Source organism: Panthera tigris, chromosome E2 (assembly GCF_018350195.1).
Source record: "Panthera tigris isolate Pti1 chromosome E2, P.tigris_Pti1_mat1.1, whole genome shotgun sequence".
Taxonomy (NCBI): domain Eukaryota; kingdom Metazoa; phylum Chordata; class Mammalia; order Carnivora; family Felidae; genus Panthera; species Panthera tigris.
In genome coordinates, this window is record NC_056674.1 from 974,817 (window position 1) to 1,045,360 (window position 70,544).

Sequence of the window (70,544 nt, forward strand, 5' to 3'; positions counted from 1 at the left end):
TATCTTCAGATGGTGGCCTTAATGAGTTGGTGATAAGACTGGATATAGTACCTGAGTCCCTGGTAATATTTTGCCGTGTCTGCAAATAGCAGAGCGGCAACCAGTGATGGAAGTGAAATCCCTAGACATATGGGTCTTCTAGTTAGTAATTCATAGGGAGATAAGTGAGTGAGCGGACTACATGGCCATAAGGGCTACAGGGAATACCTTTGGCAAGGGAGCTCAAAGGTTCTGAAAGTTTTGCTGACGTTAACAATGCTAGTGGTCCTTTAACTTTTCCAGATTGTGAGTGATAAAGACTGTTGTTTCTGAGTCAGGGTTGATGCCTTACAGAGTTCTTTTATAATGGTTCCTGTAAAGTGTGTGACATGATCATCTGATGTAGATGTAAACATTGGGATAACCCAGGGTTGGAAACAAAATCTATCCGCTTTTCAGCAAAGAAATGCTTTAACCCACCCTGCAAATAGACAGAATAACTAAAACATATTCAAGTCCCACAGAGGGCAGAAGCTGACTAAAATCCACTTGAAGGTGTTCAAAGGCCCTTCAGGTGTGGCTACCACTTATCTAGGACCCCACGGTGATGTTTGCATGTCCCTATTTGTCCCCAGTGGCTTAGGACCATCTAGTAGGGATCAGAGCTTCAAGGAGAGCCAGGTGGGAACCTCACCTACTCCTTCACCTCAACCTCAGCCCCTGCAAGGCCCCTCAGTTATAAATTGCCCAACTTTCTCCCGCAGTGGTCTGCTGCCCCTCTCTCCGAAGGCACTGTTGCCTCTGCTCCTCACCCCTTAGGACAGTCATCACTCTAACAGATTCTCCATCTGATCCCCTTCCCTAGGCCAGGAGTTCTCTACATCCTCAAATAGCCCCTGAGGCAGGTCTGCTCACTGTCCCCATTTTACCTGGCTGGAAACTGAACCTAGGGGGAGGCTGGACAGAAAGTTTCTCTTTATGACCTCCAGTGAAAGGTGGGGATGGAGGAATTCGCAGCCCATGGCACAGCGTCTCAGCAAGGCTGGCCCCCGGCACCCTCCTTGCTTCCTGGCCTAGTTCCAACCCAAGCACACCCCTCCCTCTGGTTCCAACTACTCTAAGGATCCTAATCCACCTCCTCCCTCTGTCCTTAGGGCAAAGACCTGCAGACCCTTTCCTTCTGAGATGCTGATGGACCCCATAAGACTTTTCTAAAGCCTCCATAACACATTACTTCAGACTGAGTGGCTTAAACAATAGAAATGTATTTTTTCACAAATCTGGAGGCTAGATATCTGAGATCAAGGTGTCAGCAGCACTGATTTCTCCTGAGACCTCTCTCCTTAGCTTAGAGGGGGCATTTTCTCCGTGTCTTCACATGGTATTCCCCCTGTGTACTAATTACACCAGTCTTAATGACACCATCACACTGAATTAGTGTCCACGTATTGCCTTTATTTTACTTTTTAAAAGACCTATTTCCAAATACAATGACATTCTGAGGTACTGGAAGTTAGGACTTCAACATGAACTTTGGAGCATACAATTCAGCCCATAACTAACACATCTTTTCATCGGGAGCTAACACTTAGGAGTTCTCCTGAGAATGACCACATTTAACAGCCCCCAAATCACAGCCCTGTAACTCACACATTGCATTCTGAGGTGTTATCACAAGAGAAATGAAACATACTGTATAAAGAATCATAACTGTAAGAATCAAACAAATGTCTATAACAACCGATAAAGCCAAAAACTGGAAACAACTCAAATATCTAAAACAGATGAATGAATAAAGAAATAGTGGTTTGTCCACTGAACATTACATTTCTTGACCCTTAAAAGAAAAAACTAATTACACAGACCCACTGACAAATCTCAAAATAAATATACCAAATGAGGACACCCAGAGGAAAAAATTTAAACATTTTATTCTCAATCACATAAAATACAGAAAATACAAATGAATCTATTGTAAAAGAAAGTAAAAACCAATGTTTGCCTGGAGGAGAGAGAGAGATAATTAAAGGACATGAATGAATATGGAGTGATGCATATGTACAATGTTATGATTGTGATGATGGTTTCATGGGTTTATATGAATATCAAAACTTACCAAATGGTACACTTTAAATATGGACAATTGTTTATTAACCATACCTAAAAGGCATTAACAGTATAATAAAAAAATTTCTTTCTGTTTTCCAAAAATAAAATTTGGCCAACCTATATTGACCCCATCATATCCCTTGTAATGCCTTGGGATCAGCACCTTGCCTCAGTGGCAACATATATAAGTGAGCAATGAAAGCCATTTCTACCTGAGTGATCGGGAATGCAGGCTGGGTACCAAAGCCCACAATGCTGGACTGAGATCTTCCTTCTTTCTATTCTTGTTTTCCCTCCTGTGCAGCAATGGCCTTAAGGTGAACAATGCAGACAAACTACAGGAATCTGTAAAACCATTAGATTATTTTCTGACAAGGCCCTCAGCTACACAAGACTCATAGTTCAGGAGGATCTGAGAATTTTTTTTTTTAAGTTTATCTATTTTGAGAGGGCACAGAAGGGCAGAGAGAGAGAGAGAGGAGAGAGAATCTCAAACAGGCTCTGCACCAGCAACACAGAGCCCAGTGCAGAGCTTGAACCCACGAACCACGAGATCATGACCTAAGCAGAAACCAAGAGTTGGACGCTTAACTGACTCAGCCACCCAGGTGCTCCTACCCGGGGAGGATCTGAGAATTTCTGTTCCTGTTCATCCTTCACAGCCTTACCAACTGGAATGATGGCAGGCACCCTTTTATTTTTTCATCTTTTTGTTTTTGTTTTTGAGAGAAAGAGAGAGAGAATCCCAAGCAGGCTCCCTGCTGTCAGCACACAGCCTGACACGAGGCTCAATCTCATGAACCATGAAATCATGACCTGAGCCGAAATCAAGAGTCAGACGCTTAACTGACTGAGCCACCCAGGCGCCCCTGGAACAATGGCAGGTGCCCTTTTAAAAGAGGCTCATTCCAACCAGATGTTGCAGTCTCTTGCACTCTTCTATTTACCCACTGCTTGTATACAATGATAATTTCCCCATAGTCTTTCAGCCAGTGACACTACCACACAGAATTCTGGACATCAGGGTACATCACTCGTTTGCAGGACCTGGGTACAGAGTTCCTGCACCAGTGCTGAACACGATACAGTATCTCCTGCAAAGCAGAGAACAATTTTATGTGGTTCCAAGAAGTACCAGAGGTTGTCACAACTGCCCCCTCTTCAGGGTGAGCTCCAACACCACAAAACGTCCTGTATCTAGGCTACAATTCAGCCACAAAACCTGACATAATTTCCTTACAGGCCTTGGGCAGCAATGCAAACAAGGACCAAACTAGAGAGAGGACTACCATCATCCCATCCCCCTGAAGTGCACAAACATTCCACTGTTCTGAAACCACCCCATAAGAGTGAGTCTAACCCTCAAGATAAAGGCAACTCAAACAATAAGGCCTTTGTTATAGCACAAACCAGAATGACGGAGGCAGGCTGTTCCTGGGTTGGTGACTTGGAGGCTAAAAATTCCACAAGAGTCCCCAGACCAACAACATCCCTAAAAAAGTGACTTGGAAAGTCAGATGGAGTCCTCTGGACCACAACTGGGTCATCAGACAGAAAGGAATGAGTACTTTGGCTTCTCACATATTTATCACAAATGGGAAAACAGGAAGGTTTACTTCTCTGAACATGTCAAGATGGAGAAATGATACACGTGTGGCACCTGCCATGTGGCAGAGGTGAATGGCTGCTGCTACAGAATCAACAGTAATAAAAACCTGACACGGACCTACGCTGAAACATGCAATGCAGCTCCCACATACCTGCCATTTATTCTGATGTCTGGATGCATGAGGCTCAACAGGCAGATGGCACCCTCAAAAGAGATTGCCTTGAGTGCTGTTACACTGAACAAGGAAACACATTTGCTACACAACTAAGTTGTTTTTGCCATGTGCACTTTGTGGTAATCAATGAGGTAAGGCCTTTGGCTAATGGCTTTCTCATTCAAGACACTCATAAGGCCCAATCCAGTATGAACTCTCTGGTGTCGAGTGAGGCCAGAGCTTTTACTAAAGGATTTCTCACACTGGTTGCACTTATATGGCCTTTCTCCAGTGTGAACCCTTCGATGGTCACTGAAGTTGGAGCTTCGCCTAAAGGACTTCCCACATTCACGGCACTCATATGGCCTTTCTCCAGTGTGAACTCTCTGGTGTTTGAGGAGCGCAGAGCTTTGGCTAAAAGATTTCCCACATTTGCTGCACTCATAAGGCCTTTCTCCAGTGTGAACTCTCAGATGTAGAACAAGGCTGCAATTCTGGCTAAAAGATTTCCTACATTCACTACACTCATAAGGCTTTGCTCCAGTGTGGACTTTCTGGTGTTTTAAGAGACTGGAACTGTAGGTAAAGGATTTCCCACATTCACTGCACTCATAGGGTCTTTCTCCAGTGTGAACAGTATGGTGTTGCAGGAGTGCAGAGCTTTGATTAAAGGACTTCCCACATTCACTGCACTCATAAGGCTTTTCTCCAGTGTGAATTCTCCGATGCTGAATGAGGTTGGATCTTTGACTAAATGATTTGCCACATTCTCCACACTCAAAAGGCCTTTCTCCGGTATGAACTTTCCGATGGTTATTCAGGCTGTAACTTTGGCTAAAAGATTTCCCACATTCACTGCACTCATAGGGCCTTTCTCCAGTGTGAACTCTCCGATGTTGAAAGAGGTTGGAGCTTTGGCTAAAGGATTTCCCACATTCCCCACACGCATAAGGCCTTTCTCCGGTGTGAACTCTCTGGTGTTTAATGAGGCTAGAGTTATGGCTAAAAGATTTCCCACACTCACTGCACATGTAACATCTTTCCCCGGGGAGGACTCTCTGGTGATGAACAAATGTGTGTTGGTTGCTGAGAGCTTCTGTGCAGTCTCCCCAGTGGTGTTGAGTTTTTCCCTTGTGGAAGGCTGCCCCACACTCAGTTCCATTGTTTGACTTCTCCCCAGTGTGTGTGGCCTGTTGCTGGAGGAATCCCGAGCTGACCAGGAAGTCCTTCTCAGTCTCCCCACAGATGAAGGGCTTCCCTGACACATGCCGTCTGCAGCTCTTTGCCACCGAAGCTCCACTCGCGCTGCTTCTGAAGGGCTGATCTCCAGTGTGCTCCTTCTGCTGCTGCTGAAGGTTTCCGCTGAAATAGACTCTTTTCCCATGTGTCCCACCAGTGTACAATTTCTCATCGAACCGGGTTTCCTGGTGCTCAGCCAACTGGAAACTGTCTTTCAAGACTGGAGCACACACCTCACAGGGGCTGGCCTTCTGGGGAGAAAGACCTGCCTTGGGAGTCCTGACATGGGACACTCCTTCTACAGAAACGCTCTGCTCAGAAGGTGCCTCTTCATTCTCTGCTCCACGCTGACAACCTGAAAGCAGGAAATGCTGGTGAAGCGCACAGTGACTTTTGTGGGTGGGCAGCCCCACACGTGTGTGTGTCTAACAAACCCAGACACGAGTCCGTGAGATTGCTTATAGGACAAGAGGTTCAAGTTCAGGCTGAGGATGAGGCCCCTTAGCAGTACCGGGCCACTTATGATCACAAAATGGGGGTGGGGGGCCTCATGACGTGAAATAAACAACACTGAGGACAGGCAGGGTCTACAAATAACTTTCAACAGGACCTAGTCTGCTGGGCAAAAGGGTGTGTTCAGGCCCAGGAAAATTCAACAGTGAAAGAGAAGCTGGTATGCAAGGGCTGTTGAAGAATCTATGTGCACCTCAGGACACGGTACACAGGAACCGATATGGAGAGCACCCCAAATAGAGCAGTGACAAAACCGGTCAAGATGAGGAGTCCAGAGAGGTACAGATGAGCCCAGGGTGGGAAGCAAGAATATAGTGTTGAGTAGCAGTTGACCAGTCACCTCAGTGTGAAGAATGGGGAAGGAAAGGCACATATGAAGTGTGGGTGCCACTGTCATTACCAACGAAAGACCAGTCCCACGGAATAAGTTTCTGGTATGACATGTACACAGCCCTGGGGTCCTGCCCTTTCCCAGGTGTGTCACTGTTCAGAGCCAGGCTCCCTCTGAGCCCATCCTGCTTTAGTTGGGTTCATATCTCTTCTGTGAACCACAGCAGGCTCTCCCACCCCTCCCCCGCCCCTAAGATGGGCAACTATGTGGCACCTGGATGATGCAAGTACTGAGGGGAAGACAGGAGGTGAGCAGCCAGCACTGACCAAGCACAGCTCAGTGCACAGCAGCACAAGGGAAAGAAAAGTTAAGTATCATAAAGAGAACCTCCAAGGAGGATCCTGCAAGAACAGACCGTGGTCTACGTAACAGTGATGAGGTCAGTGATGGCAACCTCTGGCCCAAGCAGGAATGAGGAAATGTTAGCCAGAAGAAAAAAGCAGAACCTGGGATTCTCAGGTGCTTTGTAACTAGAAGAGTCACCTGGCAGGGAGAGGGCAAGCAAAGTGACTGGAACACTCCTGACCCTGGTTCTTTCCCTGAGAGGCTTAGCAGTAGCAGGTGTTGGGGCTGCTCAAGGAGCAGGCAGTGCACATACCTCAGCCCAGCCAACCACACTGCCTACTCAAGAAAGTGGGGAAGGAAGCGGCGGTCATGGTCCTGATGAGAGGGCAGACCTGCCCTTGGGGGAAAAAGGGAAAGGGAGAGGCTAGCTCAGGGCAGAGGTGGGTGTGCAGACCTTACCCAGGGAGGTTACAAGTGCCAAGTTCTCCAGCATCACATCCTGGTACAGGCGTCTCTGAGCCTCCTCAAGGAGACCCCATTCCTCCCCGGAGAAGTACACGGCCACATCCTCAAAGGTCACAGTGCCCTGGCAAGATGGAGACAGATGAAACCATGAACAGCCTCTCCCCCCAAGATGGCAATCCATCCCCTACACATCTACCCCTCACCCATCTTCCTCCCGAGCGTCCAACACAGAAGAGAAGCCAGGCCCCAGCACCGCTGGTGCCACTGTCTCCTCACAGGCCCAGTGATTACAGGCACCGGCGATGAGCAGATGAGGATAAAAAAGTAGCAAACAAGGGTCTGGCACAGAAGCATTCACTCATTTCTGCTAAGCAGTCCCCTGATACGGACAAATCATGTAATTCTCAATACCAGGGCCCTGGGGCACCAGGCATACACGCTCTGCAAGTACACATCACTCTCGAGGCTGCACATCCCTCACATTCCCAGACACGGCCACCACCAGCTTGCTGCCCCACACACCTTAGGCATCTCTTTGGCCTCACTGCTGTGTATTACGGTATCTCCACCACCTCTTCCTCACCCCACTGGTGAGAGTGGGGTTGTGTGCTAGGGTTATGGGGATGGCAAACACAGGGCGCCTACCACCGGAGAGATGACATCTACAGTTTTCTAACCATATACAGTCACAGTCTGGGAGAGGAAGACGCCACATGCGACACAGGGCCACATGGGGGGCTGCACTCTGGGAAAGAGCCAACAGCCAGTGGTTGTGAGATCCAAGCTTTGTTACAGCAGTAGAAAGAGGGGCCCCTGTCTCCTGTGGGAAGAGGTCACTGACTGATTTGTGACTCCACGGGCAGGTAGGGAACTGAAACCAACTAGAGGGCTACACAGGAACTGCTCCTGATCCCTCGATAAAAACGCTGTTTGGTTGGGAGATCTTACTTGTGGGAGCAGAGTGGGGAGGGGAAGCAGCACGCTGACCGTCTGAGGCCCCCATGGTTCCCGGACATGGGTGCAGCACACAGTACTGGATCCTAGATTCAGGCCTTGCACCACAACCGACGACAGCATCTACGGGATGCTCTGCAAATTCAGACAGGACTGAATACTGCTATTGACTTCCCAGGACTCGCACAAAGTCACAGGCCCTCATCCTCCTATGACGGCTTCACTGCTTGGGTCTGTTCCTGGCCTCAGACTTGGGGATCTCAGATACCCGCAGCGCTATTCCACTAGGTGCTGCACTTCCTGTCCCCAAAGCAACCACAACCTTCCTGGGTCCGCCTAACCCTCATCCAAAGCCCAGCTCCATCAGTGGCCCACCTTACTGACTCTCACAAATGACCACATTTGCCCTTGACCTTATCCTCCGGGCTGAATGAAGCACCCCAGGCCCCAACAAAGTCCTCACCAAATCCTGGTGAGTGCACAGAGTGGTGAATGAACACCTGCTCTAGTCTGCGTGACATCTTGCCTCGCTTATCTATCCCTTGTCTCTGCATCCACCTCATGTCCACCATTGCCTTGGAAGCCTTAGCCACCTGCCAGACTATCTGTCCCAGACATGTCCTGCTCTCAGGACCACTTACCTGCCTCATTTGTGTTTGTGAAGCCTTAACCTATCGCCCAGGTACCCAAGCAAGAGACTCACCCATGGCCCCCACCCTCCTCTACCTGGTCCCCAAGCAGCTTTACAGTCATAACCTGAAGATTACCCGTCCTTTTATTTCTTATTTTTTGAGGGGGGGGCATATGCGTGCATGTGCACGAGGGGGGCAGGGGCAGAGAGAGAGAGAAAACCCTAAGCAGGCTCCACACCCAGCACAGAGCCCAACAGGGGGCTCGATCCCACGACCCTGAGACCATGACCTGAGCTGAAATCAAGAGTTGGACGCTCAACCGACTGACCCAACCAGGTCGACCGAAGATCACTCCCCTTAAACGTGACCATGGGGGCGCCTGGGTGGCTCAGTCAGTTAAGCGGCCGACTTCGGCTCAGGTCATGATCTCAGGGTCCGTGAGTTCGAGCCCCGCGTCGGGCTCTGTGCTGACAGCTCAGAGCCTGGAGCCTGTTTCAGATTCTGTGTCTCCCTCTCTCTGACCTTCCCCCGTTCATGCTCTGTCTCTCTCTGTCTCAAAAATAAACATTAAAAAAAAAAAAAAAACAAAAAAAACGTGACCATGGCTCACACACCTGTACCCACCTCATTTTGGATGCCTCCATCCTGAACACTCCCCTGATTTTTAGACCTATGCACACATCTGCCCACATCATGCATCCATTCGGTGGGCTCTGAAACACCCCAGACTCTCAACATACCTAAATCAAATACTTCCTGATACTCCCCTCCCCATAGCGAATATTACTTCTGCTGCATTCTTCGTCTTAGACCATGGACCTTCCACTCCTACAGCTGCTAAGGCCTAAAACACTGGGGTCATCTCCGAGTCCTGTATTTCACTCCTTCTCCCTCATTAGAGAATTCAGTTGCCCCTTTTCAAACATGCATCCAGAGTCCAACCACTTTTCCTAAGCCACAACCCTGGTCCGTTAACCTTCGCCTGGACGTTGGCATATCCTGCAGCCCCATCTTCCCTCCTGCTGCTTCGGTCCCACAGTCTGCTCTCCACTCTGCAGCCAGATGGAGTCTGGGAAGGCCTTATTAAGATTGCTTTCTGGGGCGCCTGGGTGGCTCAGTCGGTTAAGCGTCCGACTTCAGCTCAGGTCACGATCTCGCGGTCCGTGAGTTCGAGCCCCGCGACGGGCTCTGGGCTGATGGCTCAGAGCCTGGAGCCTGCTTCCGATTCTGTGTCTCCCTCTCTGCCCCTCCCCCATTCATGCTCTGTCTCTCTCTGTCTCAAAAATAAATAAACGTTAAAAAAAAATTATAAAAAAAAATAAATAAATAAACATCCACTTTATTAAAAAAAAAAAAAAAAAAGATCGCTTTCTGCCTCTGATTCACACCTCCTCATCACCTCCAGAATATACACCCAACTTCTCCGTTGTTCCAGCCGTGACTCCTGTCCCCCTGCTCTTGTTCCCACATAGAAGGACAGCTGTGGTTTTCTGAACACCCTCAGCCGGTTAGACCCCTAAGCACCTGCATATCTTAGAACCGGTTCCTGGCAGAACTCTCCACACCTGTTTAGGTCAGTTGCCACAGATGGAAATGCTTCTACATAAAGGCCAACAAGGACTTAGGATCCTCTGCTGGGGTTTTCCCCAGGGCCCCCAGACCCAAGCCTGGGGGGAATGACACTTGAGAGCCCCAGGACACCACATCCAGAGAATATGGAGGTGGGGGGTCAGGGCCAGCGAAGGGCTGAAATACCCCCCAATGACCTGCGTAAGGTCCACAGCGCTTCTGCCGCAACGGGAAACTGCGCAGAGAGGCTGGAAATAGAGGAAATAGAAATATAGAAAAATAGAATCCACGGCTGGGTTCGACGGGCTCACACTTCCCGTACACCCTGGCCCTGGAGGCGACTGACTTCATGCTGGCTGTCTAACGTCTGTGCCTCAATGCTGTGTCCCCTCTTGCCAGCTCTGTCGCCTGAACTAAGATCCAACCTCCCGATGCCTCAATGTCCTCATCACTCCCGTCTGGCCCGCTCTTCCTTTGAACCGCCTTTGGGAAACTTTTAGATCCCAAACGGAGATTGTGTCCCTCCTTTGGCCAGAACTCTCCTTGGCGTCTAGAATCCTCACATGAAGGGACAACCCTCCAGACCGCCAGTACCCCCGTGACCCCGCCGCACACCCTCTGTTCCCAGAGAGCAGAAGGCGGACCCCACATCCCCGATTCCACCCCCTTGAGGCCCCCCTGCAGCCCTGCACCATCCCACCCCTCCTCTGCAGCCCGCTCCCGCACCCCGTCATGCCGGCGCTCAGATACGGGGTCCCCACCCGCGAGCGCCTCCCCGGCCTGGACACCGGGACCTGGGCCGCAGGGACGCGAGCAGACGCCCCGCGCTCGGGCCTCGAGGGTCTGGGTGGGGGAGGGCGGGGAGGGCCCTTGGGGCCGCGCGTTTACCTCAGTCGGGTCCCTGCGCGCGGCCGCCGCCATCGGACCCCCTGGGAGAACGGACACCCGGGCCCGCGGTCCTTATCCCGACCCCGGAACGGGGTAGCCCAGGCGGCGTCGCCGACTCGTGGAGCCGTCTGCGAGGCGGGGACACCGCTTCTCCTCGGGCTTTGTCAGTTAGTCGCCTCGGTCCCGAACATTAGCGGGTGAAGACTAATGAAAAGAGGCAAAAATACCGCCAGGGGGATGAAACCAGAAGTCCCGCCCCGACGTTAGGCGCACACCGAGAAACGACTCTCTTTTCTGTCTTCATTGGTCAGAGATGCCGTCCATCGACGCGCGCTCTTCTGGGTAATGTAGTTCACAGGCACCCAGCGCCAGGATTAAAACACTCCTATGGACCTCCCAGAGGAAAGGCCGCTCCCCCTCGAGGGCTCAGGAAATCGGGGGCTTACGTCCCAGGCCAGAGGGGCTCCGCTTCTTCTTAAAGGGTCCATACCCAGATTTCTGGAGAGTGACGTCTGCAACTGATCACCCAAGTGTTTGGAGACGTTATTTCAGATTCCCTGATGCTCAGCATGGTCCCAAAACTAAAAACAATATTTCATATGTTCCCAAAGGCTACAGATCCAAATGCACATAAAATTCCCTAGAGTCAGTTAGATACAAAATACGTCGCTGGAAGCAGAACCTAGTAAACCTTATCGTCCTACAAGTCAAATACTTACACCCGGAACCATTACAGACAGTTTTGTCAATCTGTATGTTTGGTCATGGACAAGGTAAAAATGTTCCGTATAGGGCCATGACAGAGAAGACACAGGATGGATGTGAGGCCACTGTGAAGTAAGAGATTTTTTTTTTTTGTTTTGAGAGAGAGAGAGAGAGAGAGAGAGAGAGAGCTTGAGCGGGAGTGAGCAGGGGAGGTGCAGAGGGAGAGAGGAACCTTAAGCAGGCTCCACACTCAGCAGGGAGTCCCACACAGGATCCACTGAACAACCATGAGGTCATGACCTGAGCCAAAATCAAGAGACTGTTGCTCAACGGAATCAGCCACCCAGGCGCCCTGAAATAAGAGTTTTTTGTTTTGTTTTGTTTTGGTTTGGTTTGGTTTGGTTTTTTGTTTTTAATGCATCCATAGAAAACACCTCCCTAGTCTGATCATTAATTTTTTTGTGTCCAATTCATTGAACAATACTTTTATCCATTTAATATCTTCATATCCTGGCATAAACCCAGTTCCTTTTAGGAATCTAACATCTTCAAAAGAGGACAATGTAATAAATGTTATTTTGGGAGGGGACAGTGGCTGCAGTGCTCAAAGATGGAGCGTGTAGGCAAAGGCTGTTCTCCACCATGAGGTACCTGGGTACTTAAAACCATGATTTCACCTCGTTGTTGGGAAGTGATTATCATTTCTCTTGCAGAGATTGTTCTGTATGGGGATTTGGTATTATCTCAGAATCATAGCTGCAAAATGCAAATTACAAAAAGTTTTTAACCAATGACTATGTAGTAATTAGGGGTGGTGGCAGACAGAACTCTGGTGAAACATCAGTGGATGGGGAAAAAGTTAAGCCCTCGGAGAAGATTTTTTTTTTTTTTTAATTAGAGAGAGCATGCGCGTGAGTGGGGCAGAGGAGAGAGGGGGAGAGAGAGAGCGCGCACAAGAATTCCAAGCGGGCTCCATGCCCAGTGTGGAGCCCAATGTGGAGATCCATCTCACGACTGTGGGATCATGACCTGAGCAAAAATCAAGAGTCAGATGCTTACCCAACTGAGCCACTCAGGCGCCCCAAGACCTTAGGGAAGATTCAGCATTTGTGTCTGAGAACAGGAATAATTAGGTTGAAAACATAACCAGAATGGTCACTCTGATGGTTCTCCAAAATGAACTCTTTCTTCATTCTTGAAAACATTGTACATTATCAGTGCAGGAAAGAAACAATGTGGACAGAGTAGACAGAATTGTAAAAATGAACAGAGAAGCTGAGGCTTACTGTATAGTGTTATCCTTTTAGAATTGTGTCTGCTCATATGTGTGTAATTCTGTTGGCATCCGTGGATTCAAAGTGGTTTCTATAAAAGGTGTTTGTTGTGGTAAAACTAAAAATATATTTTACAGTCAAATGCTCTACCCCTGAGCTACACCCCCCTAAAAACATATTTTGTGTACACATTTGCACTATGCTTTTCTCACTTAACTAAATATCTTGGACAACCTAAAGCCACTTCCTCATTTGACACCCACTGCTTCTTATTTCCACATTTACTAGACCTAAGCCTGATTCTTTTTTTTAATGTTTCTTTATTTTTGACACACACACACACACACACACACACACACACACACACAGAGTGGGTGAGGGGCAGAGAGAGAGGGAGACACAGAACCCGAAGCAGACCCCAGGCTCTCAGCTGTCAGCACAGAGCCCAACTCGGGGCTCAAACTCACAAACTGTGAGGTCATGCCCTAAGCTGAAGTCAGACGCTTAACCACCTGAGCCACCCAGGTGCCCTGTAAACCTGATTCTTTTTAAAGATTGCTGTGCACTTCATTGTCCTCCTGCTCCATGGCTGACTGGCTGGCCCAGCCTACAGATCTCTCCTGTGTGCCCCCAGTGCCCTTCCTCCATGCCCACAGAAAACTGTAGAGACTTCTAGGGTAGTCCCTTGTCCACCCAGCCACTCTCAGGAGTCCCCTGTACTGAGAACTGGTCCCGGGCATTAAGGCCAGGAGGCTGGTGACACTGACACAGACTTAGGTTCCAGATCCCTGTGGTTGGGGTGCTGTGGGGTCTTGGCGCCCTCCTCAGAGTCCAGAAGGCAGAAGCAAGGGCCACATCATGCTGGCTGCCTCCTGTCCGTAAGAGGGTGTAGCTGAACCACGGGAGGGTTCGTCTGCCAGATGCACAGCAAACCAGAGAGGACTAACACCCAGCTTTCAAAGTGAAGAAAGATGAGCTATTTATTGGTGTGGCAGCGCCCAGAAACACAGGAAGCTACTGCTCAAAGTCCTGCACTTCCTAATGGGGCAAGGGATCTCTGGAAAAGGTGGGTGCTATTGATTGAAAGTCCACGAAGTCATGTTAACAGAGGTTACTTACTTCCGGTGCCCTTTCATCTGGTCCCATGGAGGCCTGTTCTATCTCATGAGATTTAAAATCTAGAAAATGGATTCATTTCTTACGTTACAGATTTCATCAGGTACATCAGGTGATTATGTGTTTAGGATAGTGCTGATCAGCTGCTCATACTTGCCTGAACTAACTACTTGTACGTGCATAAGCTAGTGTGGTTGCATCCCCTTGTGTTCCTTTGAATGGTAAGCAGACATTCCTATGTCTTGGGCCTGCATCTATGTGTTCCATGGCCAGTCCAGCTGTGCATGGGGACAATATGAGCTACACCATTCCTTCTTTCGTCAGAAAGATGGTTGCTGACTTCAACCAAGATTGTCCCCCTACATGCAGGGTCATTGTCCAGGTGGCAAAGGTTGGGAGTTAGACTCCAGAGTGAGAAGTGAGGACTCAGCCTCTGGAAGAGGAACATGGGATTCAGTGGATCGTATCACCCTCTCTGCACCTGACCTTTGCTGGGAAAGAGTGATGCTCTCTGCCTCTGGGGTGAGGGGGACCTAAAGAGCCCAGACTGAGGTGATAGATCAGCCTTGTCCAGGGAGATCCCCTCCCCTAAGGTCTAAGCAGCAGGATTTCCTGTTGCCTTCATATCCTTCAGCCTAGATCTCTGTTTTCTCCACCCTCTGCTCTCTGGGCTCCACATCCATGTGTAGCTTTGGGTAGTGCCCTGAAAGGAAGATGGAAGGATGTGCAACCTCATGTTCCATGCTTTCCCTCTGCCAGAGCCCTCTCTTTTTTTTTTTTTTTTTTAATTTTTTTTTTCAACGTTTTTTTTTAATTTATTTTTGGGACAGAGAGAGACAGAGCATGAACGGGGGAGGGGCAGAGAGAGAGGGAGACACAGAACCGGAAACAGGCTCCAGGCTCCGAGCCATCAGCCCAGAGCCTGACGCGGGGCTCGAACTCACGGACCGCGAGATCGTGACCTGGCTGAAGTCGGACGCTTAACCGACTGCGCCACCCAGGCGCCCCCAGAGCCCTCTCTTTTAATTACATTTTAGCTATTACACATAGCAATAAACAAGGGATTGCATATTTTTATTTTTTTTTAATTTGTTTCCACTTTTTTATAGATCTACAAAACCAAGTTTCCAAGAGTTGGATCCTTTTTTTTTAAAACATTTATATATTTTTGAGAGACAGAGATAGAGCACAAGTCTCTGTGCAGAGAGAGGAAGACACAGAACCCGAATCAGCCTTCAGGCTCTGAGCCGTCAGCACAGAGCCCGACGTGGAGCTCGAACTCACAAATTATGAGATCATGACCTGAGCCAAAGTTGGACGCTTAAGTGACTGAGCCACCCAGGCACCCCTAGAGTTGGATCCATTTGTCAATTCCACCGGTGGCTTTTACCCTTAGTTATTGAGCAGAACACAGCTGCTGCTCCATACCACGGGTAACCAGGTGGCCCCTAGGAATCAGTTTCCTGACCTCTGCCCTTACATCTTTGATTTCCCCAAGCCATATGTCTCTGTGAGCCAGAGCTATTCTCACAAATCCCACTTCTCTAGCAACAAGGAATGACCCTAAGCGCCTGCACAAAGTTTTCCATGGCCTTTGAGGAGGGACTTTGGAAGGACCGAGGGGCAATCAGTAGGTAGGCCCAGCTCCTCCAGTGCAGCTGGCCAGCCACAGAGCGTGCAGACAATGAAAGGCAACCAGTTTTTTAAGAGGCAGCTTCAGGTCTACTAAGTGTGGCCTTTAGGAGGTATCAGGGATAAAAGCCTGAAGTAGCTTTAGGTTGTCCAAGATACTTTGTTTTGTTTTGTTTTGTTTTGTTTTGTTTTGTTTTTAGCGATTATTTTTTTAAACTTTTTAAATGTTTTTATTATTTTTGAGACAGAGAGAGACTGAGCATGAGCAGGGGAGGGGCAGAGAGAGGGGGAGACACACAGAATGTGAAGTGGGCTCCAGGCTCTGAGCTGTCAGCACAGAGCCCGACACAGGGCTCCAACTCACAGAGGGTGAGATCATGACCTGAGCTGAAGTCAGACGCTCAACCGACTAAGCCACCCAGGCACCCTAAAAGCAATTATTTTTTCAATGTTTATTTATTTTTGAGAGAGACAGACCATGAGCAAGTGAAGGGCAGAGAGAGAGGGAGACACAGAATCTAAAGCAGGCTCCAGGCTCTGAGCTGTCAGCACAGAGCCAGACACGGGACTCAAATTCACAGACTGTGAGATCATGACCTGAGCCGAAGTCGGACCCTTCACCGACTAAGCAACCCAGGAGCCCCAATCCAAGATACATTGTTAAGGGAGACAACAAAGTACTGATCTATCACAAAACATGACTTTATTTTTACTAAGGAAAGCAGCTTGTACATATTTTAACATACAGACATACACAGAGGAATCCATGTGCACAAGCCATTCTAAAAGGATACTATACTTCAAACATTTTTCGCTCCGGAAGATTTAATTATCTGAGACTTTTGACATACTACTTTATAATTATATATGGTATAGGGCTCCTTCAATAAAACATAGAAAATATTTTATACTTTCTTGTATTAGGAAAACAAATATGTACATATCCGGTTTTTTGTTTTTTTTCTCTTTGTTTTTGCCAACTTCAGTTTCTTTTTTTTAAGTTTTTGTAATGTTTACTTATTTTGAGAAAGACAGAGAGAGACTGTGTGTGACTGGGGGAGGGGCAGAGAGAGGGACACAGAGGATCCAAAGCAGGCTCTTTGCACTGTCAGCGCAGAGCCCGATGTGGGGCTTGAATTCATGAACCATGAGATCATGGCCTGTGCCAAAGTCAGATGCTTTACCGACTGAGCCATCCAGGCACCCCACCAACTTCAGTTTAAAAGGCCTACAGATGTAGACAGAATGTCTGTTAATGAGGAGAAATGTAGGTACATATTCTGGCAGAACACACAGCAGAATGGTGGAAATGTCTTCAATATGTATCAGAATCACTTGGAAGCTTGTTAAAACACACATTCCTAGGGCACCTGGGTGCCTCAGTCGGTAAAGCATCCAACTCTTGGTTTCTGCTCAGGTCATGATATCGTGGTTTCGTGAGTTCAAGCCCAGCTGCTTGGGATTCTCTCTCTCTCCCCCTCTCTATTCTCCCCACTTCTGCTTTTGCTATTTCTCACAAAATAAATAAATAAACTTAAAAAAAAAACCCATCAACACACACACACACACACACACACACACACACACACATTCTTGAGCCTGATCCACAGTGTGCCTGATTCAGTAGATGTGGGTTCAGGATTAGGAATGTGCATTTCAAACGAGATCGTAGGTGACACTGTGGGTGAAGTCCAGGGATCAAACTCTGAAAACCAGAGGTCTAGGAAAAGTGGCATTGACTGGTTCCAGGCCCCAGTCCACCACGATGGAGATTTGCAGGTTCGGAGAGGGAGAGCCAAGATTTCTCACCCACACGCCCTGAGTGTGTCTGTAGTGAGCCAAGTAAAGGAATGGCCAGCTGGGCATGAGTCCCAGGCCCTCCACTGCTGAGATCTACGAAGCCTGCACTGACTGAATTATCCAACAACTGCTTATTCTGCCTAGAACTTATCGCAAACATATCCATACAGTTCATCCCTCACAATTCCAAGTGTTTTCTCCTCTTATTAAGGAAGCCTCCCTCACTGGGCTGAGTAATATTACATTCTACATTCTAATGTAGTACCTATTTCCAAAGTTACTCGTTTTGTTCCTGGTCTTTCTTTCTTGAATACAACATGGCTCCCGTGACTGCAAGGGTCTTTATGTATCTTACGACGTAATATCTCCCATGAAACTAAAATAAGTGCCTAAAACCAAATATTTGTTCACAGATCATGAAGGAGACAAGGGAATAAACACGACATCTCAATTTCCCTGTATATTTGGTACAGTTCTGGTTACTCTAAATGCCCCCCTTTAACTTTTTCCATGCTTGGTACTGCTCAAATTTTTCAAGAGTGGAGATTTGTATTTTGGAGACAAAATTTCAGAGTGGCCATTCTGGTCCCATGCTCAGCTTGATTTGTTCGGTTTTGAGACATCACTGCTAAAATTTCTCTGAGACATTACCTTTTCTGACCTTCAACGGATGTTTCAACAGGGCTATTTCTGCCACCCCTGTTGAGTCACTACACACACATTAATAATAGCTCTTTGTAATTTGAATTTTATAAATGTTCTCCTGAGATCATATCAATTCTTCAATCAAAACAGTCCTCGCATCACAAAAGATATGATAACACTTTTCAGCAGTGAAATCGTGGATTTAAGATACTCCCAGTATCTTCAGGTAGATATTGCATACAAGCTTTGCATACAGGCTCCAGCTTGGAATACTGCAGCCACTGACCAAATCAAAGTAGCATTTTCTCTCATGGATCTCTGTTTGAGATTGATGCTAGACTCCTAAAAGGAAGTGAATGTATTCAGGATATCAAATAAGACCTATGAAGTGGATAAAAGTGTTTCTCAGTGAATGGGACAGAACAGTTGATTCTACAGGCAGGAGAGATGTTTTCTTGGGAATACACAGATCTGTTAAAGAAGAATTATTCAGACACTTGTTGAAACAGTAATACAAACTTTCAGTCAGGACAATTCCCACAGGTGTAGGGACAATGGGAATTTGCAGTAAAGGCAAGAGAGATTGGACTCAACTTCACATTTTTTTAAAAGTTGGTATTTATGCCAAAGAGCACGGTTCAGGTGTGTGTGGGAGGGTGAGTGATAGAAAATCACTAGATTAAGGGGCGCCTTGGTGGCTCAGTCGATTAAGCGCCTGACTTTGGCTCAGGTCATGATCTCGTGGTCCGTGAGTTCGAGCCCCGCATTGGGCTCTGTGCTGACAGCTCAGAGCCTGGAGCCTGTTCAGATTCTGTGTCTCCCTCTCTCTCTGACCCTCCCCCAATCATGCTCTGTCTCTCTCCATCTCAAAAATAAAATAAACATTAAAAAAAAAATCACTAGATTAGGGAAATTCCTCCTAAACTCACCTAAAAGATACTAACTGAAAGCAGGTCACTATAATGAGAGATCACCTGTGTGATGCCGAGGATCGAGGAAATTTAATCAGGTATCAATGGTGATCAGATATTCAGGAGGGGAGATTCTTGCCAAACCAACTGAAAAGGATTCTCGTTCCTGCCAAGGCCTGGATCTAGTAAAAAAAAAAAAAAAAAAAGTGTACAGTGTCCTAATTAAATACTGTGCAAGGAGAGACAGTCACATCTGTGTACTTGGGATTCTGGCGGCTCAACATCCTTCCTCTTATCTTTACTAATGTGGCACAATCTGGAGTATTTTCTCTCTTGACCAAGGGAATTTAATGCTCTGGATTGCACACAATTGAACTGAAATCAGATACTGTTTATTACCTTCCATTAGGCGTGGACACATTTTGTGTCTAAAACACTCAATAGAACGATGTGTTTCTTTGCTTTGTAGCCTTTGGGAGCATCACCAACAATATTCTCAGCCTCAGGGAGCATGCTGCCCTTTTCTGGTCTGAAATAAGTCTCCAAGCACTTGGGTGATCAGCGGCAGAGAGCCATGCACTCGTACATGGTTACATTCTGTCAAACGGGAGGGAAGCCTGCCCGTGTGTGCCTTTTTCCTTCGCCCCTCCAAGCAGACCTTGGCTCCTTACTGCAAGAGGCCCCTGTCCGCCGCAACGGAATTGTGGAGACCACTTGATCCAGAAAGCCCTGAGCCGAGGTGCTGCGTCGTCCTCTAGTGAGAGCTAGAGGAGAGACTTCCGTGTAGACAATACCAAAGGGCGGCACGTGGCGACTGTCTCCTGAGAGGGGCCATGTTGGCGCTCTTAGTTTTGCTCACCTGGTGACAGGTTCCGGAGTTCCGCTTCCACAGTGACATAACCGGACCAAGAACGTGCGAGGGGAGGCGCCAAGCCTGCTGAACCGTTAGGGGTCGGGGTCCCCACATCTCCTGGGCTGCCCCGACCCGAGAGGGACAGGGACCGCCCGCCCGGGTGACCACCGCCCACCCACAGAGTCCGATGGCGGTGGCCGCGCCCAGGGACCCGGCTGAGGTAACCGCGCGGCCCCAAGGGCCCTCCCCGCCTTCCCCCACCCAGACCCTCGAGGCCCGAACGCGGGGCGCCTGCTCGCGTCCCTGCGGCCCAGGTCCGGTGTCCGGGCCGGGAAGGCGCTCGCGGGCGGGGGCCCCGGGTCTCAGCGCCGGCGTGACGGGGTGCGGGAGGGGGCTGCAGGGGAGGGACACGTGGTGAGGGGCGATGCAGAGCACTGAGGCACAGAGGCTTAACTGCCAGCCGAGTCGAGTCGTAGTCTTCAGGGCCGGCAAGAGTTCGGGGAGCCTCGATCCCTGGAACCCGCCGTGGCCTCCCGCGTCCAAGACTGGACACGCCCCCATTTCCCGGGGCTGCAGGGGCGTTTATGGAACCGACACGAACAGGTGTGTGGGGTCCCAGTCCTCATTGGCCCCGACCCCCACCCCCTTGTCCTGCATTGTTGTGTCCCCTGGACTCTTAGGTGCCATTCCACAAGTTTGGGGTCTGGAGACCCTGGAGAAACCCCAGGCCCGTGCCAGGAGTTACATGAAGGTGTTTCCGTTTGTGGCAACCAGTGTGGGCACGGTTGTCCCAGGACCTGGTAGCGAGGTGTGCACACGCTGGAGTTAACACCCAGCCGGAACTATTCAGGAAACGAACGGTCCCCCTTTGTTTCGGTTGGGAACAAGGAGCAGGGGCACAGGAGTCAGGACCGGAACGACTGCCTGAGAAGTTGGGTGTCTCTTGTGGTGGGAATGGGAAGCCTGGATGTGAGCAGGAATGTGACATTACCAAGGGCCTCATGGGATCCACCCCGCTATAGCATGAAGTGTAGACTGCGAGTTCAGGGAGGAGGTTACTGTCATAGTCTCGTGAGGGTTATTGGACCAGGGCCCTGGCTTACAGGTCGTTGGAGTCGGGATGTGTGTTTTAAGAAGTAACAACTCTATTTTCTAATGTTTCACCCTGTCACGGGGTGAAACAAGGATTCAGGGATACTTCCAGGGTTTTGTTCACATGGACATGGGGATGAGGCTGTCAATGGAGATGAGGAAGTTGGTAGTTTGATGTGTGGGCAGGAGATGTTTTGGGAGCACTGAGTGGACTCATTAAGTAGGCAGCCAACACACAGCTCCAGAAATCTGAGGGGGGGGGGGTTCATAAGGGAGACCTCTAAAAATATCGTGGCTGCTGTGTGGGCCCAGGCGAGTGAGCTGGGGGTCACATCTGCAAGGAGCAGTCTTCTGGTTATGCAGGTAAAGCGATTATGGTGCCAGGAAGAAGGGGGGAGAAAGGGAGTTCGGGCTCGATACTTGGGTGATGGTGTGACTTGAGAGATGAGGGATGTAATGGCCATGAAGGGAGAGTGTGTGGGGACAGGATGCGCGGGCAGGTGGCCACGGTTTCTGGCAGAAGAGTAGACACGAGAGGGATGCAGAGGCTGAGGAGTGACAAGAGCAAGAGGACGACAGTCAGGCCGGAGCCTGTGGAGCTTCTCCACTCTGCGAACTCTGCCAGGATGTGTGAGGACTTTGGTGCAGCCGGGGCAAGGGGGAAGTGTTCGTTCATGCTGGAGGCTAAGGTCGCCTGTGACCTGCCGACCTGGTCACCTGTGACGGACACTAGGTCCTGCCGGTCTGAGGCAGGGTGGCCTGCCCAGAAGGATCTTGGGGCTGCCACCACTAGTGGAAACCACGGCAGGTCTAGAGTGGCGTTGGATCCTGTTTGTCTCTACCGAGCACACTCTGGAAGCTGGTGCTCCCTGTGGTGTGAGGCCTAGAGCGAAGACCCCTGTGATGCCCTATCTCTGTGTGTGCTGAAAGGAGGAGGGACTCACTTGGCCTGAGTGGAAGTTCTCCTCCTCCCTCTTGTGCTGCCGGTGAGGTTTCCGGGCCACACAGCCTTCTCCTCGAAGGTGCGTGTGCTGCTTAGCCCTTCGTGTGGGTTTCAGTTCCCTGCCAGCCCGTGGAGTGACTCAGACGGGCCGATAACGTCCTCTGACAGTGCAGGAGACACCCCACCCTCTCTATCCAATGAAGCCTGCATCCTCTGGCTCCTGGTTGTTCACTCTTTTTTCTTTTTTTAATTTTTTTAACGTTTTTTATTTATTTTTGAGACAGGGAGGGACAGAGCATGAACAGGGGAGGGTCAGAGAGAGGGAGACACAGAATCTGAAACAGGCTCCAGACTCTGAGCTGTCAGCACAGAGCCCGACGCGGGGCTCGAACTCAGGGACCGCGAGATCATGACCTCAGCCGAAGTCGGCCGCTCACCTGACTGAGCCACCCAGGCGCCCCATGTTCGCTCTTTCAGAACACAACAACCACGCTCTGGGCCCGTCTGGGTGCAGTGTCGTCCTCTCCCAGGCGGTGAATACCTGTGGGTAATAAAGTGCTGTCCGTCTCCTCTGTACGGGGTCGGGTGCCGTGTATTTAGTCATCCCATTGCCCTAAGATGGGATGCCCTCCCTCACCAGTGGGGTGAAGAGGAAGTGATTACAATACAAGTCACATATGGGGAGGCCGGAGACCTTTCTACAGCGTGGGACAGTGAGGCGGTGTTGACCATAGGCATGTGGTTGTGAGATCCAGTTTCCAGGATTGTGTGTAGTTAGGGAGAGAATGTGCCTGATGGCCTGGGGACCTGGTATTGAGACTTATGTGACTGTGGCCACCACAGAAGAATAGCTTGGTATGAGTGGGTGAATCCTCTGTGCCAGGTCCACAACTTGGATACGTACTTGTCCACGAGCCTCTTGTGTCGGCAGAACCCTGTGATCAGTGGGCCCATGAGTGGGGGAAGAGCGCCTTGGCTCCCAGCACTGGGGCCTGGTTTCTCCTCTGAGTTGGGAGAATGGGGGAGGATGGGCATGGATTAGGGGTGGGTGGGGGAAAGGATTGTGGATCTTGGGAAAGGGGCTTTTTGTGGTTTCATCTGTCCCCAACATGCCAGGGCAGGGTGACCTTTGAAGACGTGGCCGTGTACTTCTCCGGGGAGGAATGGGGTCTCCTGGACGAGGCTCAGAGATGTCTGTACCAGGATGTGATGCTGGAGACCTTGGCACATATAACCTCCTTGGGTAAGACCCTCAAACCCACCCCTGTGCCCTGGGCTAGTCTCTGCCCTCCCCATGTCCCCAGCAGCAGTCTGTCTTTACTTTGGGACCACGAGCACTGCTTCCCTCCTCAGTTCCCTGGGTGGGTGCTGTAGTAGGTAAGGCTGGGGTCTGCGCACTGCCCTCCTTCCTGGAGTGGGACCGGCTTTCCTGCTGACGTGCAGGGAAGAGGGTGGAGTCTTGCGGTGGACCTAACGGACACCAGCTTCACTACCCTCTTCCTGCCTGGGTGACTTCGTCCACGTGCAAGGCATCTGCATGCTCCAGGTCAGCTGCCTTCTCTAGCTGACGCTTCGCCGTGCCTGCCTGTGCCCGCAATTGCTTTCTCCGCCAGAGTTACTGCTTCCACGGACCATGGGCTGTTCTCAGGAGACCCCCTTCCAGAGTTGTCCGGGGACTCTTTAGTTCTCTTTCCCATAGGCTGTCATGCGCTGGGCTGTTCTAGGCTGCTGGTGGCCACTCATCTGTCCGCTCCTTCTCCTTAGTACCTGTATCACGAAGGTGCCATATCCTTGCTCGTGGTGGGAGTGGGGCTGGATGGGGGAGCCTGTGGTGGTTCACAGGAGGTCCGGTGACCCACCCACAGGATGGCTCAGAGGCAGCCAGGCCCTGCAGAGTGGCACCTGGAGGAAGACGACGTCAGTGTTGGGTTCAGATGCCCCCAAAGCCTATTCTCTTTGACTAGTACTTTGAAGCCAGTGGCCGTACTTCATTTCTGTCCTTCCTTGCCCTTTTATGGCGCTTTGCCGAATGTCATCCCTGTTACTTGTCAGTTCTACTCTAACTTCCAGCCCGGGGTGAGCGTCACAGCTCTGGGCTCCATATGGCACCGGTTTTTCTCACCACTCCACCTGCAGCACTCTGCACAGTGGCCGCTGTGTATTCTGTCATGAGGTGTGGCCGTGTTCTTAAGCCGTCCCTCAACACCACCTGCCCTGTCACAGTCCTGTTTCCTTGAGCCTTGACAAACCCTTCTGCACGGCATTGGTGTCATCACGATGAGTTCCTTTGGAAAGTTGTTTGCAGAGGACTGAATTGTAGACCTTTTGGCTCCTCTCTGTCCCGCCACATGCTTGGCCTTCATCTCAGAAGGCCTCTCTCATTCAGTGTTCTTTGTACCCCACTACTGCTGAGCAGCCCCATCCTCAACCTCAGCCGACTCTGTGGTCCCGCAGACAGGCCCGTGCATGGGTTCCCGGGTTTGTTGGCCACACATTCGTAGCTCGTGTACTAGCCTCCCTCCCGTCAAAGTCAGCCCGCGCTTCACCAGCATTTCCTGCTTTCAGGCTGCTGGCACGGAGCAGGGGACGAGGAGGCACCCGAGCAGAGCGTTTCTGTACAAGGAGTGTCACGGGGCAGGACTTCCAAGGCGGCTGTGTCCTCCCAGAAGGCCCCCCCTCGTGAGGTGTGTGTCCCGGACTTGAGGGAACTTTTACATTCGACCGAGCACCACGCGACACCTGGTGGACAGAAAGTGCACAAGATGGGGGCGTGTGACACACAGGTGTATTTCGACACAGACCTGGGGCACCAGCAGCAGCGCACTGGAGAGAAATGCTTCGGGAGCAACAGGGGCGGAGCCTCTTCTCGGAAGGACTACACATTCTGTGTGTCCGGGAAGCCCTTTTCCTGTGGCGAGGTTGTGAGGGACTTGTTGGCGAGCTCGAGATTCCTCCAGGATCGGGCCACACACACCAGGGAGAAGTCAGACAGGAGAGCTGAGTGCGGGGCGGCCTCTCACGGAAGGAGAACTCCGTGCATCTCGGGAGAGGGCGCCAAGGACCTCACTTGCAGACACACCCTTGTTCGTCACCAGAGACACCTCAGCAGAGACAGATGCTTCATGTGCAGCGAATGTGGGAAATCTTTTAGCAAAAGCTACAGCCTCAGTGACCACTGGAGAGTGCACACTGGGGAAAAGCCTTATGAGTGTGGGCAATGTGGGAAGTCCTTTAGGCAAAGCTCCAGCCTCATTCAACACCGGAGGGTTCACACTGGAGCAAGGCCTCACGAGTGTGACGAATGTGGGAAATTATTTAGCAACAAGTCCAACCTCATTAAACATCGGAGAATTCACACCGGAGAACGGCCGTACGAGTGCAGCGAGTGCGGGAAGTCCTTCAGCGAGAGCTCTGCGCTCCTTCAACACCGGAGTGTGCACACTGGAGAGAGGCCTTATGAGTGCAGCGAATGCGGGAAGTTCTTTACCTACCACTCCAGCCTCATAAAACACCAGAGAGTTCACTCAGGATCAAGGCCCTACGAGTGCAGCGAATGCGGAAAATCCTTTACTCAGAATTCCAGCCTCATTGAACACCGAAGAGTCCACAGCGGAGAAAGGCCTTATAAGTGCAGCGAATGTGAGAAATCCTTTAGCCAGAGCTCTGCGCTTCTTCAACATCGGAGAGTTCACACTGGAGAGAGGCCTTATGAGTGCAGCGAATGTGGGAAATTCTTTACTTACTTTAGTTCCAGTCTCCTAAAACACCAGAGAGTACACACTGGATCGAGGCCTTACGAGTGCGCTGAATGTGGAAAATCCTTTACTCAGAACTCCAGCCTCATTAAACACAGGAGAGTTCACACTGGAGAAAGGCCTTATGAGTGCAGCGAATGTGGGAAGTCCTTTAGCCATAGCTCCAGCCTCATTAAGCACCGGAAAGTGCACACCGGGTAAGGGCTTGAGGAGTACGGTGAATTTGGGAAACGTTTACCCGTGTCTTCCATTTCCGTGACCGTTCAAATATTCACACCAGAAAAAAGGCTTTATGAGTTTTGAAGGTGGGAGATATTTACGTCCGTATTCAAGCTCCTAAAACACCACAGTGTCCCTTCAGATGAAGGCCCGGGAATGTGGCCGATGGGAGAAGGGGCTGACCGAAGTCGAGCCTCGGTGCACTCCAGAGAACTCACACTGAAGAAGGGCCTTAGAAATGCCGTGACTGTGAGAAAGCCTTCAGCCAAAGGACTGAGCTCATCGGAGATGACAAATTTCAAATGGGAGACCTACCTGAAATGTGCAGGTATACAGCATTTAGGTGTTCAGTGTGACAGCGCTGGAGGAGAGCCTTTCGGAAGGTGCCATTTGCCGGTGTTGAACCTCATACATCTAAACATCCACAGAAACCCCAGGGATGTGGCAGCTGCAGTGCACTTTGTTAACCTGCCCAGGGCCATGCTCCAGTGTCAGGGCAGGTCCCAGATGACCATGAACAGCCCGAGTACTTGCTCCTTCCCTGTGTCAGGGCAGGTCCCAGATGACCATGAACAGCCCCAGTATTGCTCCTTCCCCACTTTCCTCTCTGAGGAGGTAGGGCATGGATCTCACCCAGTTTTGGCCTAGAGGACTGTTGGTGCATTGAAAAGGTGGACTGCATGTCTCAGGGCTGTTATTGTCCTCGTGACTCTAGAGATGGAAACCCCAGCCTCCCAAGTCACCAACCCAGCAGTCACCCTCCCATTGCTCTTGTTTGTACCATAATAAAGGTCTTACTGTTTAAGTCACTGTTAATCGTGGGGATTCCATTCACTGTGTGCGTGTAGGAAGTTAACTGTGTTTGCTAGCATGAGCATGTGAACACATTCGTGTGCCTTAGAAGGGACAGTGTGACGGCAGAAGATAGCTCTCCAGTCAGAGTTTAGTTTGTATGGCTGCTTGAAGACTTTCAGGGAAGGCTGAAGGCTCTGTGATCCTAATTTATAGTTGGATGCCAGGATATTTTGTAGGGTCAGAGTTTCAATCCGAAGAGTGGCAGTTGTTGGCTGTTAGGACAACCTTCAGGGCTTCTAAGCAACATAAAGTTGTTGTCTTGTTCACGAGGGATATTGATGGTATAGTGAGTGCCCGGTGCTCTTGAAGGAAATCTATTCCCCAGGCCTGGCAGCACAGCCACAGGCCTTGATGTCCTGAATTCTGTAGGTAGCATCACTGGTTTTAAGACTATAAGGGCCATGGGCATGATCACTGTGACGCAAATTGGATTAAGAGAGAGTGCAGGAGACCAACAAACTGCAGTGATCCTCTCTGAAAAGGGCATCCACAGTATTTAGGCACTGTGACCTTGAAGGATGAGCAGGTACAGAAAATCTCAGGACCTCCAGAAGGGTCTGTCTTGTGTAGCTGAGGGCCTGTCAGAAAAAATAATCTCAAGGTTTTGTGGATTCCTGTGTCCCCTCTGGGCTGTTCACCAAAGTCTGTTATAGATGGCAGCAAAATGAGGACAGAGACAGGAGAGAGCTCTTAGTTCAACAGTGAGGCCTTTTTGACCCAGCCAGTGTCTTTGTTGAATGACACGGAAACACCTTCATTGCTCACCTAATTTTCCTGCCGCTGACACCTATGTCTTCTGATGAGGACACACATGGTGGAGTCAGTATGGTGGCCCAACTTGATATCTGAAGTGTAGGCAATCCAGACTTTTTTTTTCTTTTCTTTCCTCTGCTTATTTTATTTTTTTAATTTAATTTTTATTTTTAAAAACTTACATCCAAATTAGTTAGCACATAGTGCAACAATGATTTCAGGAGTAGATTCCTTAGTGCCCCTTACCCATCTAGCCCATCCCCCCTCCCACAACCTCTCCAGCAACCCTCAGTTTGTTCTCCATATTTAGGAGTCTCTTCTGTTTTGCCCCCTCCCTGTTTTCATATTATTTTTGTTTCCTTTCCCTTATGTTCATGTGTTTTGTCTCTAAAAGTTCTCATATGAGTGAACTCATATGATTTTTGTCTTTCTCTGACTAATTTCGCTAAGCATCATACCCTCCGGTTCCATCTATGTAGTTGCAAATGGCAAGACTTCATTCTTTTTGATCGCAGAGTAATAATCCATTGTATATAGACACCACATCTTCTTTATCCATTCATCCATCGATGGACATTGGGGCTCTTTCCATACTTTGGCTATTGTTGATAGTGATGCTATAAACCATGGGTGTATGTGCCCCTTCGAAACAGCACACCTGTATCCCGTGGATAAATGCCTAGTAGGGCAATTGCTGGGTCGTAGGGTAGTTCTATTTTTATTTTTTTGAGGAACCTCCATACTGTTTTCCAGAGTGGCTGCACCCGTTTGCATTCCCACCAGCAGTGCAAAAGAGATCCTCTTTCTCTGCATCCTCCCCAACATCTGTTGTTGCCTGAGTTGTTAATGTTAGCCATTCTGACAGGTGTGAGGTGGTATCTCATGGTGGTTTTGCTTTGTATTTCCCTGATGATGAGTGATGTTGAGCATTTTTTCATGTGTCGGTTGGCCATCTGGATGTCTTCCTTGGAGAAGTGTCTATTCATGTCTTTTGCCCATTTCTTCACTGGATTACTTGTTTTTTGGGTGTTGAGTTTGATAAGTTCTTTGTAGATTTTGGATACTAACCCTTTATCTGATATGTCATTTCCAAATATCTTCTCCCGTTCTGTCAGTTGCCTTTCAGTTTTGCTGACTGTTTCCTTCACTGTGCAGAAGCTTTTTATTTTCATGAGGTCCCAGTAGTTCATGGCAATCCAGGCTTTTAATGTGAAACTTATTTTTAAAGCTTCAGTAAGGTGCAAATGACATGCAGTTTCCATCATTAAATTATGCAGTTTGATGTTTGGACATTCATGTAACCCATGAAGCCATCGATCATGACCATAAACCTTCCCACACCCCCATATTTATTTGTGTTCCCTGATAATGCATCCTCGAGGCAGCCATTGACTTGTCATTATAATAGATGAGTTTGCATTTTCTAGAATTTGTATGATTGAAGTCTTAAAGTCTTTAGTCCATTTCCTTGGGTGCCCTCACGTGGCACTTATTTTGGAATTCATCAGTGGTGCCTGTACGAGCAGTTCATTTTTATATCGCTGAGAAGAGTGTCCTGTCGATACGACGCTATTTACTTATTTATTCCTGTTAGTGGATATTTGTTTCCAGGTTCAGCTGCTGCAAGTAAAAATGCTGCAGAAATTGGATACAGTTCTTCATACTGACAGGGTCCTCTCTGTTGTGTTAATCCTGGAGTCAGCTTGTGGGTGAATGTAGGGCCTCTAAGGGACCCCAGATTGTCATCTAAAATGATTCTTCCTCTTGTATTCCCACTAGCAGTGGATGAGAGTTCCATTTCTCTGGTATCTCTGCTAGGAGTGGGTACGGTTAGTCTTTTTAAATGTGAACCCAGTTGGTACACGTGTAGCATTATCTCACCGTGGTATAGGTGGGTTTCCCTCATGTTGCATGATGTTGAGCAAAGCTCTTGGACTCAAAATACAAAATACGGGTGGAGGCTGGGCATGGAGTCAAGAAGCCTCATTTACACTGTAGCAAATTTGAAGAGACAAAAGGCCGAGCACTTTATCAAGTGAACAATAAAAGCTAACAAATGGTCAGTGGTACATATAGGTTAGAAGCCTTGCAGATTTACCTAATACTTGCCTAAGGCTAAATTTTCCATCCTGATTGGAACCAATCTGCATTAAATAAGGAGCACAACTGACAAACCCCAGCACTTAAAATGATATATCGTACGTTCAAGTATTTTGATTGTGTGTAATAAAGTTTTTGGAGTCATACAAGAGCATTTCCATCTTAGAAACACATTCTGAAGGGATTAGGTGAGTAACGACATCACGTCTGGGATCAAATTTAAACTCCTAAGTGGATGGGGGTAGATGAGTGAAGAATGACCATAAAATGATAGCCTTCTCCGTTTGGGGAATATACTTGGAAATGCCATTATAATGGGTAGAATATGTCATGTTATGAGTAATATCATATGGTGAGGAGGATAAACTCAAAAGGACAGAAGGAAGCTTTTAATACCGTAAGCATGAAAAGGATAAAACATACGTTCTAGATATGAGCAGTTGAGGACAGTTATGCCTGAATTAAATTGTTTAAAAGATATTTAAAACGTAAAACTTTGTCTTTTTAAGTAGCCACTATTAATGTGTGTGTTATTCCATTTTATTTGATGTAGTAGACAAATCCTACAAAGATTGAGATAGCCCTTTGTAGCTTTAAAGTAGAAACAATTAGTATTACCACAGAAAGGGGAATGCAAAAAAGCCTTACAAAACACAAGGCCCACTTCCTTCCTTTGCAGATAATTAAATTAGGGCCCAAGAAGCGGAAGTGACTTGCAGGATGGGAAGTAAAATCCAGGGCTACTAACTCTCACTTCAATGTTTTGTTTCATGTTACTTGTTTTTGTTTTTGTTTTTAATTTAAAAACTTTAGGGGCACCTGGGTGGCTCAGTCAGTTAACTGTCTGACTCTTGATTTCGGCTCCAGTCATGACCTCACTGTCGTGAGACTGAGCCTTGCGTCCGGCTCCGTGCTCGGGGTGGAGCCTGCTTAAGATTCTCTCCCTCTGTCCCTCTCCCCTGCTCACGTGCTCTTTCTCTTAAAATAAGTAAATGCAAACGCATACCTGTATTTTTGCTGGTGCCTGGCTGGCTCAGTTGGAAGAGCACGTGACTAGATTTCAGGTTCCTGTATTTGAGCCTCACACTGAGTGTAGAGATTACTTAAAAACATGACTAACTTCAAAAAAAGCTTTAATTTATTTAGAGCGCTTCTAGGTTTATAGGAAAATTAGGAGCAGGGTAGGCATCTCCCGCGTATCCCCTGCCCCCACACATGCAGTGCCTTTCCTCCTCCATTATCAAGGTCCCCCACCAGAGTGATACATTTGTTATCTTTGATTATCATTATCACCCAGAGTCCATGGTGCATATGAGGGTTCACTCTTGGTGTGTACATTAGAGTCCGAACAACTCATAATATATAACACAGTATCACGTAGAATATTTTCACTGCGCTAAAAATTCTCTGCTTCCATCTATCCATCCCTCTCTTGCTCACGCATTGCCCAGGAACCACTGATCCTTTTTTCTCTCAATAATTTTGCCCTTTTCAGAATGCCTTATAGCTGGAATCCTACAGTATGAATCCTCTTTAATTATTTTTAATGTTTTTTCAAATTTATTTTTGAGAGAGAGAGAGAGAGAGAGAGAGCACATGCGTGAACAGGGGAGGGGCAGAGAGAGAGAGACAGTGAGACACCGAATCTGAAGCAGGCTCCAGGCTCCGAGCTGTCAGCACAGAGCCTCACAGTGGGGCTTGAACCCACGAACTGTGAGATCATGACCTGAGCTGAAATCAGACTCTCAATCAACTCAGCCACCCAGGCGCCCCCCAGTATGAAGCCTCTTCAGATGTCTGTTTTCACTTACGCACTTAATATGCTCTTTAAGATCCCTCCATGTCTTTTCATGGCATGATAGTTCATTGCTTTTCAGAACTAGATAATATCCTTGTCTGCACATATCAATGTGATCCATTCACCCACTATGGAGACATCTTGGTTGCTTCCAAGTTTTAGCAATTTTGAATAAGACGCTAGGAACCATTACTGGCAGATATTTGAGTGGCCCTGTTTTCTTTCTTTTTTTTTTTAAATTTTCTTTAATGTTTATTTATTTTTGAGACAGAGAGAGACAGAGCATGAACGGGGGAGGGGCAGAAAGGGAGGGAGACACAGAATCCGAAGCAACTCCAGGCTCTGAGCTGTCAGCACAGAGCCCCAGGCGGGGCCCGAACTCACAGACTGCGAGATCATGACCTGAGCCGAAGTTGGAAGCTCAACCGACTGAGCCACCCAGGCGCCCCGAGTGGTCCTGTTCTCAACTCCACTGGGTAAATACGAAGGAGCACAGTTGCCAGGTTGTATGGTAAGAGTAACTTTAGTTCTGAAAGAAACCGCCCAAGCGTCTTCCAAAGTGGCTGTGCTGTTGTCACCAGCAAGGAATGAGAGTTCACGCTGTCCCCCATCCTCTCCGGCATGTGCTGTCTTCAGCATTCCCGTTCCTCACTCTAACAGGTGTGTGGTGGCATCCCGGTGAGGATTTTTGCATCTGTCTTCATGAGAGACTGGGTCTATAGTTTTCTTCGTTGTCACGGCTTTGTTTGGTTTGGGTACTGGGGCAATGCTAGCCTCGTAGGAGTTGGGGCTTATTCCCTCTGCTTCTCCCTCTGAAGAGATTGTAGAGAATTGGTACAATTTCTTCTTTAAATACTGAGGAGAGAGCATCAGTGAAGCCATTTTAGGGTGCTACGTTCTGTTTTGGAAAGTATTCCAAAAAGAGACTGATTCAGTTTCAAGACTGATGCAATTTGGATTCAGTTGAAATTCTTGATTCAGTTTCTTCTGTCCTGTATCTCTTTGTTCTATTATCCCTGGAACTGGTAATTGACAGCTTCTGTGGTTGTCCTACAGCTGTGTCATCTGTTTCTCTTCCAAGCTTTTCTGTTTGTTTTTTCCCAGTTTTAGAGGTTATTCTGGGATATCTTCAGGTCAGATTCTTTGCTTAGCTACGTGTAGTCTACTGATAAGCCCACCAGAGCATTCTTCATTTCGGTTACACTTTTGATCTCCAGTATTTGTTTTCTGGGGTGGGGGTGGGAGGGTTGTTTGTTTGGAATTTCCATCTCAGTTTACATAACCCGTCTGTTCTTGCATGCTGTCTAATTTATCCAGTACAGCCTTTAGCATCTTAATCACAATTGTTTTAAATTCCTAACCTCCTGGGGAGCCTGGGTGGCTCAGTCGGTTAAGTGTCCAACTTCGGCTCAGGTCATGATCTCGCGGTTTGTGAGTTTGGGTCCCTCGTCGGGCTCTGTGCTGACAGCTCAGAGCCTGGAGCCTGCTTCGGATTCTGTGTGTCCCTCTCTCTCTGCCCCTCTCCTGCTCATGCTCTGTTTCAACAACAACAACAACAACAACATTATTCCTAGTCTCCCACTTCCACATCCCTGTCTAGTGTGAGCCTGGTTCGAAGGCTTGCTTGGTCTCTGCAGACTTTTTACATTCATCACACCTTGTGATATTGTCTTGAGGTCTATGTGTGAAGTACTCCATGAATGGGACTGGTGTAGACAGGAGCGGCATTAGTGTGGGGAGAAGGGGACTGTTACGTCGTCTGTGACTAGGGGTCTGTTTGGTTTTGTCTTGTTTTATGCCTGGAACAGTGTTATGATTTGTTTGGCACAGAAATTTCCTCTTTAACCTTTGAGTTCCTTATGAGTGGATCTTCACAGTTTCTGAGATTAAGAGGTTTTGTTTGTAGGTTAAAGATTTATTTTATTATTTAAAAAAAAAATTTTAGGGGCGCCTGGGTGGCGCAGTCGGTTAAGCGTCCGACTTCAGCCAGGTCACAATCTCGCGGTCCGTGAGTTCGAGCCCCGCGTCAGGCTCTGGGCTGATGGCTCGGAGCCTGGAGCCTGTTTCCGATTCTGTGTCTCCCTCTCTCTCTGCCCCTCCCCCGTTCATGCTCTGTCTCTCTCTGTCCCAAAAATAAATAAAAAACGTTGAAAAAAAAAATTAAAAAAAAAATTTTAATGTTTATTTATTTTTGAGAAACAGAGAGACACAGCATGAGCATGGAACGAGCAGAGAGAGCGTAGAAGCAGTCTCCAGGCTCTGAGCTGTCAGCCCAGAGCCTGACGTGGGGCTCGAACTCACAAGCCATGAGATACTGACCTGAGCCGAAGTCAGAGGCTTAACAACTGAGCCACCCAAGTGCCCCAAAGATTTATTTTCTTTTATGGAATGAATTTACTGACATAAAATAGAGGTCTCAAGTCTTATAGTGAGTTTGTGCTTCTGCACTGTGCCTTGTCAGTGTCCCCCCACACCTTGGTTGGGACAGGGTGGATCGAGTGGCCTGGAGGTAGGTATGTTTCCCTTCCCTCTGTTCACCTAGGCTCTGGTAAATCCTGAGCAACTTAGGCTCTGCTCAAATAGTGTGCATATTGGTTTGGTATGATTTAGAGCCATTCGTTGATGATGAAAATGAATCTGCCTTTAGAAGTAATGTGTTTTGACAAAAGAATGAGGTTCAAGACGTCATCAACTCATCTGTTCTCACCAATAATAACTCAGTAGCCCAGGTGCTGCGGGTTCCTGCCGGGACTTCGCAATAAAAACATAGGAAGGAGCAAATATGGCTAAGGGCCATTTAGACCAAAACTCCTGAGAGTTGGTGAAGACCATCCCAGAGTGCTGGGTTGGGCAAGGCTAACTGCTCATCTGAATAGCTCTCCAAAGACCTTAGGGCATTAGCTCCTGCCATAGTAAAGGCCACTCTTTTACACCAGTGGGGAAGACCACAGTGGCCCTGGAAGGAGATCCACTAGCCCATCAACACTGGCATCATCGTTCCCTAGCAACATGTTCTAGGAACAGGGGACTTCCCTTTGCGCTGGCGGCTGGACATCAGCTATGGGTTTGCCGTCTCTCCATAGTACTAACTCAGAACAAGTTTTGCCTCCACTACATGTGGACGTTACTCCTTTCATCTCCTTCTGCCTGCTACAATAGTGTGATTAGTTGACTATTGATTTGGATATGTTATTTTCTTCCTTGGCTTATTAAGAGATTACCTCGTATGTCACTAGCTTGTGAAATTCCCACCGTGAACCTCTGTTAAATAAAGACAAATTCAGTTTCAGAGCATTAATTTGCCTCAAATCAAAACAAACAGTTTTTGGGGCGCCTGGGTGGCGCAGTCGGTTAAGCATCCGACTTCAGCCAGGTCACGATCTCGCGGTCTGTGAGTTCGAGCCCCGCGTCAGGCTCTGGGCTGATGGCTCGGAGCCTGGAGCCTGTTTCCGATTCTGTGTCTCCCTCTCTCTCTGCCCCTCCCCCGTTCATGCTCTGTCTCTCTCTGTCCCAAAAATAAATAAAAAACGTTGAAAAAAAAATTTAAAAAAAAAAAACAAACAAAAAAAAACAAACAAACTGTTTTTTCTGCAAGCAGACTTTGCAGAGAACCATGCTTTGGCATATTTGAAAATGGTTTCTTTGGGGGAATCTGGCTGGCTTCGTCAGTAGAGCACGTGGCTCTCGATCTCAGGCTCATGAACTCAAGCCCCACCTGGGACACAGGGCTTACTTAAAAAAGCAAACAAACAAACAAACAAACAAAGAAAACAGGTAACATTCAAAGAAAAAGAAGAATAAAATGGGTTTCTTTTCCTTTCTGCTCTTGGAGCACAGGATCTTCTCCTGTCGCAGAAGATCACAGAACATCACGGGATACTCACTGCGAGAATCAGGTAGAACTCTACAAGTGTGTGGGAGCTCTCCACAGGGCTGGGTTCCCCAGGAAGTTTTCTCTCAGGCTCGTTTCCACTGAGACTCCAGCAATTGGGCAAGTACATTTCAGTCTCCCTACCCCTGCACGGGCTCCCACTGATTCCACATGTGCATTTCTGCTTCAGTATATTGTGATCTCTGTATCTGCTGGTCTCAACCGGGGCACAGCAGTTTTCCCTGTGACCGCAGTTATTTTTGGAATCGGAGAAGAGTCTGTTGGTTTGTTCAGCTTTTTCCTTGTTAGGATGGAGAGGCGACTTCCAGTTTGTTACACGCTAGGCCAAACCCACAAGTACCCTGTTACCCTTTTGATTTCTTCCTTCTGAAAAGATAAAATTACCGACACAATGGTACTGCTATGGGTTTGAATCCTTGTGTTCCCCCAAATTTCATATGCTGAAATCCTACATCACAGAAAGGTGATGGTCTTAGGGGGTGAGGCTTTGGGGAGGTGCTTAAGTCATGAGGGTGGAGCCCTCCTGAATGGGATCAGTGCTCTATGGGAGGCTGCAGAGAGACCCATGGCCCCTTCCACCATGTTGAGGACGCAGAGAACGTCAGCACCCCAAGGAGAGCCCTGGCCCCACCATGCTGGCACCGTGGTCTCCAACATCCAGTCTCCAAGACTGTGAGAATTAATTATGTTGTGTATAAGCTACCCCGTCTGTGAAAATTTCTTACAGCAGTCTGAACAGACCAAGCCACATTTTATCATTTCTTCTGGCGATATGCAACCATACACCAAACAGGAAAACACTGTGTAATGAAGCAAAATGAAGCTTCCCCAGTCTTCCACCATTACTTATCATTTCATAGCCATTTTTGTATGATCTGTCCTCACATATACCGGTACGTTACTTAGACATTACACTTAATGCAGAAGAACTCATGGAGGATATATTTTCAACAGGTTCATAGTCCCAATAGCCATCAGACAACACATTTTTTAAATCTGGCAAATATGTTCTTGGGGCGCCTGGGTGGGTCAGTCAGTTAAGCGTCTGACTTTGGCTCAGGTCATGATCTCACAGTTCATGAGTTCAAGCCCCACATTGAGCTCTGTGCTGACAGGTCAGAGCCAGAGCCTGCTTCGGATTCTGTGTGTGTGTGTGTGTGTCTCTCTCCCTGCCCCTCCCCCGCTCACACTCTGTCTCTCTCTCTGTCTCTCTCAAAAATAAAACATTTTAAAAAATCTGACATATTCCTCATGCTCAATTTCCTCAATTGCGTCACAAATGTTGTTTCTTAAGCCATATTTATTGCAGCTAGGACCCAGAACGTATGCTGATGCCCTACAGTTGCTCTCTCAAAAGTTATGTTAACCCACAGGTCCCAGTTGCCTTCTTATTAATTGTTGAAGTTGCCGAGGGGTTTGTTCATTAGAGTTTGCCATCTCCTGGGTGCAGCCTAGTGAGTCTCTGACGCTGTCCAACCGGTCACACTGGCCCATAATCCTGCACACTAGATAGTGGTGACACGGGTGATGAGGCTTTTCTCCTGCAGGCATGTGTGATGGTGACTGGTGGGGACATACAACAATCTTCCCCGCCTACAGATCCACTCCGCACTCGTATTTGGTATGTGTATTCATCAACACTGCCAAGGAATTAATTCTGTCTCTATCTAGCTGAAGATTTTACCAGATCCCACAGGACTGTGCCTTTCAGATGCCAGTCTCAAATCCAGGTTGTCACCTGTGCTTCACAGTGACTGGCTGTAAATGAGCAGATCCCCTGACCCCTCCTCTTGCTGGATTGTCTTGCCAGGGTGGCTCACAGAACTCAGGGAAATATGTTTAGAGGCAGATGAAGTACATAGGGGGACCCAGAATGTATCCCGATGTCCTATAGTCGCTCTAGGGGGACTCATAGGGGAGGTACAGTAGGGTCCCCAGTGCAGGAGCTTTTGTCCTCATGGAACTGAGGTGTGCCCCCCTCCAGGCATGTTTACAGACCTGGAGGCTCCTCACGTCTCCTTTTCAAGAGTTTTTACAGACCTCTATATCTAAAAGGATATATAGATCTTTTTTATCCTCCAGCACACTCTCCTGGAGATTGGTGGGTGGGGCTGCAAGTTCTAACCCTCTAATTCTCGTTTCTGATGACCATTCCCCATCCTGACTGTATTTAGGGCCCCCACCCCAACACAAGTCTTTAGCATAAATTAAGGGGTGCTAAAAAATGGGCTCCTTATGACAACACACAAGATATTACTATCACTCAGGAGATAACAAGTGTTGTAGGAGCTCTGTGGCAGGAACAGTGCACAATGGAGAAAGACCAAATAAATTTCTTCATATACCACATTACTGAGTAATGTGTTTAATACTTTAAACTGGAATGTGATGTGCACCAGGAGTAATCAGCTACGAAATTTGCAAAGACTTGCAGAAAAAATCTCAATGTCATACGGAGAAGTAGACAGAACCCATTACATACATGTTTTCAACGTAAATAGAACTCGTCTTCACGTAAGGGCACTTGACAGCATCATTTGTTACATATAGTTTGTCCTAACTTTACCTTTGTAGTTGGGGTAAACATGTGTGTTTGTTTCTTGACTTCACCAGAGGAAAAACAAACTTGTTTGTATGACAGGAAGTTCTTTTTGAAATTAAATAATATAAGTCAGGAATGCAGGTATGAGGGAGCCCGGGTGGTAAAAGGCCTGTGTGGTCCTCAAAGGGATGGGTTGTTGGGATGATGTAGTTCTGACAAGTTCTCTAAGCTAGATGCTATGAGAAAAGGGAAGGGGAGAGTGTCTCCACATTTTCAACAGGGAGAATTATGCCTCTTCTATCTAATCTGTATTTGAGACACCTGAAATCACAAGAATATAGATGACATTCTAGCAACTGATGGATCTACCTAAAAAAGATACCGTACCTAAATAATCATTCAGGGAGGCAACATAAGAGTCTAAATTGTACTAGGATATTTGTTCATAATAAGTATAGAAAGGTTATTCGTTAACCAATATTTTATTTCCTTTCTGTCCTGTATATAAACAGTTTTGAAAGGTCCCCTTTGAACTCTGACATTAGGTACTTTATGATAAGCTTAAAACTTCCTCCCTGGCATATCCTTCTCAACCCTGTCCCTCAGTATCCTATTTGTAGACCTCCTTTCTTTACTTTTTCTTCCATCGGCAGAATTCTAAGCTGGCTAAAATTCCTCAGTGTTCCTGGAGTTTATAGATTTTTGTGGAGATACACTTCTGGAAAATAGACATTCAACCTGGCTTTGTTAAAGTCTGTGGCACTGTCAGGGCGCCTGGGTGGCTCAGTCGGTTGAGCCTCTGACTTCGGCTCAGGTCATGATCTCACAGTTCATAAGTCCGAGCCTGACACTGGGCTCGCTGCTGTCAGCACCAAAGGTGTCAGTGTGGAGCCAGCTTCAGATCCTCTGTTTCCCCCGCCCCCCTGCAAAATAAACGAACATTAGGAGAAAGGGGAACCCTATTGAAGTGTTGGTTGGAATGAAAACTAGTGCAACCACTCTGAAAACTCTGGATGTTCCTCAAAATATAAAACCAGAACCACCCTACGACCCAGAAACTGCGCTACTAGGGATTTATCCAAAGGATATAAAAATGCTGATTTGAAGGGGCACATACACTATATCCTTTATAGCAGCAGTATCAACAACAGCCAAAGTATGGAAAGAGCCCAACTGTCCATCAACCGATGACAGTTTTGTCTACTCTGTGACAAAAAAGAAAGAAATCTTGCCATTTGCAACGTGGATGGAAGTGGAGGGTATTATGCGAGGTGAAATAAGTCAATCAGAGAAAGACAAATATCATATGACTTCACTCATGTAGAATTTGAGAAACTTAACAGATGAACATAAGGGAAGGGAAGGAAAAATAAAAACAGAGGGAGGCAAACCATAAAACTCTTAAATACAGAGAAGAAACTGAGGGGTGATGGGGTGGGTGGACTGGATTAAATGGGTAATGAGCATTAAGAAGGGCACTTGCTGGGATGAGCACTGGGTGTTATATGTAAGTGTTGAATCACTGGTTTCTACTCCTGAAGCCAAAACTACACTGTATGTTAACTAACTTGAGAATAAAAAATAAATAGGGGTGTCTGGGAAGTGGCCGACATCAGCTCAGGTCATGATCTCGCAGTTCACGTGTTCAAGCCCTGTGCTAACAGCTCAGAGCCTGGAGCCCACTTCGGATTCTGTGTCTCCCTCTCTCTCTGCCCCTCCCCTGCTTGTGCTGTGTCTCTCTTACTCTCAAAAATAAATAAAACATTTTAAAATAATAATAATAAAAAAACATTAAAAGAAATCTGTGGCATTGTCAATGACTTCTCAAATCCCATGTGGGAAAACTTTGTAAATCATTCATTCTTGTGCTCTACACACATACTACAGAATCAATCTCTCCATCTTTGATTGAACCAAGAGATGCAAAAACATGGTTGGAATAAATGTAAAGACCTGATCTGAAAAGGATATAAAAACATGGAAAATTTAAGGCTTAAGAAGAAATGAAGACTATAATACATTTCAAAAGTCTGCTTACTGATACTATAGGATATAAAAGAAATGATTTGTCTTAACATAGCGTAACAGAAAGGGAAGTATTAATTTTGTCATGCTTTACAAGGGATGAGCTCTTTACCCTGACAAACAGAATCATGCTTATAGTTGTTTTACCAAAAACAAACCAACCAACAAACAAACAAAACCCCAAAATTGTTAAACTGTGATTCTGAACCATGGCCTTGACTTCTAGGTCTAGACAAGCATGATCCCTTCTCACCTACTTTCTCTTTGGAATATTCTTCCCATCACTCTATACTTAGTAAGTCACTGCACAGTATTCATTCCAGACATAAAAATATATTCTCAAGGAATGTTTCCTTGAGCTTTGAGACCTGGTCTTCCACTGGGTGTACTTTATCATATTCACCCAGTCGACCTTCCAGCAGTTATATTAATTTACATTTTGTAATAATTTGTATAGATGTATGCTTACAGGCTCTGTACTAGATAAACTATTTTTTAAAATTATGCCAAAGCTACGATGTATTTGGGATAGATTTTTCAATTTTTTAACGTTTATTTATTTTTGAGAGACAGAGAGTGACAGAGAACGAGCAGGGGAGGGGCAGAGAGAGAGGGAGACACAGAATCTAAAGCATGCTCAAGGCTCTGAGCTGTCAGCACAGAGCCTGACACGGGGCTTGACCCCATGAACTGTGAGATCATGACCTGGGCCAAAGTTGGACGCTTAACCGAGTCACCCAAGTGCCCCTTATCTTTTTTTTTTTTTTTTAATGTTTATTTACTTTTGAGAGGACAGAGTGCGAGTGGGGGAGGGGCAGAGAGAGAGGGAGACACAGAATCCGAAACAGGCTCCAGGCTCCAAGCTGTCAGCACAGAGCCTGGCACAGGGCTCGAACTCATGAACCAGGAGATCATGACCTGAGCTGAAGTCAGAGGCTTAGCCGACTGAGTCACCCAGGTGTCCCTACAACATGCACTTTTTTAATGTAGTGACATTCTGTATTTTGTGACTGGGATTCCAGTAGGAACTGGCATAACTTCAGTGAATGTATTCATTGGTGAAGCTGAGTTAGCAGGAAATCCAAAAGGCTGTATTATAACACTGGCAATAGTTTAACCCATCCAGATGAACGGCCCACTTTCTTTGATGGTCATGAAAATTATGAAAAGACAATGGCTACACTTCAAATTAAGGCCAAAAGGGTTGGACTATAGTTAAAAGAGCTGGTAAGATTAGTGTGTCCCTGATGGTCCCTGGCAGCAATATCTGACCCTTATATTCTAAAGGAATATAGAAACTCACAATAATCTTTTATGTCTCCAAACACAAAGTGTGTTGTCTTCAGAGAAAAATTAATAAACATATTCTGTATTTTTGTTCCATGTGATGAATTAAAAGATCCTCTTCCATTGCTCTATTTCTCAATGTTAGTTCAGATAAGGCTTTTTGCATGATTTCAATCTTTTATTTTTTTTTACCTGTATAGAAGTACAACTGGCAAATAAAATTATATTTAAAGTGATGATCTGATATATGTACACACTGACAAGGGAAGACAGGCTTTTGATTTGCAGATTTCAACTTCCTATTAGAAAAGTTTAAAATTTTTAAAATCAGAGACATGTGAATTTGTAAACTGCTGAAGAAATAACTTTGAAACAATGTTTTGACAGATGGAAGTTAGAGAAGTCTAATTGTGTTAAGCATCAAGAAGTATAGTTTATGTACATGTCTGTACTGTACACATCTGGATTATTCAAGGGCAACTCATGATTTTTAATTATAGAAGTAATATTAAACTATATAAAAATATTAACACCGTGACTAATTTTTCAGCAAACAAAATAAAAGAGGTTAAGTGAATAGACTTAAAAAAACACATGTAATAAAAGCCATAATATCCTAACTGCGTTCAAACTGCCTTCAATAACTAACTCAATTAATAAAATTCAGCATTAACATATATATTCAAAAATATGTTTTGTGTATTCAAGTTATCAGAGTCATGAGAGTCCTTAGATTTGGGAAATTCTTTTTTTTTTTTTTTTTTTTAGATTTGGGAAATTCTTAAGAGGTTATGCACTGACTTGTTAGGATTACAAGTAAAATAACCCACTAGTATGCATGGGGATAAATAGAAGAACGACCATGAAAATGATAAATAATGATGGAGGATTGTGACAGGTTTAATGGGACTTAACAGTCTTATCCATGGACATATTGTAAACAGCCATTTACAATGGGATGTAAGTACGTATGAAAATATCAAAATGTACATTTAAAATATGTGCAGTTTAAGTTAATCATACTTAAACTCTTTTTGCAAAACATGTGTTTAAAACTTGCCACTTACTAGTCATTCTTATTGTTTTATTACCTATGTTCCTGAAAAGATTAGTGGGTACTGTATCAGTACTTTGGGAACAGAATATAATGAGAGGTTACGAGGAATATCTTACCAACTCCATGTTCAGTGACACCACTTTGGCGATTTGCATTTACCATGAGGGGAGTGTCTATGCCAGGGATTGCCAAAGACTAAAACCTAGGCTTGATTTAATGTGTCACTGAGTTAAGAAAGCAGAGATGTATTAATGCAGATTAAACGTATAAATCTAGTGCATGTGGCTTTTCAATTATGAGGACAAAAAGTTGAGGGAGAAAAATCTGGTATTCAAAAACAATTGTTCCATGTAATAAATACATAAGTACATAAAAAGAAAATAGGTTAAGAGGTTACAAGCACACATTTTACCAAAGAAGATAAACAGATGATAAGAAGATAAACTGATGATAAAAAGAATGCATGACAAATGTTCAACATCATGAAATACTTTGGGAAATGGAATTAAAACCAACGTGGCTTATGGCTACACACTTATCTCAAGGGCTAAAATTTAAAAAGATAGACCACATCTAGTGTCAAGGTTCCCAGAGAACTAGAATTCTCATGTACTACTGGCGGGAAGGCAAAAGAGAGTAACCATTATAGAACACGGTTTCACATTTCTTAAAACACGAAGCGTTCACCTACACGGTAACAGTTTTAGTTACTATAACAAGAGTTATAACAAGAGAAATAAAACATATATCCACATAAAGAACTGAATGTAAATATTCATAGCAGCGTTTTTTGTAAACACCCCACGCCCAGAAATAACCTATCTGTCCAGAACAGATAAATGGATAAAGTCATTATTCATAGAACAGAACGCTACTCAGCAATAAAAATAAGCATCATTGTTGAATTTCAATAAGTATGCAGAATGAAGGAAACTAGTACAAAAAATATGCATATACTTAATAATGCCTATTTAAATTATAGAAAATACAAACTAACCTAATGTAAAGGAAAGAGAATTGATGGCTGCCTGGAAGGCTGGATAAGGCAGGGAGAGACACTATATGAGCACAAAGTAAATATATCATGACAAATATGTGCATTTTCATGAGTAATATGGTTTCATTACTTTATACATATGTCAGAGTTTACCAAATTGATAACATTAGATAAGTGTATTTTTTTGAGTGTCAACTATACAGATTATACCTTAACAGAGCTTTAAGAAGTGGTCCAAAATACAAGCCCAGATATCCTTTTTTAGGAAATTAGGTTGGCAACCCTATATGGACTCCACCATCTGTACCCTCATGCCCGGGGAGGGGCAGCCTTCCCTCAGTGGTAGCAAATATTGGCAGCATGAAGACTGCTCCCACCTGAATCTACAAGAATGATGGCTGGGTCATAAAAGACACATCCTTGGACAGTAGGCTCAGCCTTCTCTCTATCCTTGTTTTCCTGACTCTAGAGCAATGACCTGTTGAACAGCCCAGAGAGGCTGTGAGAATCCACAAAACCTTTAGAATATTTAGTTCATCAATGACCTTGGCTACAAGAAATAGTTATGGAGGTCCTGAGAATTTCTGTACACATCAATCATATAAGTCACAGTTCTAGAATGTTTAGAAATGAACTTTTAGGTAAGGCACATTCCATCTAATTTACTGCAGTCTCCTTTATGCCCTATGAATCCATGTTTTTGTTCCAATTACAATTCCACCTGTATTTCTAGTCTTACAGCAAATGACACTGAAATTTTGTACATCGTGGCACATGGCTCCTTTGCAGGACCTGGGGAAGAAGTCCCCTGAATACTGGTGGGAATTATGTGATATATACAGCAAACAAGAGAATATAATTTATGTTGTTCAAAGAAGCACAGGGAGGTTGTTACCACAAAGGTCTCCTCTTTCGGGTGACCCCTGACCTCCCCCCAAATCTCGGCACCAAGTTGCTAAGCACCACAAAGTCCTGCAGTCTTTCTTTCAAAGCACTGGGCACCAATGCAAACTAGACCAATATTGGACAACTGCTATTTTCCACCATCATACCGTCCTTCCTGAAACACAGGAAGTATGGGATCCCCACAAAATTTGCTGGTCTCTACCTGCTGATAGATCACAATTCTGCTTTCAAATCACCTCACACAGTGAATACAACCACCAAAATCAAAGGTGCAGAAACAAAGACCTTGACCAAAAGAACATAAACCAACCCAATGTGTAGCAAGCAGTTCCCATGCTGGTGAATTAGAACCGGGAAGAATTCATCACAAGCATAATGTAAGAACAGCGTTCCTGAAAAGAAATAGGTCCTTCTTAGCAAGGTGAGGATGGGTCCTCTGGACCAAAACTGGGTCAGGTCCGCTCCTTAAAGTCAGAGAGAAAGGAATGAGGCTCTCCCTAAGCGCTCAGGCTATTCACAGTTTCCTCAGGCAAATGGGAAAACAGAAGAGGCTAGCTTCTCTGCGTACTCTGGGTGATGACTGACCTACATCGTGCAGATGGGCCAGGTAGTAGAGGTGAATGCCCTCGGCCACAGAAGCTGGCGGTGACATAAATACGGCAGTAGCGCTGGACAGGTGAAACCATACAATGCATCCTCCTAAAGTCTTGCATGTACCTCAGACTTAGGAGGAATCTCACAAAGTTTATGTTGAGATAAAAGATGTTTAAATTCAGGAAAATGTCTCTCACACACAGTCTCCTTTAGTGTTGTACACTGAATGAAGAAATAAAACATAACCAGCACAATTAAGGGTTTTCTCCAGTATGCACTCTCCGGTGTCTAAGGAGGTTAGATTTGCGGCTAAATGATTTCCCACATTCATTGCATTCATAAGGCCTTTCTCCAGTGTGAACTCTCTGATGTTGAATGAGGTCAGATTTGTGGGTAAAGGGTTTCCTACATTCATTGCACTCATAAGGCCTTTCACCAGTGTGACCTCTCTGGTGTTGAATGAGGCTAGAGCTTTGGCTAAAGGTTTTCCCACATTCGATACACACATAAGGCTTCTCTCCAGTGTGAACTCTCTGGTGCTGAATAAGGCTTGCACTTTGGCTAAAGGATTTCCCACATTCCCCACACTCATATGGCTTTTCTCCAGAATGAACTCTCCGGTGTTGAATAAGACCAGAGCGTTGCCTAAAAGATTTCTCACATTCATTGCACTCGTAAGGTCTTGTGCCAGTATGAATCCTCTGATGTTGAATGAGGTCAGATTTGCGGGTAAAGGATTTTCCACATTCACTGCACTCATAAGGTCTTTCTCCAGTGTGAACTCTCTGATGTTGAATAAGGATAAATTTGCGGCTAAAGTATTTCCCACAAACACTGCACCCATAAGGCCTTTCTCCAGTATGAACACTCCGGTGGCGAATGAGGTTAGAAAACTGTCTAAAGGACTTCCCACATTCACTGCACTCATAAGGTCTTTCTCCACTGTGAATTCTCTGATGTTGAACGAGTTCAGATTTGCAGCTAAAAGATTTCCCACAGTCACTACACTCATAAGGCATTTCTCTAGTGTGAACTCTCCCATGCCGAATGAGGTTAAAGATTTGTCTAAAGGATTTCCCGCATTTGCTGCAATTATATGGCTTTTCTCCAGTGTGAACTCTCTGGTGTCGGAAAAGGCTAGAGCTTTGTCTAAAGGATTTCCCACATTCGCTGCATTTATAAGGCCTTTCTCTAGTGTGAACTCTATGGTGCTCGATGAAGTTGGATTTGTAACTAAACGATTTCCCACATTCACCACACCCATAATGTATTCCTCTAGTGTGTAGTCTCTGGTGGTGAATGAGTTTGGATTTGTGGATAAAGACTTTTCCACATTCACTGCATTCATAAGTCCTTTCTCCAGTGTGAATTCTCCAGTGTTTTCTGAGACTGAAGCTATGGGTAATTAGTTGTCCACATTCTCTGCATCCATAAGGCTTTGTACCACTGTGAATTCTCCAGTCTTTAATGAGGTCAGAAGTCTGGCTAAAGCATTTCCCACATTCACCACACTCATATGGCCTTTGTCCACTGTCAATTTGTTGGTGCCGCACCAATCTGTAGTTGCAGCTGAAGGTTTTCCCACATCTGCCACACTCATACAGCCCTTCTCCAGAGCAGACACTCTGATGCTGATCCAGTGCATGGTTGTGGCGGACAGCCTTTTCACATTCACAACAGCTGTAGTGACTTTTTCCACTGTGAAAGGCCTGCCCACTCTGGTTGCCCCTGTGTGGCTCCTCACTGTTGGGAGTGGTCTGGTGCTGCAGAAGTCCCGAGGTGGCTGGGAAGTCCTCACCAACCTTCCTACAGGTGAAAGGCTGTCCTGACACAAAGATGTTGCAGCTCTTCAAACACGAGGCTCTGTCCCCATCCCTTTTCCAGGGCTTCTCCTCACTGCCATGCCTCTGTTGCTGGTGAAGGTCTGCATGGAAAGAGAAACATCTCACACACGTGCCACCCAAGCATGGCTTCTGCCAAGGACATCTTGCTTGGGGCTCAGCATGGTGCAAGATATCCTTCAAGGCTGGGATACACATCTCACAGGGGTGGATCTTCTGGGTGGATGGACCTGCCTGAGAAGCCCTGAACTGGGACTCTCCTACAGACACAGAAGGGGCCCCTTCATCTTCCGTCCCATGCCGACAACCTGAAAGCACAGAGGTGCTGACGAGATGCTGACTTGGTGAGAGGAGAGAGCTCCATTACCAGGGTGTACCAGACACAAGTTGGGTCCATGAAATTGCTGTGAGAACAAGGGAGCTGGAGGCAGGCTGAGGTAGGGGCGGCTTGACAGTACTGGGCCTCTGAAGAAACCTGAACAGAAGAAACCTCAACAGACAAAGCACAGAAGCATAGGGTGCACCACATGGAGGAGAAATTCCTGCCTCCTCACTCCTCCTTCAGTAGGACCTTGTCTGCTGGAGACGTGGGCATGCTGTGTGGGAAGGCTGGTTGTGTCCTGTCCCCCCCAAAATTCAACTGGAACTAAGCAGCTGGTTCAAGGACTATGTAAGGATATGTGCACACCTCATGACACCATGTGCAGGTCAATGTTGGAGAATATTGTAGAGGGAGCAGTGCAGAGGAACTGGTGGCTCATGGAGGCCACAAAGGTGGAAGGAGCCAGGAGCCAGAAGTCTCAGATGAAATGACAAGTCAGCAAAGTGTTAAGTATGTAGAAGAAAAGGTAGAAACAATATGTGGCTAGTGGTACTTGCACCAGAATACCATTGAACACATGGCAGGTTCCTGGTATGATCTGAACACAGCCCTGAGGTCATGCCCACCCCCGGTTGCCACACACCAGGGCCAGGCCTCTTGTGAGACCATCTTGCCATGTCCACCCTGTGAAACAAGCAGTGTTTTTCCTGCACTCTCCACTGTGTAACTCCTTAGAACCTGAATGATGCAAGTCTTAATGAAAGACGCACGGTGAGTGGCCACCACTGGCCCCAGGCAACTTGTCATGCAGTAATATTCAGGAGAAAAATACTACAAAATACAGCTCAAGGAGGGTCTTAGCCCATGGTTTATGTAACCAAGAATAGCCCATGGTTCATGTTACGGCCATGACCTGGCACAGGCAGTCACACAGAACTCTTAGCTAGAGAAAGGGGGCAAAACTGGAGGCCATGGATCTGGAACCAGTCACCTGCCAGGGACAGGACAAGCAAGGTGGGATCCATTAAGTTGACTGCAAGACTCCAGACTCCCAGACCCTCCTCTGCACTTTCTGAGGCAACAGGTGTGAGAGATGATTAGGGAGTCCATTGGTCTGGTCACTATACACAGCTCAGCACTGGCACCCACCACACACATTAACAAGAAAGTGTGGAAATCAGATCCCATGATCCAGCTGTGGGAAAGACAGAGCTAACTCTGGGGGTTGGGGGGAGGCACGACATCACCTCAGAACACCAGGAGCAATGTAACAGTCTTACCCAGAGATGCTACAAGTGCAAAGGTCTCCAGCATCACGTCGCAGTACAGGAGTCTCTGAGTCTCATCAAGGAGCCCCCATTCCTCCTGGGAGAAGTCAATGGCCACATCCTCAAAGTTCACATCCTGTCATAATGTGGACAGTTCACTCAATGATCAACATCTCTCCTAGGAGTCCAAGTTCGTCATGCCCCCGCCCTCCACATCCATCCTTGGCTCACTCTACTCCATGCCTCAGAGGAAATATCAGGCCTCTCCTCAACGTTCCCACTGATACTATGTCTTCTCATGACAACAGGCAGATGGGCAGAGAGAGGATATCTGAACTGTGGACCTGGCATGGTAGCCAACTTGCCTCTTGTCAAAGTAGTTGGTGTCAAATGAACACAGGTTAGGGAGAGAAGTTGGCTATACAAGGAGGGTGTGAATGCTGTGACTCTGGTCTTATCAGGCAATACCGCTGAAGTCCTCTGGATCATCCCTCCAAGACAGAAAAATTGTGGCATTATCCTTCATCCTTACGACCTCAATTCCAGGCCCTGGGGTCATGCGTCCACACTCCCTCTCCATGTGCACGTCACTCTTGGCACACCTCTCACAACGGCACTCCCACAACTCCTACCCATCACTATAGTCATCTCCTTGGCCTCTACTTGTCACTCAGCATATGTGGCCCAATTTCAAACAGGATCAAATACTATGCAGACTCTGATGGTCCCCACTGACAGACACAGCCTTGAGTCCTACTGCAAAGGCCTCCCTCCCTGTTCCTTGCTCCAACCCCACTACCTAAAAATGAAAGCAGATTTCAGATACCCATGGCTCTCCCCCACTTGTCCTGCATGCGCTTTATGTCCCCTCTCCAGTCACATGTTTCTTCTCTCTGTCTAACCTGCGTTCAAGACTCAGCTGCCCAGTGAGTCTCATAAATGACCACTTGTGCTCCTAAGCAAATACACCAGCCTCACCTGAACACCTAAGCCCCCACCAGACACAACGAAATCCTGGTGAGTCTGCAGACGTGAATAAGCACCAGCCCCCATCTCAATGTCACCTTGTTTGAATTACTCCTATGCCTCCACATCTGTCTCATGTCCACTTTTCCCCTGGAGTCCCTGGCCACATCCCAAACCATGCAGTCTCCCCTGCCCTCTCTATGATCGCTTCTCTCCCCAATCTGTGTTGTGGCACCCACATCCCACAACCAGTGAGCCAGGCAGGAAACCTGGTCCTCAGGCCTACCCTCTTCTTCCTGGGCCACTATTACCACTGTCATCCTGACCAGGAATCCCCACATTTTTTTTTAATGATTTTTAAATTTATTTTTGAGAGAGAGACAGAGACAGAGCGCTGGGGGGGGGGGGGGGGGTGCAGAGAGAGAGGGAGACACAGAATGCGAAGCAGGCTCCAGGCTCTGAGCCATCAGCACAGAGCCTGACGTGGGGCTGGAACTCGTAAACCTTGAGATCATGACCTGAGCCTAAGTCAGGTGCTTAACCGACTGAGTCACCCAGGTGCCCCAGGATTCCTCCTATTAAGTAACCTACAGCTCCTCCCTGGTCCGCACTCTCCACCACCTTTTGGAGAAGCCTACATCCTGACCTGTCCTGAAACATCTCATACCCTTAACAGACCGAAAAGAAATCTTCTGATGTCCCCAATGAAACTTACTCTTACTAGCTTCCCCATCTCAGCTGATGGAGCTTCCATTCTCCCAGCTGCCAAAGCCAAAACTTCGTCACCTCTGACTGAGCCCTACCTCTCTGTCCGTACCTCAAAATTAGAAAACCCAGGCAGCCACACCTCAAACACTGACACAGAATCTAGCCACTGCTCCCACCTCCACAGCCACCACCCTGCTCTGGCTACCATCACACCGGCCCAGACTACTGCAGTAGCCTCCTCCCTTACCTTCCCAGCACCACCATCACAACTGCACTCCTCTCCATGCTGCAGCCGCAGGGAGATCACCTGCCTTCACTGCTCCAACCCCTCCCACAGCACCGGACACCTGGGTGTCCAGACCTGACTCCTCCCAGCTCCCATGAGAAACAAAGGTTACCCGCAGGTTCCCGAACTCTCCAAGCCTTTGCACGTCCTAGTACCTATGCCTGGGACCCCTTCCATATCTCACTGCACTGGCTGCCAAAAATAGGAACCACTCTGTAACTCTGGGCCTGGAGTTAGGACCCTGCGCTTGATGTCTCCTCCAAGTTCCCAGACCCGGCGACTGGAGCACTGGCAGAAGAGTCACAGCACACCATTATCCCAAAGCACGTGCGGGGGTGGGGTCTAGGGACGCCCTAGAATAAGCTCCACAACCCAGCACCCCTAAGCCAGGATCCACGGGCTCAGGTGGCCAAGTACCTTAGCCCAGCGCAGGATCCGGAGACAAGACGAGCGCGCTACTTCTGGGCTCCTGTTCTCGGTGCACTGTCGCCACTTAGGCGATCTTTACAGAACTCAACTTTCCTGCTCCTATCATCACCCCTCTTCCCGTCTGTCCCTCCTGTGAGCAGCTGCAGGAAACCTGTTAGAACCCGATCTCGGACACCGTCCCTCTATTGTCCCCAACTCTTCGTGGCTCCCAGCGTCCCGAGAAAGAAGGTACAACTCCTAAGGCCTTCGCCTCACACTCTGTTGCCTGTAGACACAAAACAGAGCCTGGGCTTCCCCAGTGCTCCCGGCCCCGCCGCACCTCTAAGTCTCTGCAACCGAGCGACCCCTCCCCTTCAGCCCGCTCCCGCACCCCGTCACGCCGGCGCTCAGACACGGGGTCCCCGCCCGCGAGAGCCTCCCGGCCCGGACAGCGGGACCTGGGCCGCTGGGACGCGACCAGGCGCCCCGCGCTCGGGCCTGGAAGGTCTGGGTGGGGGAGGGCGGAGAGGGCCCGGGGGTCGCGCGTTTACCTCAGCCGGGTCCCTACGCGCGGCCGCCGCCATCGGACTCTGTAGGCGGAGCGCAGCTGTGGGGCGCGGAGATCTCGATCCCAGGCCGTTGCGGGTCACCCCGAGGCCGCCGCCTCCGAGGCTCAGAGCCGCGTCTCTGCAGCCGGGAGAACGTCTACCTTGCCTTACGGGGCGCCGACCCAGTTCTCCGGAGCCTCTGAGTGAACAGACTCGAAGGAAGCCAAAATGACCGCCAAGAGGCAGACGCCGGAAGTCCCGCCCTAATCTGATGCGTCGCACGGAAATGCACCTGTTCTGGGCTTTCATTGGGTCAACTCCGCAACTCTTATGCGCATTGCCGTTTGGGTAATGGAGTTTCCTCAGCTAGAGTGTCTAGTTCTTGACCTCCGCCAGTAAAGTTTTCCCGATACCACGAGTGTCTCAGAAATAAGAGGACTTTAGCCTTCAGGGAACGGAAGCTGATTATTCCTTTAAATTTTTGTTTTGTTTTGTTGTTTGTTTCTTTTGAGAGAGAGCAGAAGAGGGGCAGAGAGAGGGAAAGAGAGAATCCCAAGGAGGCTCTGCACTGTGAGGGCAGAGCCTGAGAAGAGGTTTCAACCCACCAACCCTGAGATCCTGACCTGATCTCAACCTTTCAATTATTAAATGCTACAGATTTAAATATACACAGTCTCTTTCAGACTCAAAATGCATCCACTCTTAGCAACAATGTAATAAACATTTTCTTGCTATTCAAATGCATGTAGTCAGAAGGATTAGTCGATTTTGTAACTATGTATCTATAGTCAGGGCCATGACTTAGAAAGAAACAGTGATGTTTAGGCCGCCCTGGAAGTAGGGGACAAGGAGTTATTTCTGCAACTGGTTCCCACAGAGAACATCTTTCCTGCCTGCATTTTCAGTGATTGTGTCCAAATCACAAAGCAACAGTGTTTATCCATTTAGTATTTCTTTATTTCTTAAGATATAGTCAAATCCTTTACTACTCTGACATCTATCTCAAAGGGAGTGTAACTTATTAAATTCTGTTTTGTTATGTGACAGTTGTTATAGCATTCTCAGAGTGCATATGCAAAGGAAGGATCTGATTTAAAAAAAAAAAAAAGAGTTAAGCTGAATCCAATCTTGGCATCATGATTCTTTTTAATCAGTTTTGTCTTGGTGGACTGTAGTCTTTCTCATTGTAGTTTTAAATTATAATTTCATAATGACTAGAGTTGCATAACTTTTCTAGGCTTAATGACCATTCATATATGTTCTTTAATGAATATTTTGTTCAAATATGTTGCCTATTTTATTTTTTGTCTTTTTTTCTAATTGATTTCTATGATTTCTTTTGTGTATAGTCCTTCAGGTTAGATATTCACAAACTTGTTTCTACCATTCTGTGTTGCATTTTTTAAATTTGCATCCAAGTTAGTTAGCATATGGTGCAATAATGATTTTAGGAGTAGAATCCAATGATTCATCCCCTACATACAACACCCAGTGCTCATCCAGACAAGTGTCTTCCTTAATGCCCCTTGGCCATTTAGCCCATCCCTCCACCCACAATCCCTCCAGCAACCCTCAGTTTGTTGTCTATATTTAGGAGTCTCTTATATTTTGTTCCCCTCCCTGTTTTTTATATATATTTTTGCTTCCTTTCCCTTCTGTTCATTTGTTTTGTATCTTAAATTCCACATATAAGTCATATGATATTTGTCTTTCTCTAATTTAGTTTTGCATAATACACTCTAGTTCCATCCACATTTTTGCAAATGGCAAAATTTCATTCTTTTTGATTGCTGAGTAATACTCCATTGTGTATATACACTACATCTTCTTTATCCATTCATCTGTCAGTGGACATTTGGGCTCTTTCCATACTTTGGCTATTGTTGATAGTGCTACCATAAACATTGGGGTGCATGTGCCCCTTTGAAACAGCATTCCTGTATCCTTTGGGTAAATACCTAGTAGTGCAATTACTGGGATGTAGGGTAGTTCTATTTTTAATTATTTGAGGAAGTTCCATACTGTTTTCCAGAGTGACTGCACCAGTTTGAATTCTCACAAGCAACGCAAAAGGGTTCCTCTTTGGGGCACCTGGGCAGCTTAGTCGGTTAAGCATTCAACTTTGGCTCAGGTCATGATCTCGCAGTTCATGAGTTCGGGCCCTGCCTCAGGCTCTGTGCTGATGGCTCAGAGCCTGGAGCCTGCTTCGGATTGTGTCTCCCTTTCTCTCTGCCCCTCCACAGCTCACTCTCTCTCAAGAATAAATAAACATAAAAAAAAAAAAGGTTCCTCTTTCTCTGCATCCTCACCAGCATCTCTCATTACCTGTGTTGTTAATGTTAGCCGTTCTGACAGCTGTGAGGTCGTATCTAATTGTGGTTTTGATTTGTATTTCCCTGATGATGAGTGATGTTGAGCATTTTTATTTTGAATTATTCCAGTGTTTTTAGGGTTGTCTTTACTTTTCCTAGCAATTCCTCAATACTCCAATGTCTTGGTTAATAATCCTTTTATTAAATTTTCCGTATTCAAATTAATGTGGAGGTTATTTCCCTTGATTGAATCCTAACTATTAATGAATTGGTTCTGTCAGTAGCCCTAGTAGATAAACCCATGAGGATGCAATTTGGGAGTTGGTTTGGCCAAGCCCTTGGGCTTGAATGAAGTGCTGAACACCTAGCCAGTAGGAAATGGGATGCTAACGACCCGTGGTGTGCAGTGACATCATCATGAATCCATTACCTAGTGTTGATTATGACGAAGAGGCAGCACATGCCTTGCAGCACATGCCTTGAGATCAAGTGGGTGTTGCAATGAGTATTAAGGCAGTGATCGTAACTACAAAGACTATGGTCTGGGAAGGATTCAAGTTCATGTTATTGCTTACAAAGAGAAAATGGTAAGCTCAAGACCATTATCTCTCAACTCAATTCCCAATATGAGAAAGAGAAAATTTTTAGGGTAGCCTGAAAAGAAGCCCCGATTTCTGTAGCTGCAGCATTCCTATTGCTGAAAATCAAAGTATTAAATTAAGGGCTTGCTGAATTACAATGACTTTTGAATACACAGTCTCACAATGTTTCTCATGTGAAAGTTAGGTCATTGATTGATAAAGTGGGATTCTGACTCTTGGAACGGGGCCATCTGGTTGGATGCAAAGAAACTGACAATTTGGAACCCTAAGTCAATCTGAGTCTCTTTTACCAAGTGTGTGAAGAGACTAGCCTTCCTCTGTTAATATCACCTGGGCAGATGCCTATAAAGGAATGCCCAATCTCTACAAGACTCACCACAACAACCTAAAACTAGTATCAACTGAGCATGATCCAGGGAAATAAGAGGAAATAATGGACCAAGATGGATTGTGATATTTTGCTAGTATATACTATCAGAAACCTGGGGATCAAGTGTGGGTATGGGTTCTAGGACTATTTGACCAAGGGGGGTGGAATATATGAACAGATTGGACCAAAGTCATTGATATGGTGCAGTTACTAGAGATTCTGGATTTAGTGTGCTACCTCTTGCAGCTGGAGGTGACTCTAATATTCTACTTGTTGGATTGACTGGCTTGGATTCAGTGGTAGCCTATAGTTAAGGAGGCTGAGATGCCTGAGTTAGTCTGGCATGATATACAAGACAAAATTGAAAGGCTTAGGGATAGGACTGGATAGATCATGTGGAAGATGTACATCTACATCTATATTAATCATGTTCTTTTTATTTTCTGTGTTTTATAATGTCGACAACTTAAGAGCCCTACACACTTGGAAGAGACTGCCTCTCCTATGGATAGCTAATTCCTAGAGACACGAAACAACCTGTTCGAGAGCATGCCTTTCATATGCAAACCAACCAGTCCGAAGTCATAGCCCCGACCACTTCCTTTATCTAACTCTCAAACATCACACCAATACTTCCCTTGCTCTGTATCAATGCAAGGCCAGGTAACAGACAATTAGGGACTACCCTTGTGCCCCAAAGCCTGATAGAATTATTCAAACTAGCCAATCCTAAGTGATTCACCCTATCCTGCCTTGCCTTTCGCATGGAAACCAAATGAGAGGTTTGCGCCCATGTTCTGTCTTCACACCTTTGTTCCTTTTGACCAACACTGTTGCTACCCCATGTGGCCATGTGTGGCATGGCATGTTCCTGCTCTTGAGAATTTCTTTTTCAAGTAGGCTTCAGGCCCAGCGCGGAGCCCAATGTGGGGCTTGAACTCATGACCCTGAGATAATGACATGAACTGAGATCAACAGCCGTACGCTTAATCGACTGAGCCACCCAAGGGCCCCTCCTGCTCTTGAGAATTATAATAACTTCTTACAGAGGCATTAACCTATGTGTGTCACCATCCCATCACCTCTATAAATGAAAACCCTGTGGGTATAATGGAACAGTGTGGGGAGAGTGGTGACTGATTCAGTGTTTCACAGAGGAGCACACCAAGGAGTAATTGTCCTTGGGTTACTAACTGGACCATCAAACAGCCTGCAGTGCCTGGAAAGGAATGTCTGGCTGCTGACCCACTTGCACTTTGGCTGCCAGTTCTTTTTTTCATCATACTACTCTCAAATTTGATTAATGCTTTAGTTTGTGCATCATTGGAAACAGTATATAATTTAATTTTTTCTTTCGTTTTTAAAAAATGTTTATTTTTGAGAAAGAGAGTGCAGGAGCAGGGGAGGGGAGGATACAGAGGGGGACAGAGGATCTGAAGTGGGCTCTGAGCTAACAGCAGAGAGCCTGATGTGGGGCTCGAGCCCACGAACTGTGAGATCATGACCTGAGCCGAAATCAAGAGTCAGATACTCAACCCACTGAACCACCCAGGAGCTCCCCTTCCTTCCTTCTTTTAAATCTGTTTTGCTGGAACTTTTTGTAAAGAATTTTAGATTGGAATTTTAATAGCCTTTCTAAAGCCAAGAACCAAGCCAAATATTTGCCATCAGATTCACCTGCAATACCTGTAGATTTGGGTGAATTCCTCTCTTCTTGAGGTCACCCAAATTTCTTGAGGTCCCTGCATCTGCCAGGAAGTGGCATTCTTTACTCATCTGGTAAGGCTGTTAGGAATTCTATAAGCAAGATATCAGGCCAACATTCCCAAGAGGCTTCATTGGCTCCATAAGGCCAATCTGAGTTTCTTAAAGCTGTCTGGTCATACTTGAGTCTATGTGTGTCTCTCTTAAAGATGACATTCCCGGAGCACCTGGCTGGTTCAGTCAGTAGAGCACACCAGTCTTGATCTCGGGGTTATGAGTGCGAACCCCACGTTGGTTGTAGAGATGACTTAAAAACAATAGCTTAAAAAACTGACATTCCAGTCAAGGCTATGACATTCCAGTCCAAGCCTTGGTAATATAACCAATCTTTCCAATGGTGTCTTGTTGCAAGAACAGCGCAAATAATTTATAATTGCCATAAAAGAAAGAATACTCACTGAGAGCTTCTGAATTCTGGAGGGTTACAGGTAGGGAGGAAAAGATAAATATGTTAATTTGATTACAAATTTCTGTAAGTTGTGGATCTCTTAAGAGAAAAAGTTACCTTAAATCTGGGAAAGCAAACATTAGAGAACCAGCAATGCTTTGAGCAAGAGTCATTAAAAAAGATCATCATTTTCCTTAATTGATTAAGTTCCATGCTGTTACTTTTTGTTCTGTTTAAATGTAGCTTTTTCATTAGTTCTGGAAATTCATAGTTTAGTCTGATGATCTTAAGGTTACCAGAAACCTGTATTTCTCAAAAGTCCTTTTCCTGAATCTCCTTGAAGCTGAAACATATTTTGCAAGAGCGTCAGAACAATAACTGTAAATGACACGAGGCAAAAATGGACATGGCTAAAGACCTGATGAGAGCTCAGGTATAACGTAGTTGATAAGAAATTTTGATTATTTTTGTGACACAAAGCATTTTAACAATTTGAACGTCAGGTGATGACAATGTACCAAGACATATTAAAACTTTAGGAATTGCCTATAATTTCCTTGAACACTTACAGTTATATTACCCACATAATATTATCTGAAGAGGTTTATCATTAGTTGTTTGACAATGCTTATAAACCAAATAAACCAAATAAACTAGATTAGTCAGTCAAAACACTTTATTTGGGATTTGAATTTCTGAGAATCTGTTAAAAATAAATGAATGAAGGAATGAACACACAGAAAGCCCCAGGATTGTCTTTCCTCAGCATGTGGGAGCCATTTCTTTAAAATGGAAAGATCTTGGAGCTCCTGGCTGGCTCAGTCAGTAGAGCGTGCAACTCTTAATCTTGGGGTCATGAGTTTGGGCCCCACCTTGGGCATGGAGCCTACTTAAAAAAAAAAAAATGGAAAGATCTTGAGAGCTGTCATTTTGAAACACAGACATCAAGGGAGATATTTGGCCTATCTCTCAGTTCCCGGGAAAAAGAGGACCCTAACCTTGGTGGGTGCCTTGTTACATTTCAAAAACTACTTCTTGTCATACAGATAAAACAAAGTTTGTTTTTCCTCTGCATAAACTCAACAAACTAACATACACGGTCACTCAAACTACAAAGGCAAAGTTGGGATAAACTATGGGCCAAATGATGCTGTCAAGTGCCCTTACTTGAGGACCAGAACTGTTTATCTTGAAAACATGCATGTGATGACAATATGCAATGATCAGAGGGGTTCTGTCTGCTTGTCCCTATAACAGAGTAAGATTTTTTCTACATGTCTTTGCAATTCTTAAGCTGATTTCTTGTGGTGCACATCACATTCCAGTTTAATACTTATTCAATAATGTGGTATATGAAGAAATCTATTTGGTCTTGGTTCCCTGCGCACTGTTCCTAGCACAGAGCTCCTACAACACTTGTTATCTCCTTAGTAATAGAAGTATCTTGTGTCATTCATAACGGAGCCCCCTTGTGAGCACCCCTTAACTTATGCTAAAGACTTGTGTTGGGGTGGGGGCCCTAAATACAGTCAGGATGGGGAATGGTCATCAGAAACGAGAATTAGAGGGTTAGAACTTGCAGCCCCACCCACCAATCTCCAGGAGAGTGTGCTGGAGGATAAAAAAGATCTATATATCCTTTTAGATATAGAGGTCTGTAAAAACTCTTGAAAAGGAGACGTGAGGAGCCTCCAGGTCTGTAAACATGCCTGGAGGGGGGCACACCTCAGTTCCATGAGGACAAATCTCCTGCACTGGGGACCCTACTGCACCTCCCCTATGAGTCCCCCTAGAGCGACTATAGGACATCGGGATACGTTCTGGGTCCCCCTATGTACTTCATCTGCCTCTAAACATATTTCCCTGAGTTCTGTGAGCCACCCTGGCAAGACAATCCAGCAAGAGGAGGGGTCAGGGGATCTGCTCATTTACAGCCAGTCACTGTGAAGCACAGGTGACAACCTGGATTTGAGACTGGCATCTGAAAGGCACAGTCCTGTGGGATCTGGTAAAATCTTCAGCTAGATAGAGACAGAATTAATTCCTTGGCAGTGTTGATGAATACACATATCAAATACGAGTGCGGAGTGGATCTGTAGGCGGGGGAAGATTGTTGTATGTCCCCACCAGTCACCATCACACATGCCTGCAGGAGAAAAGCCTCATCACCCGTGTCACCACTATCTAGTGTGCAGGATTATGGGCCAGTGTGACCGGTTGGACAGCGTCAGAGACTCACTAGGCTGCACCCAGGAGATGGCAAACTCTAATGAACAAACCCCTCGGCAACTTCAACAATTAATAAGAAGGCAAGTGGGACCTGTGGGTTAACATAACTTTTGAGAGAGCAACTGTAGGGCATCAGGATACGTTCTGGGTCCTAGCTGCAGTAAATATGGCTTAAGAAACAACATTTGTGATGCAATTGAGGAAATTGAACATTAGGAATATGTCAGATTTTTAAAAATGTTTTATTTATTTTTGAGAGAGACAGAGAGACAGAGTGTGAGCGGGGGAGGGGCAGGGGAGGGACACACACACACAGAATCCGAAGCAGGCTCTGGCTCTGACCTGTCAGCACAGAGCTCAATGTGGGGCTTGAACTCATGAACTGTGAGATCATGACCTGAGCCAAAGTCAGACGCTTAACTGACTGACCCACCCAGGCGCCCCAAGAACATATTTGCCAGATTTAAAAAATGTGTTGTCTGATGGCTATTGGGACTATGAACCTGTTGAAAATATATCCTCCATGAGTTCTTCTGCATTAAGTGTAATGTCTAAGTAACGTACCGGTATATGTGAGGACAGATCATACAAAAATGGCTATGAAATGATAAGTAATGGTGGAAGACTGGGGAAGCTTCATTTTGCTTCATTACACAGTGTTTTCCTGTTTGGTGTATGGTTGCATATCGCCAGAAGAAATGATAAAATGTGGCTTGGTCTGTTCAGACTGCTGTAAGAAATTTTCACAGACGGGGTAGCTTATACACAACATAATTAATTCTCACAGTCTTGGAGACTGGATGTTGGAGACCACGGTGCCAGCATGGTGGGGCCAGGGCTCTCCTTGGGGTGCTGACGTTCTCTGCGTCCTCAACATGGTGGAAGGGGCCATGGGTCTCTCTGCAGCCTCCCATAGAGCACTGATCCCATTCAGGAGGGCTCCACCCTCATGACTTAAGCACCTCCCCAAAGCCTCACCCCCTAAGACCATCACCTTTCTGTGATGTAGGATTTCAGCATATGAAATTTGGGGGAACACAAGGATTCAAACCCATAGCAGTACCATTGTGTCGGTAATTTTATCTTTTCAGAAGGAAGAAATCAAAAGGGTAACAGGGTACTTGTGGGTTTGGCCTAGCGTGTAACAAACTGGAAGTCGCCTCTCCATCCTAACAAGGAAAAAGCTGAACAAACCAACAGACTCTTCTCCGATTCCAAAAATAACTGCGGTCACAGGGAAAACTGCTGTGCCCCGGTTGAGACCAGCAGATACAGAGATCACAATATACTGAAGCAGAAATGCACATGTGGAATCAGTGGGAGCCCGTGCAGGGGTAGGGAGACTGAAATGTACTTGCCCAATTGCTGGAGTCTCAGTGGAAACGAGCCTGAGAGAAAACTTCCTGGGGAACCCAGCCCTGTGGAGAGCTCCCACACACTTGTAGAGTTCTACCTGATTCTCGCAGTGAGTATCCCGTGATGTTCTGTGATCTTCTGCGACAGGAGAAAATCCTGTGCTCCAACAGCAGAAAGGAAAAGAAACCCATTTTATTCTTCTTTTCCTTTGAATGTTACCTGTTTTCTTTGTTTGTTTGTTTGTTTGTTTGTTTGCTTTTTTAAGTAAGCCCTGTGTCCCAGGTGGGGCTTGAGTTCATGAGCCTGAGATCGAGAGCCACGTGCTCTACTGACGAAGCCAGCCAGATTCCCCCAAAGAAACCATTTTCAAATATGCCAAAGCATGGTTCTCTGTAAAGTCTGCTTGCAGAAAAAACTGTTTGTTTTGATTTGAGGCAAATTAATGCTCTGAAACTGAATTTGTCTTTATTTAACAGAGGTTCACGGTGGGAATTTCACAAGCTAGTGACATACGAGGTAATCTCTTAATAAGCCAAGGAAGAAAATAACATATCCAAATCAATAGTCAACTAATCACACTATTGTAGCAGGCAGAAGGAGATGAAAGGAGTAACGTCCACATGTAGTGGAGGCAAAACTTGTTCTGAGTTAGTACTATGGAGAGACGGCAAACCCATAGCTGATGTCCAGCCGCCAGCGCAAAGGGAAGTCCCCTGTTCCTAGAACATGTTGCTAGGGAACGATGATGCCAGTGTTGATGGGCTAGTGGATCTCCTTCCAGGGCCACTGTGGTCTTCCCCACTGGTGTAAAAGAGTGGCCTTTACTATGGCAGGAGCTAATGCCCTAAGGTCTTTGGAGAGCTATTCAGATGAGCAGTTAGCCTTGCCCAACCCAGCACTCTGGGATGGTCTTCACCAACTCTCAGGAGTTTTGGTCTAAATGGCCCTTAGCCATATTTGCTCCTTCCTATGTTTTTATTGCGAAGTCCCGGCAGGAACCCGCAGCACCTGGGCTACTGAGTTATTATTGGTGAGAACAGATGAGTTGATGACGTCTTGAACCTCATTCTTTTGTCAAAACACATTACTTCTAAAGGCAGATTCATTTTCGTCATCAACGAATGGCTCTAAATCATACCAAACCAATATGCACACTATTTGAGCAGAGCCTAAGTTGCTCAGGATTTACCAGAGCCTAGGTGAACAGAGGGAAGGGAAATATACCTACCTCCAGGCCACTCGATCCACCCTGTCCCAACCAAGGTGTGGGGGGACACTGACAAGGCACAGTGCAGAAACACAAACTCACTATAAGACTTGAGACCTCTATTTTATGTCAGTAAATTCATTCCATAAAAGAAAATAAATCTTTGGGGCACTTGGGTGGCTCAGTTGTTAAGCCTCTGACTTCGGCTCAGGTCAGTATCTCATGGCTTGTGAGTTCGAGCCCCACGTCAGGCTCTGGGCTGACAGCTCAGAGCCTGGAGACTGCTTCTACGCTCTCTCTGCTCATTCCATGCTCATGCTGTGTCTCTCTGTTTCTCAAAAATAAATAAACATTAAAAATTTTTTAAAAATAATAAAATAAATCTTTAACCTACAAACAAAACCTCTTAATCTCAGAAACTGTGAAGATCCACTCATAAGGAACTCAAAGGTTAAAGAGGAAATTTCTGTGCCAAACAAATCATAACACTGTTCCAGGCATAAAACAAGACAAAACCAAACAGACCCCTAGTCACAGACGACGTAACAGTCCCCTTCTCCCCACACTAATGCCGCTCCTGTCTACACCAGTCCCATTCATGGAGTACTTCACACATAGACCTCAAGACAATATCACAAGGTGTGATGAATGTAAAAAGTCTGCAGAGACCAAGCAAGCCTTCGAACCAGGCTCACACTAGACAGGGATGTGGAAGTGGGAGACTAGGAATAATGTTGTTGTTGTTGTTGTTGAAACAGAGCATGAGCAGGAGAGGGGCAGAGAGAGAGGGACACACAGAATCCGAAGCAGGCTCCAGGCTCTGAGCTGTCAGCACAGAGCCCGACGAGGGACCCAAACTCACAAACCGCGAGATCATGACCTGAGCCGAAGTTGGACACTTAACCGACTGAGCCACCCAGGCTCCCCAGGAGGTTAGGAATTTAAAACAATTGTGATTAAGATGCTAAGGGCTGTACTGGATAAATTAGACAGCATGCAAGAACAGACGGGTTATGTAAACTGAGATGGAAATTCCAAACAAACAACCCTCCCACCCCCACCCCAGAAAACAAATACTGGAGATCAAAAGTGTAACCGAAATGAAGAATGCTCTGGTGGGCTTATCAGTAGACTACACGTAGCTAAGCAAAGAATCTGACCTGAAGATATCCCAGAATAACCTCTAAAACTGGGAAAAAACAAACAGAAAAGCTTGGAAGAGAAACAGATGACACAGCTGTAGGACAACCACAGAAGCTGTCAATTACCAGTTCCAGGGATAATAGAACAAAGAGATACAGGACAGAAGAAACTGAATCAAGAATTTCAACTGAATCCAAATTGCATCAGTCTTGAAACTGAATCAGTCTCTTTTTGGAATACTTTCCAAAACAGAACGTAGCACCCTAAAATGGCTTCACTGATGCTCTCTCCTCAGTATTTAAAGAAGAAATTGTACCAATTCTCTACAATCTCTTCAGAGGGAGAAGCAGAGGGAATAAGCCCCAACTCCTACGAGGCTAGCATTGCCCCAGTACCCAAACCAAACAAAGCCGTGACAACGAAGAAAACTATAGACCCAGTCTCTCATGAAGACAGATGCAAAAATCCTCACCGGGATGCCACCACACACCTGTTAGAGTGAGGAACGGGAATGCTGAAGACAGCACATGCCGGAGAGGATGGGGGACAGCGTGAACTCTCATTCCTTGCTGGTGACAACAGCACAGCCACTTTGGAAGACGCTTGGGCGGTTTCTTTCAGAACTAAAGTTACTCTTACCATACAACCTGGCAACTGTGCTCCTTCGTATTTACCCAGTGGAGTTGAGAACAGGACCACTCGGGGCGCCTGGGTGGCTCAGTCGGTTGAGCTTCCAACTTCGGCTCAGGTCATGATCTCGCAGTCTGTGAGTTCGGGCCCCGCCTGGGGCTCTGTGCTGACAGCTCAGAGCCTGGAGTTGCTTCGGATTCTGTGTCTCCCTCCCTTTCTGCCCCTCCCCCGTTCATGCTCTGTCTCTCTCTGTCTCAAAAATAAATAAACATTAAAGAAAATTTAAAAAAAAAAAGAAAGAAAACAGGGCCACTCAAATATCTGCCAGTAATGGTTCCTAGCGTCTTATTCAAAATTGCTAAAACTTGGAAGCAACCAAGATGTCTCCATAGTGGGTGAATGGATCACATTGATATGTGCAGACAAGGATATTATCTAGTTCTGAAAAGCAATGAACTATCATGCCATGAAAAGACATGGAGGGATCTTAAAGAGCATATTAAGTGCGTAAGTGAAAACAGACATCTGAAGAGGCTTCATACTGGGGGGCGCCTGGGTGGCTGAGTTGATTGAGAGTCTGATTTCAGCTCAGGTCATGATCTCACAGTTCGTGGGTTCAAGCCCCACTGTGAGGCTCTGTGCTGACAGCTCGGAGCCTGGAGCCTGCTTCAGATTCGGTGTCTCACTGTCTCTCTCTCTCTGCCCCTCCCCTGTTCACGCATGTGCTCTCTCTCTCTCTCTCTCTCTCTCAAAAATAAATTTGAAAAAACATTAAAAATAATTAAAGAGGATTCATACTGTAGGATTCCAGCTATAAGGCATTCTGAAAAGGGCAAAATTATTGAGAGAAAAAAGGATCAGTGGTTCCTGGGCAATGCGTGAGCAAGAGAGGGATGGATAGATGGAAGCAGAGAATTTTTAGCGCAGTGAAAATATTCTACGTGATACTGTGTTATATATTATGAGTTGTTCGGACTCTAATGTACACACCAAGAGTGAACCCTCATATGCACCATGGACTCTGGGTGATAATGATAATCAAAGATAACAAATGTATCACTCTGGTGGGGGACCTTGATAATGGAGGAGGAAAGGCACTGCATGTGTGGGGGCAGGGGATACGCGGGAGATGCCTACCCTGCTCCTAATTTTCCTATAAACCTAGAAGCGCTCTAAATAAATTAAAGCTTTTTTTGAAGTTAGTCATGTTTTTAAGTAATCTCTACACTCAGTGTGAGGCTCAAATACAGGAACCTGAAATCTAGTCACGTGCTCTTCCAACTGAGCCAGCCAGGCACCAGCAAAAATACAGGTATGCGTTTGCATTTACTTATTTTAAGAGAAAGAGCACGTGAGCAGGGGAGAGGGACAGAGGGAGAGAATCTTAAGCAGGCTCCACCCCGAGCACGGAGCCGGACGCAAGGCTCAGTCTCACGACAGTGAGGTCATGACTGGAGCCGAAATCAAGAGTCAGACAGTTAACTGACTGAGCCACCCAGGTGCCCCTAAAGTTTTTAAATTAAAAACAAAAACAAAAACAAGTAACATGAAACAAAACATTGAAGTGAGAGTTAGTAGCCCTGGATTTTACTTCCCATCCTGCAAGTCACTTCCGCTTCTTGGGCCCTAATTTAATTATCTGCAAAGGAAGGAAGTGGGCCTTGTGTTTTGTAAGGCTTTTTTGCATTCCCCTTTCTGTGGTAATACTAATTGTTTCTACTTTAAAGCTACAAAGGGCTATCTCAATCTTTGTAGGATTTGTCTACTACATCAAATAAAATGGAATAACACACACATTAATAGTGGCTACTTAAAAAGACAAAGTTTTACGTTTTAAATATCTTTTAAACAATTTAATTCAGGCATAACTGTCCTCAACTGCTCATATCTAGAACGTATGTTTTATCCTTTTCATGCTTACGGTATTAAAAGCTTCCTTCTGTCCTTTTGAGTTTATCCTCCTCACCATATGATATTACTCATAACATGACATATTCTACCCATTATAATGGCATTTCCAAGTATATTCCCCAAACGGAGAAGGCTATCATTTTATGGTCATTCTTCACTCATCTACCCCCATCCACTTAGGAGTTTAAATTTGATCCCAGACGTGATGTCGTTACTCACCTAATCCCTTCAGAATGTGTTTCTAAGATGGAAATGCTCTTGTATGACTCCAAAAACTTTATTACACACAATCAAAATACTTGAACGTACGATATATCATTTTAAGTGCTGGGGTTTGTCAGTTGTGCTCCTTATTTAATGCAGATTGGTTCCAATCAGGATGGAAAATTTAGCCTTAGGCAAGTATTAGGTAAATCTGCAAGGCTTCTAACCTATATGTACCACTGACCATTTGTTAGCTTTTATTGTTCACTTGATAAAGTGCTCGGCCTTTTGTCTCTTCAAATTTGCTACAGTGTAAATGAGGCTTCTTGACTCCATGCCCAGCCTCCACCCGTATTTTGTATTTTGAGTCCAAGAGCTTTGCTCAACATCATGCAACATGAGGGAAACCCACCTATACCACGGTGAGATAATGCTACACGTGTACCAACTGGGTTCACATTTAAAAAGACTAACCGTACCCACTCCTAGCAGAGATACCAGAGAAATGGAACTCTCATCCACTGCTAGTGGGAATACAAGAGGAAGAATCATTTTAGATGACAATCTGGGGTCCCTTAGAGGCCCTACATTCACCCACAAGCTGACTCCAGGATTAACACAACAGAGAGGACCCTGTCAGTATGAAGAACTGTATCCAATTTCTGCAGCATTTTTACTTGCAGCAGCTGAACCTGGAAACAAATATCCACTAACAGGAATAAATAAGTAAATAGCGTCGTATCGACAGGACACTCTTCTCAGCGATATAAAAATGAACTGCTCGTACAGGCACCACTGATGAATTCCAAAATAAGTGCCACGTGAGGGCACCCAAGGAAATGGACTAAAGACTTTAAGACTTCAATCATACAAATTCTAGAAAATGCAAACTCATCTATTATAATGACAAGTCAATGGCTGCCTCGAGGATGCATTATCAGGGAACACAAATAAATATGGGGGTGTGGGAAGGTTTATGGTCATGATCGATGGCTTCATGGGTTACATGAATGTCCAAACATCAAACTGCATAATTTAATGATGGAAACTGCATGTCATTTGCACCTTACTGAAGCTTTAAAAATAAGTTTCACATTAAAAGCCTGGATTGCCATGAACTACTGGGACCTCATGAAAATAAAAAGCTTCTGCACAGTGAAGGAAACAGTCAGCAAAACTGAAAGGCAACTGACAGAACGGGAGAAGATATTTGGAAATGACATATCAGATAAAGGGTTAGTATCCAAAATCTACAAAGAACTTATCAAACTCAACACCCAAAAAACAAGTAATCCAGTGAAGAAATGGGCAAAAGACATGAATAGACACTTCTCCAAGGAAGACATCCAGATGGCCAACCGACACATGAAAAAATGCTCAACATCACTCATCATCAGGGAAATACAAAGCAAAACCACCATGAGATACCACCTCACACCTGTCAGAATGGCTAACATTAACAACTCAGGCAACAACAGATGTTGGGGAGGATGCAGAGAAAGAGGATCTCTTTTGCACTGCTGGTGGGAATGCAAACGGGTGCAGCCACTCTGGAAAACAGTATGGAGGTTCCTCAAAAAAATAAAAATAGAACTACCCTACGACCCAGCAATTGCCCTACTAGGCATTTATCCACGGGATACAGGTGTGCTGTTTCGAAGGGGCACATACACCCATGGTTTATAGCATCACTATCAACAATAGCCAAAGTATGGAAAGAGCCCCAATGTCCATCGATGGATGAATGGATAAAGAAGATGTGGTGTCTATATACAATGGATTATTACTCTGCGATCAAAAAGAATGAAGTCTTGCCATTTGCAACTACATAGATGGAACCGGAGGGTATGATGCTTAGCGAAATTAGTCAGAGAAAGACAAAAATCATATGAGTTCACTCATATGAGAACTTTTAGAGACAAAACACATGAACATAAGGGAAAGGAAACAAAAATAATATAAAAACAGGGAGGGGGCAAAACAGAAGAGACTCCTAAATATGGAGAACAAACTGAGGGTTGCTGGAGAGGTTGTGGGAGGGGGGATGGGCTAGATGGGTAAGGGGCACTAAGGAATCTACTCCTGAAATCATTGTTGCACTATGTGCTAACTAATTTGGATGTAAGTTTTTAAAAATAAAAATAAAATTAAAAAAATAAAATAAGCAGAGGAAAGAAAAGAAAAAAAAAGTCTGGATTGCCTACACTTCAGATATCAAGTTGGGCCACCATACTGACTCCACCATGTGTGTCCTCATCAGAAGACATAGGTGTCAGCGGCAGGAAAATTAGGTGAGCAATGAAGGTGTTTCCGTGTCATTCAACAAAGACACTGGCTGGGTCAAAAAGGCCTCACTGTTGAACTAAGAGCTCTCTCCTGTCTCTGTCCTCATTTTGCTGCCATCTATAACAGACTTTGGTGAACAGCCCAGAGGGGACACAGGAATCCACAAAACCTTGAGATTATTTTTTCTGACAGGCCCTCAGCTACACAAGACAGACCCTTCTGGAGGTCCTGAGATTTTCTGTACCTGCTCAACCTTCAAGGTCATAGTGCCTAAATACTGTGGATGCCCTTTTCAGAGAGGATCACTGCAGTTTGTTGGTCTCCTGCACTCTCTCTTAATCCTATTTGCGTCACAGTGATCATGCCCATGGCCCTTATAGTCTTAAAACCAGTGATGCTACCTACAGAATTCAGGACATCAAGGCCTGTGGCTGTGCTGCCAGGCCTGGGGAATAGATTTCCTTCAAGAGCACCGGGCACTCACTATACCATCAATATCCCTCGTGAACAAGACAACAACTTTATGTTGCTTAGAAGCCCTGAAGGTTGTCCTAACAGCCAACAACTGCCACTCTTCGGATTGAAACTCTGACCCTACAAAATATCCTGGCATCCAACTATAAATTAGGATCACAGAGCCTTCAGCCTTCCCTGAAAGTCTTCAAGCAGCCATACAAACTAAACTCTGACTGGAGAGCTATCTTCTGCCGTCACACTGTCCCTTCTAAGGCACACGAATCTGTTCACATGCTCATGCTAGCAAACACAGTTAACTTCCTACACGCACACAGTGAATGGAATCCCCACGATTAACAGTGACTTAAACAGTAAGACCTTTATTATGGTACAAACAAGAGCAATGGGAGGGTGACTGCTGGGTTGGTGACTTGGGAGGCTGGGGTTTCCATCTCTAGAGTCACGAGGACAATAACAGCCCTGAGACATGCAGTCCACCTTTTCAATGCACCAACAGTCCTCTAGGCCAAAACTGGGTGAGATCCATGCCCTACCTCCTCAGAGAGGAAAAGTGGGGAAGGAGCAATACTGGGGCTGTTCATGGTCATCTGGGACCTGCCCTGACACAGGGAAGGAGCAAGTACTCGGGCTGTTCATGGTCATCTGGGACCTGCCCTGACACTGGAGCATGGCCCTGGGCAGGTTAACAAAGTGCACTGCAGCTGCCACATCCCTGGGGTTTCTGTGGATGTTTAGATGTATGAGGTTCAACCCAGGCAAATGGCACCTTCCGAAAGGCTCTCCTCCAGCGCTGTCACACTGAACACCTAAATGCTGTATACCTGCACATTTCAGGTAGGTCTCCCATTTGAAATTTGTCATCTCCGATGAACTAAGTCCTTTGGCTTAAGGCTTTCTCACAGTCACGGCATTTCTAAGGCCCTTCTTCAGTGTGAGTTCTCTGGAGTGCACCGAGGCTCGACTTCAGTCAGCCCCTTCTCCCATCGGCCACATTCCCAGGCCTTCATCTGAAGGGACACTGTGGTGTTTTAGGAGCTTGGACACGGACGTAAATATCTCCCACCTTCAAAACTCATAAAGCCTTTTTTCTGGTGTGAATATTTGAACGGTCACGGAAATGGAAGACACGGGTAAACGTTTCCCAAATTCACCGTACTCCTCAAGCCCTTACCCGGTGTGCACTTTCCGGTGCTTAATGAGGCTGGAGCTATGGCTAAAGGACTTCCCACATTCGCTGCACTCATAAGGCCTTTCTCCAGTGTGAACTCTCCTGTGTTTAATGAGGCTGGAGTTCTGAGTAAAGGATTTTCCACATTCAGCGCACTCGTAAGGCCTCGATCCAGTGTGTACTCTCTGGTGTTTTAGGAGACTGGAACTGTAAGTAAAGAATTTCCCACATTCGCTGCACTCATAAGGCCTCTCTCCAGTGTGAACTCTCCGATGTTGAAGAAGCGCAGAGCTCTGGCTAAAGGATTTCTCACATTCGCTGCACTTATAAGGCCTTTCTCCGCTGTGGACTCTTCGGTGTTCGATGAGGCTGGAATTCTGAGTAAAGGATTTTCCGCATTCGCTGCACTCGTAGGGCCTTGATCCTGAGTGAACTCTCTGGTGTTTTATGAGGCTGGAGTGGTAGGTAAAGAACTTCCCGCATTCGCTGCACTCATAAGGCCTCTCTCCAGTGTGCACACTCCGGTGTTGAAGGAGCGCAGAGCTCTCGCTGAAGGACTTCCCGCACTCGCTGCACTCGTACGGCCGTTCTCCGGTGTGAATTCTCCGATGTTTAATGAGGTTGGACTTGTTGCTAAATAATTTCCCACATTCGTCACACTCGTGAGGCCTTGCTCCAGTGTGAACCCTCCGGTGTTGAATGAGGCTGGAGCTTTGCCTAAAGGACTTCCCACATTGCCCACACTCATAAGGCTTTTCCCCAGTGTGCACTCTCCAGTGGTCACTGAGGCTGTAGCTTTTGCTAAAAGATTTCCCACATTCGCTGCACATGAAGCATCTGTCTCTGCTGAGGTGTCTCTGGTGACGAACAAGGGTGTGTCTGCAAGTGAGGTCCTTGGCGCCCTCTCCCGAGGTGCACGGAGTTCTCCTTCCGTGAGAGGCCGCCCCGCACTCAGCTCTCCTGTCTGACTTCTCCCTGGTGTGTGTGGCCCGATCCTGGAGGAATCTCGAGCTCGCCAACAAGTCCCTCACAACCTCGCCACAGGAAAAGGGCTTCCCGGACACACAGAATGTGTAGTCCTTCCGAGAAGAGGCTCCGCCCCTGTTGCTCCCGAAGCATTTCTCTCCAGTGCGCTGCTGCTGGTGCCCCAGGTCTGTGTCGAAATACACCTGTGTGTCACACGCCCCCATCTTGTGCACTTTCTGTCCACCAGGTGTCGCGTGGTGCTCGGTCGAATGTAAAAGTTCCCTCAAGTCCGGGACACACACCTCACGAGGGGGGGCCTTCTGGGAGGACACAGCCGCCTTGGAAGTCCTGCCCCGTGACACTCCTTGTACAGAAACGCTCTGCTCAGGTGCCTCCTCGTCCCCTGCTCCGTGCCAGCAGCCTGAAAGCAGGAAATGCTGGTGAAGCGCGGGCTGACTTTGACGGGAGGGAGGCTAGTACACGAGCTACGAATGTGTGGCCAACAAACCCGGGAACCCATGCACGGGCCTGTCTGCGGGACCACAGAGTCGGCTGAGGTTGAGGATGGGGCTGCTCAGCAGTAGTGGGGTACAAAGAACACTGAATGAGAGAGGCCTTCTGAGATGAAGGCCAAGCATGTGGCGGG

At 46.4% G+C, this 70,544-nt stretch overlaps 4 protein-coding genes across 10 annotated transcripts in view; 1 reads left to right on the top strand and 3 right to left on the bottom strand.

The window, feature by feature from the left end:
- Positions 1–2,914: 2,914 nt before the first annotated feature.
- On the bottom strand, positions 2,915–11,006 carry LOC122234207 (zinc finger protein 211-like). Its single transcript, XM_042969904.1, has 3 exons — positions 10,788–11,006; positions 6,739–6,865; positions 2,915–5,445 (listed from the first exon to the last, which is right to left on the bottom strand). The coding sequence occupies exons 1-3, from the start codon at positions 10,818–10,820 to the stop codon at positions 3,962–3,964; spliced, it is 1,644 nt and encodes a 547-aa protein (XP_042825838.1). The 5' UTR covers positions 10,821–11,006; the 3' UTR covers positions 2,915–3,961.
- An 8,830-nt stretch (positions 11,007–19,836) lies between these two features.
- Positions 19,837–26,328, top strand: LOC122234212 (zinc finger protein 154-like). Of its 2 annotated transcripts, none has more exons than XM_042969922.1 (3): positions 19,837–19,943; positions 22,875–23,001; positions 24,324–26,328. In XM_042969922.1, the coding sequence occupies exons 1-3, from the start codon at positions 19,911–19,913 to the stop codon at positions 25,712–25,714; spliced, it is 1,551 nt and encodes a 516-aa protein (XP_042825856.1). In that variant the 5' UTR covers positions 19,837–19,910; the 3' UTR covers positions 25,715–26,328. The 2 variants fall into 2 exon arrangements, with proteins under 2 accessions (XP_042825856.1, XP_042825857.1); XM_042969923.1 differs by having other exon boundaries at positions 19,841–19,943; positions 22,880–23,001.
- Positions 22,215–51,107, bottom strand: LOC102964582 (zinc finger protein 551-like). 2 transcript variants are annotated; one of them, XM_042969879.1, is made up of 3 exons: positions 50,889–51,107; positions 47,982–48,105; positions 22,215–22,299 (listed from the first exon to the last, which is right to left on the bottom strand). In XM_042969879.1, the coding sequence occupies exons 1-3, from the start codon at positions 50,919–50,921 to the stop codon at positions 22,232–22,234; spliced, it is 225 nt and encodes a 74-aa protein (XP_042825813.1). In that variant the 5' UTR covers positions 50,922–51,107; the 3' UTR covers positions 22,215–22,231. The 2 variants fall into 2 exon arrangements, with proteins under 2 accessions (XP_042825813.1, XP_042825812.1); XM_042969878.1 differs by lacking the exon at positions 22,215–22,299 and adding an exon at positions 41,727–46,462.
- A 16,989-nt stretch (positions 51,108–68,096) lies between these two features.
- Positions 68,097–70,544, bottom strand: part of LOC122234150 (zinc finger protein 154-like) — a 6,878-nt gene continuing 4,430 nt past the window's right edge. For 4 of the 5 annotated variants that reach the window (XM_042969510.1, XM_042969511.1, XM_042969513.1 and 1 more), the window contains exon 3: positions 68,097–70,319. In XM_042969510.1, coding sequence (XP_042825444.1) covers positions 68,932–70,319 — 1,388 coding nt within the window. In that variant the 3' untranslated portion in view covers positions 68,097–68,931. The remainder of the gene's footprint in view (positions 70,320–70,544) is intronic. The other variant, XR_006211915.1, reaches the window with a different exon arrangement.

Excerpts from the sequence above, each read along its gene's own strand:
- LOC122234212 (XM_042969922.1), top strand. The coding sequence starts at position 19,911 with ATGGCGGTGGCCGCGCCCAGGGACCCGGCTGAG. Across the intron at positions 19,944-22,874 it reads CGCCCAGGGACCCGGCTGAG|GGCAGGGTGACCTTTGAAGA; the intron begins GTAACCGCGCGG and ends CCAACATGCCAG. Across the intron at positions 23,002-24,323 it reads GGCACATATAACCTCCTTGG|GCTGCTGGCACGGAGCAGGG; the intron begins GTAAGACCCTCA and ends TCCTGCTTTCAG.
- LOC102964582 (XM_042969878.1), bottom strand. The coding sequence starts at position 50,921 with ATGGCGGCGGCCGCGCGTAGGGACCCGGCTGAG. Across the intron at positions 48,106-50,888 it reads CGCGTAGGGACCCGGCTGAG|GATGTGAACTTTGAGGATGT; the intron begins GTAAACGCGCGA and ends ACATTATGACAG. Across the intron at positions 46,463-47,981 it reads TGCACTTGTAGCATCTCTGG|ACCTTCACCAGCAACAGAGG; the intron begins GTAAGACTGTTA and ends CTTTCCATGCAG.
- LOC122234207 (XM_042969904.1), bottom strand. The coding sequence starts at position 10,820 with ATGGCGGCGGCCGCGCGCAGGGACCCGACTGAG. Across the intron at positions 6,866-10,787 it reads CGCGCAGGGACCCGACTGAG|GGCACTGTGACCTTTGAGGA; the intron begins GTAAACGCGCGG and ends CCATCTTGCCAG. Across the intron at positions 5,446-6,738 it reads GGCACTTGTAACCTCCCTGG|GTTGTCAGCGTGGAGCAGAG; the intron begins GTAAGGTCTGCA and ends TCCTGCTTTCAG.